Source organism: Pistacia vera, unplaced genomic scaffold, assembly GCF_008641045.1.
Source record: "Pistacia vera cultivar Batoury unplaced genomic scaffold, PisVer_v2 Contig522, whole genome shotgun sequence".
Taxonomy (NCBI): Eukaryota; Viridiplantae; Streptophyta; class Magnoliopsida; order Sapindales; family Anacardiaceae; genus Pistacia; species Pistacia vera.
Window position 1 is genome coordinate 32,212 of NW_022196360.1, and position 60,948 is coordinate 93,159.

Consider the following 60,948-nt stretch of genomic DNA (forward strand, 5'->3'; position numbering starts at 1 on the left):
GAGTAGGTGGGGGTGATTTTACTATAAATTAAAGTTTTATATGGATAGAGTGTTTTAACAAAATTTCAAATATAAGAGGCTAAAAAAACGATTCAAAAAATAATAATAAAAAATAATATTACATAATATTTAAAAATGAGGATAATTTAGTAATCTATATAACATAATCACATATTTATTCTCCAAATCAAACATATTATTTACCAATTTATTCGAATCAATCAAATACATTTAATAATCTTTAAAGTGATTTATGTTTATGATAATATAACATCCTCCTATAAAAAAATAAAAACATTATATTATTCAAAATACCCGATACTTCAAATTTATGAAGTTAAAAATTAAGTTAAATTTTTTAATATTAAATATTAATTAATATGACTTATTATCGACCACCCGTTTTCATTATTTTATCCTAAAAAAGGAAAGGTTAGTATTTATTATAGTATTGCTCATTAATGTGAATTGTGTATCTTATCTAATCGAGTTATCTCTATCTATTTTTATAATAAAAACTAATTCGATGTGACATTTGCCCAAGATTTTTCACAATCATTGGTCTACTAATTTTTTTACTTGTTTCTTTTAAAAGAATTATGATATCTATTCATTTATGGTATTAGAATTATACCATCTTATATTACTTCATTGTAACGTTTGATTGTCAAGTAATATAAAATATTGATAATTTATAAATATCAATAATTTATAAATATCAATAATAATTATTATTAGTAATATTAAAAGTAATTTAATTACCTTAATTTTCTTAATATTCTAAGATTTGTAAGGTAATTTTTTTTTTACAATTTTATTCTTTATTAATAAAATTTTAGGATAATAATACCCTTATTTTTAAATTTATTTACATAAATATGATTTTTACTATTTCACCCTAATATTAATTAACTTTTTGGACAAAATTACTTTTAAATTCAAAACAAATTACAGCCCATCCAAGCCACCACCCCCACTGACCTACCACCGACAACCACCACCGCGGCCAGTCGCCTCCACAGTCAGAACGGCGCACAGAAGGCCAAAAATGGCCGTTGTGCGCCGATATGGCCATTTTCATTTTCGGCTAGATATATGGTTGGAAATGACTAGATCTTGCTAGATCTGGCTGTTGACGGCTAGATTGATGGTAGTTAATGGCCACGTCTGTGGCCATTAACTGCCATCGATCTGGTCATTGACGACTGGATTAGATCTGACTATCGACGACCAGATCTGTCACGTCTGGCCATTTTCGACCATATCTCTAGTCGAAAATGGCCATACGACACACGAGGGCATTTCTTGCCTTCCGTGTGCCATTAGGTTGTCGACTGTCAGCGGCCTGCGATGGTTTCCGATGGTCGACAGTGTCTGGGTTGATGGAGGTGCTTTGTTGATTTTTCAAACTTTTATTACAAGGTTGTTTTTGCTAAGTTTTTATATACAGGGGTTATAATAATCCAAATAATAATTAATATTAAAAAATAATATAATAATAATATTTAATTAAAGGACAATTCAGTAATTTAAACAACATACCTACTAATTTATTCCTGCCAATTAAGTATATTAATATAACATACTCACCAATTAATCAAATATATTTTCTTAAAATTTCTCAATAATCTTCTAGATAAACTAACTTTTCAGTTATTTAACATTTCTAGGAATCAACATTTCTTGAACAAACGTTTTCTGAACAATTTAATCAAATTTTAAGATAAGAAATTATCTAAAAGCAGAAGTGTACTTTCAAAATATTGTTATTGGGATGTCATCTTTTGACTTTTGGACTTTATCGAGAAATATATTTTTAATCATATTTGAAAACGTGGGATTTCATAATCATAAGAGAACATATAAATAAAATAAACAACTTTTAGCTTTCATCTACCCACTTGTTTGCAATTAAAAGAAGTACTAAAAAAAAAGCAATTGATTGCTGACTATCAACAACTCTCACACTAACCCTTTATACAATATCAATATGGTCAAAAAGAAAAACCTAAACGCTTATTAAAAAAATAAATTAATGGATTTAACGTGTGTATTTCGTAATATTTTAGATTTTTTTTTCTTTTTTTGTGATACAAGAATCTTGAATTAATTAATTGATGATTGTCTCATAATCATTCTTGGAAAAAGTTATATGTGGCATGAATTAAATGACAGATTCCCAAATATGCCCAAACTCTTTTTCGTCATAACCCTACTTTTCACTCCTCATCATCAGTTTCAGTGCTCACATCCCTGTTCATGCAACACTTTCACTTAAACTCTGCCCCTACATTCATGCCCCCACATATATAGTCCCTTCCTTCTTCAATTCACACTCAGAGTTCAGGACGAATTTGATTTCCTCTCGACTTTCCTGAATCTTATTGTGTCTAACTCTTATTGGGTTTTTCCTGATTTGACTTTATCTTAACTTTTACCAGATTTCGATTCGAGATCCTGAATCATGACACAAGTAGAAAACCAAACACAAAACCATGAACTTCCGATCACTTCCACCACCGCCACTACAACCAAACCAAAATCCAAGAAACTGACACTAATCCCTCTCATTTTCCTCATCTATTTTGAGGTGGCCGGAGGCCCTTATGGAGAAGAGCCTGCAGTACAAGCAGCCGGGCCTCTCTTGGCGCTTCTTGGCTTCCTCATCTTTCCCTTCATCTGGAGTGTCCCTGAAGCTCTCATCACCGCCGAGCTCTCCACCGCCTTTCCGGGCGACGGCGGTTTCGTCATCTGGGCTCACCAGGCCTTCGGACCCTTCCTCGGATCCATGATGGGCTCCTGGAAATTCCTGAGCGGAGTCATAAACGTTGCAGCTTTTCCAGTTCTTTGCATAGACTACCTGGAGAAAGTTATCCCCGCCCTGGAATCAGGCTGGCCGAGAAATCTGGCAATTATGTTATCAACCTGTGCACTTTCTTTTCTCAACTACACAGGATTAGCCATCGTTGGATATGCCGCTGTTTTGTTAGGGATTGTTTCTCTTTCTCCTTTCGTATTAATGTCTCTGATTTCCATCCCAAAAATTCAACCACACAGATGGCTCAGTTTAGGCCAAAAAGGGGTTAAAAAAGATTGGAACTTGTTCTTCAACACCCTCTTTTGGAACTTGAATTTCTGGGATAATGTCAGTACTTTAGCAGGCGAAGTAGATAAGCCTCATAAAACATTCCCCAAAGCGCTTCTAGTGGCAGTGATTTTTACTTGTTTAGCCTATTTGATCCCACTTTTAGCCGTCATTGGAGCTGTTTCCGTGGATCAAAGTCAATGGGAATCCGGGTTCCATGCCACTGCAGCTGAAATAATTGCAGGAAAATGGCTAAAATATTGGATTGAAGTTGGGGCGGTCCTGTCCGCAATTGGGCTATTTGAGGCACAACTAAGCAGCTGTGCATATCAGCTTTTGGGCATGGCGGATTTGGGCTCTTTGCCGAAGTTTTTCGGTTCAAGATCAAAATGGTTTGACACTCCATGGGTGGGAATTTTGTTGTCCACATTAATCACACTTGGAGTTTCATATATGAACTTCACTGACATAATTTCATCAGCCAATTTTTTATACAGTTTGGGGATGTTGCTAGAATTTGCCTCATTTTTATGGCTGAGGAGGAAGTTGCCGCTATTGAATAGGCCGTTCAGGGTGCCAATGAGGCTGCCGGGATTGGTGATTATGTGCCTAATTCCATCTGGGTTTTTGGTTTTGATTATGGCGATTGCAACAAAGACTGTGTATTTGGTGAGTGGGTTGATGACATTGGGGGCAATTGGATGGTATTTTTTGATGAAGCTTTTGAAGTCAAAGAATGTGTTCAAGTTCAATAATGGTGGTGAAGAATGATGTGTTTGGCTAGGTTAAATTGACTTTTGACTTTTTGCAAAAGTGCTTTTGTATGAGAAAATGACTTATGAAGATGTAGAGTAACTATCTTGGGCATATATACAAAAGACTTTTATAGCAATACACATGTAGAGGACAAAAAACCATACCCATTAGAATATATTGTTGTACTCTTTTCTTTAATGTTTTTTCATCTTTTACATAGTATAAAACTCTTTTATTTTTTTTCTTTTTTTATATGATTGGGGTGTCCGGACCATCTTACGTATACTTCAATTCATCTCTCCCAGGACTTGAAACTATCGTTCGGGTAAAAGCTTTAGTGATTTTCTCTATTAGCAATTAAGAAGACTCTTTTATCATCAAGAAGACTTGAACTTGAAAAATCATGTTAGATCCTCTTGCTCTTCTACCATCAAGGAGACTTAAATTGGAGAGACCATGTTAAATCCTTATTTGCTATTTTACTATCAGACCACTCAATAGTGGTTAACTCTAATTTATGTAAAAATTTGCTTAGTAGCTCAATATCAAAATGCTAGATTTTTAAGGGTGAATGTAAAATGGAGAGTGTGTTGGCATTTGGATTTTATTTCACACAAGCTATAAAAACACTTGACTTTTGATACACAAAGTTGATGTCAAATTAACGAGAATTTTCAACGTTGATTATATATAATATAGGATTAATTTGGATTAAGTTAAAGTTGGACTTGGAATTACAAGATTTTTTTTTTTTTTTTTTTTTTTTTTTTAAATTTTTTGGGGAGAGATGATTGATGTGAAGATGAAGTATAATTTGGGTGATAGTGTTTAAATATTTATAACTTTTGCCTGCACGGAACGGCTTCAATTGTTAAATTAATTTGTGTTTGGATTCTAAAGAATCCCAAGATCTGTTTTTTTCAACATCAATACTAAAATATATATTATTAATTTATTAGTTATTCTGTTTATAATTTGATGAATACAAGCCAAGTAATGCAGGGAAGAGGTTTCATTAACTCCGAATTTATATCTCTATATATTTGATCATGATAATTTGATATCAAAAGAATAAATCAAAGAAGAGACATATGATATTTGTTGTTTTATACATTATTGTCATCCAAGATTTGTTATGTTAATGAGTTGATAATATAATGGAGTCGATAATAGTTATCAAATCAAGCTGAATGAAGAGAATATCAATTTTGAATCGTTGATAACATCATTTCACCATTTTATTTTTAAATATAATTGTTTAGAAGAGCAAATTATTTCAATATTAAATACCCACTTGGTCAATATTTAGAATATGGGGATTGAAGAATCATAAATAATAGTGATATTGAATATTCCAATAGAATTAGTTGGTTGGACCAAATCTTGAAACACGAAGCCAGCTATAATTCCATGAGCGCACAACAATTATTTCTATAATTTATAATATTTCTCATTATTGATGGTCCAAAAACAGTACATAATAAGCTGTCATTCAACTGCAAAATTATTATTTTATGTTTCATCTTTGATTCTAATCCAACAAAATGCATCTTAGAGATCATGCATATGTTGAATAATCCCAATTATTATTATAAATATCAACTAATTTGAGATACCTACAAATTCTCCTTTTTCTATTCCTAACTAATTTTCAATAGGGATAGTACTAAACAAGACGGTAATAAACATGGTTGTCACCATCTTAGTTCAAAAAGTATTAAAACATCCCTATAATTGTCAAAAACCCCCCTACAAAATAACGAAACAAAAATCTTTAAAAAATCAAACATCTTCTTACAAAATTATCAAAATATCCCTGATAAGAAAGTATTTAAAACGTTCTAAACAAAATGGATGAGTTTCATAGTAAGCAATCTCACATGAGGAAATAAAATAATCCTTTTAGACAAAGCTGATGTTCTAGCAATAATCCCAAAACACTAGTAGTATCGTTCTATAAATCATATAACAAAAACATTATATTTTTTTTTAAAAAAAAAAAAAAGATTCAAAGCTATTACATCAATGTATTTATAATTTTTTTTCTCTCGTTTACCTTAAATAGTTAATAAAAAAATATGATTTATGACTTTTAAATTGAATATATGTAAGAAAATTTGGCAACCAAATATGATTTTAATGATAATTTTTTCAATAACACTCCACAAACATTACTCCCTTACAATATGATGTGATAGCTGACGTGACAGATGTCACCCATCTGCCACATCACTTCCCTCCAAAAATTAAAAAAAAAAAAAAAAATCTTACAATAACAAATTCAAAATTTCATTTTCCCTCGATCCAAATCCTAAATCAATTTCATTTTCACTCAAATTCGAACCCTAAAGTTTTTCCCAGATTTCTTTTCAATTTTTAGAACCCTAGCCACCATATTCCCCAATCTTAGGCGAAACGCAGTCGCCACCACAGCCGCACTAGGTCGACCTCTGCACCAGCTCCGTTAGGTATTCATCTGTCAGGTCTATGGAATTTCGACCACCTTGATTGTGTTGACCACTCTGGTTTCCTCCATCACCTTCTCTACTCTTCCATCAACAACCTCCTGAGGAGCAATTCTGGCCTTCTCCCTTTCCTCTCACTGCTCCTTTTCATCCGTATGTCCATATCCCTTATTTCTCTCTCTGACTCTGTCTCTGTCTCTGTCTCTTTTATTTTCTTAATTCTGATAGGATTCTGCTAATTATGATTCATAAACAGATATGGAGGGAATTTAACTCTATCCATGTCTTTATTTATTCATTTCATTATAGTTGTTTATCTTTGACTATATCTCTGCTCTTTTTTCTTTGAATTTGAAAATCCTTTTGTTATGTTCCAGATGTTCTTTCCTCTTGGATCAACAACTGTTGTTGTATATGGTGGAATTAGTTCTTTGGTCTTCTACGGAACATAGTCTATGACACTGATCATTTGATCAAGCACTTCCCATATGACAAATATATTTTGGCCTCTGTTGCTCTCTATTTCGATATACTGAACTTATTCATTTTCATTTTTCATGTGCTAAGGTCGGCTGACAGTTAGGTGTACGGTGGTCTACAACCAACATGGATTAGGCTTGAAAACACACCATATGGTGATCCGTTTATGTGTTCATTTGAACTTGAAACTGAAATATGAACTATGGTATTAAGGATATTGTACATGTTCCCATGTACTCTTGTGTTATTGTCCTCACAAACTTTCCTAAGTGTGGTAAATAGGTATATGATTGAGATATTTTTCCATTTGATGCTCCTTCTCACTGCAAATGTGTTTCTTATTATTCATTAATTTTGCTTGAGATACCGCCACTGGATGGAATACAGGAATAACATGCTTATTGATTTGTTTGGAGTTTGGAATGATGGAAACATGTTGCTTTGTCTTTAGAGACCTTCAATGAGAGAAATTGATGGAATTAAGACAAGCTATACATAATTGATTAGATTTAATGTTCAGCTTGGCAGCAACCTTCAGTAATTATTTTTTATGGTCTGCAATATCTAGTTAATTGGAAGTATAACTGATTGGGTTCACATTCCAGTCTATTTGATATGTGGTTACTGGTTGGATTTGTTTACTTATTACATTCCAGTCTTTTAGTTTATTAACTATGGATTACAGAAAATAAAGTTTAAAAGATGAAAAATAATTGTTGTTTAACTCTTGTACTGTTGAGCAGCCTTCTCTTTTAAATAGTTTTTACCTCAATGCATCTTCTTTGTGATCTCTGTGCAGAAAATTTTTACCAGCTCATTTAAATTTTACAAATGGAATGTGTGAACTTATTATCAATGCTTAACTTGGCTTTGTAATGATTATGATGATGCAGTTCATATGAGAGTGCTACTCAAAGGTTTTTGGAGAAGAATACCTTGTTGAATGCAACCTTCCCAAGTGCATTTGTTGTCAGTGTTTTCATAAAAGAGCTTTTTTCGCCCTATATTCACATACAATTTCATTACTCCTTTTTCAAATTGAACTTCATTCCCTTAAGAGTTTAATGAAATTTATGATATGATAATGCATTTGGACCATTGATATTAATATGCAATTTTATGCTACTTTTTTTCTTGTGATTTGAATTACTCTTGCAATAAATGAATGAGAGCTAATTGGAGTAAGTTGATGATGGGTATGGTAGATAGCATGGATGCATGATTGTGACAGATATGAAAATAGGAAAGCACGAACATATTGAGTGAACTATTTTTGTGTATTTAGCTAATTATAGGTTTTATTTTTTGAAGCAGATTTTTAGTAGTAACAGAATTTTTTATTAACTCTGCCACCACCACCAACACCAACCTCAACCACACCACGACCACTCCCACCCACACCACCATCGTAAACTGTCGTCATTTGCTCTTCCTCTTCCACCACCACTCTCAAAGATGGAAGAGTGCAGTCAAAAAAATTTAGAGAACTATTCTGCTCAATTCAGTGTCGTAAAGGTAATTTAGTCTTTGCAATCTCTTTTTATTTGTTAATATGAATTTAATTTAATATTATTTATACCCTTTTCAAAGTATGATTATATTCTAATTCTGGTTATTATAATATCAATAAATTAGGATAATCACTTTCAAGAAATAGAAGATACAAGAAACACAGAAGAGGATTGGGAGCATAAGCCTGGAATGGTTTTTAATTTATTTGATGAGCTTTTACAATACTACAAAAGCTATGGGAACAAAAGAGGTTTTGAAGCTATTATAAGATCTTCAAGGAAAGGAGATGATAGAGAGTTGAGATATGCAACCCTGGCTTGTTCTTGTGGCGGGAAGTGGAATAGTAACTCTAGAAATGCCTTTAAAATGCATCCGGTGACAAAAACTGATTGTAAGGCTTGCATTACTGCATCTGTACGTTCTAATGGAAAATGGAAAATATTGTCAATTGTCATTGATCATAACCATGAACTTGGTAGTCCTAGGAAAACAAGATATTTTAAGAGCAATCGAATTATACAACTGTATGTGAAAAGAAAGATTGAATTGAATGACAAGGCTGGGATTAGACCAAACAAGAACTTCAATTCCTTGTTAGTTGAAGCTGGCAGTGGTGAGAATTTCCCTTTCCTACAAAAAGATTGTAGAAACTACATTGAAAAGTTAGGAGGCTGCGACTTAGAGTTGGAGATGCTTCTGCAATCCAAAAATATTTTTTGAAAATGCAAAATGAGAATTTAAATTTCTTCTACATAATGGATTTAGATGAAGATGGTCGATTAGAGAATGTTTTATGGGTGGACGCAAGAAGTAGGGCCGCATTTAAAGAATTCGGTGACGTTGTGACATTCGACACTACATACTTGACAAGAAGTATGATATGTCGTTTGGTGCTTTTGTGGGTGTTGATCATCATGGTCATTCGATACTGTTAGGTTTTGGGTTAATCTCCAATAAGGATACAGAGACATTTGTTTGGCTATTTCAATCTTGGCTTGCATGTATGTTGAATTGTGCTCCTAAGGCAATAATCACTTATCAAGATAAGGCAATGCAAAATGCAATTGAGATTGTGTTCCCTGGCACACAACATAGATGGTATTTGTGGCATATAATGAAAAAATTGCCCGAAAAGTTAAGAGGTTATAGTCAATATGAATGTATTAAATTTTCTTTGAAAAATGTCGTGTATGGTTCATTGACATGTGAGGAGTTTGAAGAACGGTGGAATATGTTCATTGATAAATACAACCTTCATGATAATGGTTGGTTACTCGGATTGTATGAAAGATGACGTTGGGTGCCAGCTTTTGTAAAAGACAATTTCCAGGCATATATGTCTACTACTCAACGCAGTGAAAGTATGCATGCATTCTTTGATGGATATGTTAATTCAAAAACCACTTTAAAACAGTTTATGGAGCAATATGATAATGCATTACACGATAAAGTAGAAAAAGAAAGGGAGGCTGATTTTAAATCTTTTAGATCATGGATCCCTAGCATAACGACTTATGCTATTGAGAAACAATTTCAAGATGCGTATACCATTGCGGAATTCAAAGAGTTTCAACAAAAGCTAGCAGTTAAGATCTATTGTGATTTATCTTCTTTCAAAGAGACTGATTCTTGGATGGAATTTATAATAGAAGAAGATGTTGTGGTTGGAGAACCGTCGTGTTCCTTTTGTGTTTTGCTTTGATGAAGCAACTTATGATGTTCGATGCAATTGTCGATTGTTTGAGTTTAGAGGAATTTTATGTCGGCATGCAATTATGGTGTTGATTCGTAGGCAAATTTATAATGTACCAGAAAAGTATATTTTAAGGCAGTGGAGTAAAAATATAAACAAATGCCATACCAAGGTTAGGATAAGTTATAATAGTTGGAGCACCAACCTTGAAGGACAACGATTTGATCAGATGGGTAATTTATTCTCTACGGTAGTAGATTTGGCATCAAGCAATGAGGATGATTGTAATATAGTGATAAAATTGATCAACGATATGAAGAACAAATTGATGTCGAATGAAAGTGTTGGTGGGATTGGTAAAAGACTAAATGTGTCAACTAGTAGTAGAACGAATTGTGAAGGTGTTGATGATACTACCAAAGAGGGGAGCAGTAACATTCTGAACAAATTGTTCGTAAAGTAAAAGAGAAGAAATTGCGAAAGCAATAAATTGATTAAAAAAGCTTGAAGGTGAAAATTTAGTAATTATCAATTTTGTTGACTATTTTATTATTCTTTTTTTCTATTTATTGATAACTAACACAACTTGTGTTATATAATTGTAGGATTGTTGGATTATGGTGGTCTTTGGTGCTGTGTAGTGTTTTTGCTTTGTAGGCAGGATGCATGAGCCTATTTTTTGATGGCTTTTATTGGCTCCTTTTGTATAGAATTGATAGGGTCTATAGTGTATAGGAATTGTTTATCCTTTCTTGCCCTTTTCTTTTTTGTTTCATTCTCCATGGGCATATCTATTGTGTATAAGGATTGTTTATCCTTCCTTGCCCTTTTCTTTTTTGTTTCATTCTCCTTGGGTATGCCTAAGGTGATTGCTTTTAAGGGGAGTCCCCTTTGTTGACTATTATTCTTTTATTCCTTATAAAATTACCAGGATTACCAAAACAAAAAAACAAAAAAAGTAAAGTAGTGTATTGGATTTTGTTAAATGTTCAATGTGGATCTTGATTCTTATTTTGTTTTTTTTTTTTTTTTTCTTCTTTGATTTGTGATGCTGTAATTATGGGTTTATGGCCTGCAATTGACTGATCTTGGATTTTGTTAAATGTTCAATGTTCAACTATTGATCTTATGGGGCAGGTAAGTTATTTATTAGGGGGCGTTTGGATCATATAATGTTTTTTATCTTAGTAATAAGATTACTGGAAAGAAAGATTACCTTGTAGATTACCGGGTTTAAATTATTATTGTGTTTGGTTCAACTGGGATGTATTAATAATTAATGTGCTTGGTTGACAGTAATAACAGATGTCCTTAAATACCCTTTTACTATAATGCCCTTGCAATGATTACTTGTATTACTAATTAATCTGTTTGGTTTGCCGTAACAGCAGATGTCTTGATTACATTTTACTAAAATGCCCTTTAGATGATTACTGTCTGTAAATAATTAACATGTTTGGTTAATAAAAGAAATTATCAATTAACAAAATATTTTTTCTTGTATTTTAGTCAAGTATTTTATTGTTAAGTTATTTATTGAGAAATTTACACAGACTATTGAAACTCCAAAAAAGACCTATTGTATTTTCTGTTGGATATATATTCAACATCTGATCCTGGTATTGCAACAAATATAGTGGGCATCTACGAATTTAAAACTCTATCTAAAACTCTGATTTTTGTATTACCATAAATTATAATTCATACATGTTTATTTCTACTTTAATTCAATTGAATCTGGGTAAATTTTTATTTTTCAAGGCAACAAAAAAATAAACTTTTTTTTTTGGTTTAGACCATGCCTGGAATTTAGAAACAATTTTGCATATTTGAGGAAATCTGTTAACTTTTTCCACTTATCCTGGGCCGAAACTGTGTGTGAAAATTGTGAGAATTATTGGTGCATTTGTCATATCACATATTTCGGAATACTTGTGCATTTACATTATGCTAAATCCAAGTAATGTTCCAATAAATTAACTAGAAGTTGAATAATGATGCTCTATAAACCTGTGAACCAATAATATTACATAATTTTGCACTTCGCAACAGTAAACATAATCACCACCATTTTTTACATGAAATCCATTTTACATCCGCAACTAATTACAAATACTCATAACACAATAAATATACATAAATGAATAAAATGCAGGCTATGCTACTGAACTTCACACAACAGTTTGTCACGAAAGGCTATAAATTCAGCTTGTGTAAACCAATCATGCATCATCTGTGGACAATAAAAATCAACAACAATAACCCACATATTATAATTAAATAGAGACTAAACAAATCAACCTGATCAATTAAGAGACTGCAGTACTTACAAAGTAAGGATACCCGTAATTGATTGAAAAATCTTCTGGGGCAGCTTCCACAAACTTCATTATATAATATAGTACGAAATATCCGCAATCCATCTGGTTCCGTTGTTGAGGGACCTGGTGAATGCATTTATCGGTCACAACAAATACATGAAATACTGAACATATCAACCACTAATTACCATCAACCAAGACAATATGTTGTTTTATCACCTGAGGCACTAGCAAAGGCAATTTGTCAACCAATGCTGGATGTTGGGGCATTGTTCCTGATTCATAAATATCCCTCACAAACCTACATAATTAAGCTTGGACAATTTGAAACCCATCCCAGTACCACATCTCTAACAATACAATTTCATCATGTGCTAAAATGTGCTTGCAAATAATTGTGAAAAAATCAAAGTTTACCGTCTAATCAAAGGTTGCAGCATCTTTTTGTTTTCTTATCCAAGCGAATCAAGCAGCACCATGCATCGAGTTTTAATTTCCAAGTTTACATCTCCACCAAAGTTGCACAAAATCAGTAAACTCCAATGACCCCTGTCAGCATAATTGTTGCATATTATCAATGTCAACTCTTAAGCAACCAAAATCAACTCATGTTCGCGTTTGGTAAGTATAAAACCAATGCGTACAGCCACAATATGAAAAAACTCACCACAGGACTACAGGAATGAACACATATTTCCTTGAGAATATGTTCAATTCGTGAATCCACTTTAGCACGTTCCTTTTGTACACTTCTTCTGTATACATAAAAAACCACATGTAGTCTAGGGTGATGAAATTGTGCAAGTTGTCTACTTTCAAACTCCTCCACAAGTTCCTGTAGATCAGTACATATGCAGTCTCATCATATGAGGTAAACATATTATGTAAATATGACGTTAAGCATGTCAATTGTAAAATAGTTTTGTGCCCTATGTGCAGGTCAAACATACTGCTGCTCAACATGCCTCCTCCCCTTTTGTTTGCCAATCGCCTACTTGCCCCTCGTTGATTTGTGGCACCTACATATGTTCATCATTCATTTACATTAGCAAACCATTCCATACATCTTTCATAACTGAAAGCATTAGTCGGTTTAAGAGTTGCAAGGCTGGGTACCTTTGCATTTGCTGCCCTTTAAGGCTGAAGGCATCTCCTCATTTTCTTCATGTACGGAATGACTAGTCCCGCCTACACCTGCACATCAATCAATTATGAGCTACGTTAATAAGCATTATTCCCAACCATACAACAAATTGAGTCCATAACTATCCAATCGTAATAACTTTCACATTGCTATCGGTACCAACTGTGTGGCTCTCTTAACATTGTTCACGAACTTTTGTGCTTTCTGTCGTCACAATTGGGCAACGTGGTGGTCTTCCCATTGTTCTTGCAAACCAACCCACAAAACAAAGCACATCAAAGAGGAAAAGAAAACATAAATTCTTGAAATGACAGTTTATAATGCTAGAATACCTTCACCATACTTTCCTGGGGACCTAAATGTTAGTTTCCATAAGTAAATGAAAATGCCACTTTCAACATACTAAGACAACAAACATTAAACGCACATACATGTACACATCCTTTTATAATTCACTACCAAAGTTATAAAGTTTTTTACATTCCATATTAGTGATTCGTATCTTCCCGTAGTAACTGCAATCATAGACCATTACCATCTAATTACTGGACAGACTTGGTTTCACAAAAAAATAACAAAAGACATCATCCTGTATGCTGTTAGACTATAGGCAAAATACAACTACGGGAATACAACCACTATGTCAGATATCTAATAACCCTGTGCACAAAAAATAAAACCCTTTACAAGACTTCACTAGAAATCAAATGTTGGTCGGTACTCATTACTTGCTCCAAGCTGCATCTTCACAAATTTTGTTTGCACGTGCATTGGTAACCCAAACAAGATATCTATCTTGTGAGGTTCCTTGCAAATCTCAGTGGTCACTGTCAGCATCTCAGTGACTGTGAATCCATCTAATTGAGAAATGATGGAATACACCTGCCCTTTACGATCTTTCTCTTGGGTTTCCTTCTTGAAGTAGTCAGCAATACCCTTGAGCTCTACTCGGGTCCCATCCAAGGCAGTCTCAAACCTGCCCAATGTGGTCTGCCAATCTGTTGCTTTTCTAGAATCTTTTTTCCTCCTCTTACTGCTGACCGCAACTCTGCTTTGACTGGCAGCGGCCGCCTAACAAGTAGAATCAACTACATCATCCTTGGGTGGGGCACTGGTGTGCCCCTCGACATCGACCTGTAGATCGGCATCAATGTCCATCTGTTCATCATTGTTCTCGGCACTGTCATTATCTAAATCCTCAACAGCATCAGCTGCTATCTCTACACCAGCTCCATTGGCCCTGTCTTTGCCGTAGATTGTGACAAAGGAATCATAGTGCACCCATGGTTTGGGTCGCATTGCTCTTGCAAAAGGATGACTCTACAAAAACGTTAATCATCATAAGATATGCGACATCTGTGTCAGTACATATAAACGTGCAGTTTAGAATTTAAAATTTACACAAATAAACGAACAAAAGCATACTTACCCAGACCCAGTCATCAAAGACATCCTTGGTACATGTAATGCATTTCTCCTCATCATTCCATTCGAAGTCGCTACCTTTCTCAATCATCTTGTTGATTGCATTATATTGCCTCCTCAACATCTTCAACCTCGAGTCGATATGTGGCTGTGCTTTCAGACTGCAATGAGGAAGCTTTTCCCATATCATCTTTTCGACCTCAGTTAGGTAACCGCACTTGAACCCCCGCTCAGTTCTCCAAAGTGGCTGCTCTTTCAGCTCCAGCAAACACTCCACCAACACAGCGTCCTTCTTTTTTATCCACTGCCGCTTACTTCCCTTACCCTTTGCCTGCCCTTTTTGCCCCTTTTCATAGGCACAGGGTCGTCATGCATGCTAATGCTCCTGTCGGACTCCTGGGACCGCGATGCTGACCTGTCCATATTGCTGAAACAAAACAAAAAAAAACCACGATTACTGATACTGTACAAAAAAAATCAGGTTACAAATGTTTATTTATACACAGTGTCCGATCAACTGATATGCGCGAGTTGAATAATTTTATGTCAATCAGGAAGAATAATACATGAACGGGATCACTTAACAATCAAGCATCCACATTACGACAATGTAAGTCAATGTACAAGTCCCCTAACAAAGGCAAATTAGTGTTTGGGTTCATTCCTACATGGCAAATCAGAAAAGACATAAATTTAAAAAGTCACAACAGTACACATAAACTAAACAAAAGCACAATCATTCATTCCATGCAGCCATCCAAGTATTGAAAATTTTAGCCGCCAAATTGTCTCTACATGCAGTCCACGCGGCACTAGGCTCAACGTGCCTGATCAATTCACCTTCGTCATCCTCTTCCCTTTCATCGTTCACCTTTTCCTGAAGCTCCGCTTTAACCGGGTCAATGGGCAACTCAGACCTTATGAAATTGTGCAAAAGACAACATGCAGTAATGATTCTACATTGAGTTTTGACGGGGTAGTAAGATGTGTCCTTCAATATTCCCAATCGAGCTTTCAGGATGCCGAAACATCACTCAATACAATTTCTTGCTTGAGAGTGCTTCATGTTGAAAAATTCTTGTGGTGATGCCGGTTGGTGACCTTGTCGCCAGTCACTCAAATGATATCGTTGTCCTCGATAAGGGGCCAAAAACCCTTCCCCGTTAGTGTATCCAGCATCGCACAAATAGTAATGCCCTAAAATAAACAATTTCAAGTCAATAACAATTACTAAGTGCACTATTATGCCAGACCCTAACATTAAAAATACATTTTTTTGGTTATATTACCTTGGGGGACCTTTAATCCATTTCTCCTAGTAATGGCATCCCTAAGAACTCTACCATCTGCAGCGGAACCTTCCCACCCAGCGAGGACATATATAAATTGCATGTCAGGTGTGCATACACCAAGGACATTAGTTGCAATTTCACTTTTCCTTGACCGATACCTAGGTATATCGGCAACCGGCATGCGAACCTTTATGTATGTTCCATCTAAGGCTCCCAAACAGTTCTAACACAGAACAACAATAACAATATTTTAGAAAAAACAATAAATCTGATTTTAATAAGGTACTGAACTACATGTGCATCGTAAACCTAGTGATTACACTGTACCTTGAACCATTTCCACCGCTCATCGGTTGAGTTCTCGAGAATGGCCTCTGGATTTTTAAACAGCAGGGTATGCAACCTTAACACAGCGTTCAGGACTAAGTGAAAATTGCGGCTTACCATCTCAGTGGATCTACGCATTTGACGTTTCATTACTCTAGTCTTTTGGTTATGGGTAAGGATGTGAAGAAAGGTCCCAACTAATTCTTCTACAAATGAATGACGGGTTGATTTTAAGTTGCCATGTATAGTAAGTAAATTACATAATTTGTGAAATACAGCCCCATTCATCCTACAGCTCTCAAAACATAACTCATCACTTTGGAAAAGCATTGTGTGTAAATTGAGCGACCTAACCTTAAACCTAGGCGCAGACTCACTGGCATATGATATAGCAGCCCTACGTCTACCCTGTATATTAAGTGCATTAGCCAACCCAAGAGGGACGAGCATGGTGTAAATGGTTTCCAACATGTCCAAATGGAAGACTAGAAGGGCAACCAAGTGCATCTTCTGCCTGACTATTAAACGGGCCATAACTGTTTCACATAATTCATGGGTCAAAGCATAATGAAGTCAATCAACCATGTACAACAAATTCGAAATTGACTGTGAGGGGTACATTAAAAAATGATAGCATATGTTTTTATAGATACTTTTCAGCAAATTAAGTAAGTTCCTTCCTTATCATATCAGAGAAAGTGCAGATAGAACGGGTTGAAATAGAAGATAAAGAGAAAGTTGGACAGGATACATTCTCTCATGCATTAAATTAAAAGCCAACAATTATAGCATAACAATGTATTAAGGTCATGTAACATCCAAAAAAGTTAATTCCATTACAAATAATTACTACTTGGTGACAAAGTATTTTTCAAGCAGTCGGTTTTCACTATCAAAACAAACAGGAGATGTAAACTAAACAAAATATGAAGTCCAACAGTGTCTAAACAGGATGAAATTGAACATATTGATAGGTTATGAAATTGCATCACTGGAGGTGCAATATTCCCATAAAAAATTTCAGGACCCATCTCTAATTGTGCTTAACCATTTAACTTCACACCTAGTTTACTCAAAACGGCAAACATAAATCAGTGAAACCAAAAAAGATCACTAAGTTAGACCTCAAAATCTTTCACACAATTTTGTACACCATGTATAGACACATAGAGATCCAATTGACCAATATTCCTATCACTCCATAACCCATAAACTAAGGTATTCCTATACCAAACATATAAACTGTAAAGAATTGCAAGACACACCCCACTATACTAATAAGCTGCCTTAAACTAGACTACACTAACTAGATCAGTACAGTATACTAATATGCTCCCTTAAACTAGACAATAATGAAGCATATCAGTCCACTTATACTAATATGCTCTCGTAAACTAGACTATATAGCAGATTTATAAAATTCAAAACAACAGCATATTATCTTCATTATTTGTACTTTGTCATTCAAATCTTAATACCATAACAGCAAAGGATAGCCACTTACAGTCTCAACAGCATAATAGATCAAGCAACAACTTGGAATCTCAACAACAAGCAGCAACAGAGCATAAAAGATAGCAACTTAAAACCTCAGCAAAAAATAGCCTTAAAATCTCAGCAACAGAACAACCAAAACATCCTTAAAATCTTAGCAACAGAACAACAAAAACATCGTTAAAAACTGAGGAACAAAACTGTAAAAACACCCTTAACATCTTAGCAATAGAACAGCCAAAACATCCTTAAAATCTTAGCAACAGAACAGCAAAAACATCATTACTAACTAAGGAACAAAACTGTAAAAACACCCTTAACATCTTAGCAATAGAACAGCCAAAACATCCTTAAAATCTTAGCAACAGAACAGCAAAAACATCATTACTAACTAAGGAACAAAACTGTAAAAACACCCTTAAAATCTTAGCAATAGAATAGCCAAAACATCCTTAAAATCTTAGCAACAGAACAGCAAAAACATTGTTAAAAACTGAGGAACGGAACTGTAAAAACACCCTTAAAATCTTAGCAACAGAGCAACCAAAACACCCTTCATGTGAAAGCTGGTTCATCCTCTAATAGCATTTTTTCTCAAGTAAAGATTGATGATTATTTTCACATGTTCTGTCCTTTGGCTGATTTCTAATTTTTTAAAATCTTATATGTTCTCCATGTTGCTTTTATAACTCAAATACCAATTGTTGATTTATAGAATAGAAAATAGAAAATTTTAATGTTCTTTTTGAACAGGTAAGGTACATAGGAGCTATAGTATAGGAGTTGTTTCTTAGTCTTCTCCTATTAATACCTTATTCTTATAAAAATCTAATCTTTTAACACAATTTGAAGATGACATTCTAATATAAATAGTTTGCTATAAAAATGTAATCTTGTAAAAGACTACTCATAAGGTGAGACTGTTTCAAATCACACATTCTTTTCCTTTAAGATAAAGATTAAAAAAAAAAAAAAAAAACTTTGGTTAAATAAACAAATATTTATATGATGTATTATTCAATTAATGAATTATCATTGTCATTTTCAATACTGAAAACAACAAAGAAAGGGTGTTTCTAGGTTTGTTTATACTTTCCAACCATTTAGGGGATTTAGAGAATGTCATAGGTTTAGATATAATTTGATGTTTTCCTCTTCTTTTTTACTTTTATTACTCCTGTCGACTGTATATTCAAAAGTGCTTCTATAGTTCTCTGCAATGTAAACATCACCCTCATTTATTTGAATTTTAACTCTTTAAATCACATTCTTATGTGTTTAAATAATAATTTGTCAAATTTTATCGAATGCTTATCATCTCCTACAGTTATGAAGGCACTTATTATCTCCTTTACATTATAGGAGCTTATTATCTCGTTTCTAAATGAGCTCTAGATATGAGTTTTATCTAATCACTGATTAGGAGTTGTTTATCCAGGATGAAAACAACTTCATTTGCTGCTCTAGGTGTAATTTCTTCATGACGTAGTATCTAGAATTTGCATAATTGCCTCAACACTCCCAATGATTCGTTTATCTATCAGAATGAATGACCAACGACAGACGAAAAATTTCAAAGTTAAGGTTTACTTAAAAGCAATCGAAACAAATAACGGTACATTCAAAGAAAAGAGGGCAAACAACGAAAAATTTCAAAGTTAGGGTTTACTTAAAAGCAATCAAAACAAATAACGATACATTCAAAGAAAAGAGGGCAAACCACATACCGAAATTAGCAAACGGACTGACGAACAAGATCCTCGAGCAATTTTTCTCCACCGGCGGCGAACGAGTTTAGCGCAAAGATCTGAGAACGAAATCGTGCCTCTTGTGCGTTTTAGGAAAAAAAAAATCTTTTATCTTGTAGTTTTATTGAAGTTAAAGGGCATATTGGTCACAATATGCAAAAATCTTAGGATAATATGGGTACACAAATTAGCGTGGCATTTCTGAAATAAATGATAAAAATCTAGGCAGTTTCGTCCGGAAATAAAAAATATGAGGACAAATACGTCTGTTTATGTAAATTGGCTATTTTGTAATTATTAATAAACCAAAGGATATTTTCGTCCGAATAAAATACTATTTAGGGGCAAGATTGGACAGAAATTATGATTACCCGGTAACGTTTTAATAGCAGCCCCCCATGACGTACAAATATTCCAGGCAATTTCCCCCCCCCCCCCCCTCCCTTTTGAGCACTGTTTGTCATCTTTTGTTCCCGTAATATTTTTTTACAAAATTGCCAAACACGGTAATCTGCTAAATTTAACAAATATTACCCTTGTTAAAAAATTTAAACCCGATCCAAACGGGCCCTTACTGTGTTGATGCTCAAGTTAATGTTTCATTGTTCTTCATAATTTTGACATTTCGGACAAGACTTTCAGGTTCCAATGCCTTTGTATGTGCATTCCTAGGTTTACAAAGTCAGACATTTGGTCAAAGTAGAAATCAAGCCAGATCTTGTCCTTAGTGCTGGGAAGGAACTTGGTATCATTGCTGGTCTTCAAGATCGAGTGGCACAAGTCTATGGTGGCCTTGTTTACATGGTATGTGATGTTCATGCATATATGTTCAAATGCTCATAAATGTAATTGTTGACAATAACAACTTTCACAAGCCTGTGCTTAGACATGTACTAATTTTTTACCAAATTAATCAAATAGTAGTGAACATATATGTTCAAATGCTCGTAAGGTAATTGTTGTGTTTAAGGTATCTCATGCGTCATCCAATAATATTAGCTGGAGGAGTGAACATATGGCAGTGATCAAAAATCAGAATTGGTGGGTGCTAGATATCGATCGAATCTAGTCATGGAACTTGTTTTGTAAACGTTGTTGATGAGGTTAGTGACATTATAATTTGTTGCTGGAAGTTTATTACTAAAAATGCTAAATGAAGAGACATACATAATGTGTATCAGCATTAGTTACTCAGTGTCAAATAGATGTTCAATATAGTTGATTGCTAGAATCAACTATAATATGAGCATGGATATTTTCTTGGCCTTAGTTGATAAATCAACTCTAATATGAATGATCTAGTTAATTTTAGTTTTCCACATACTTTCCTTTCTGTTTATAATCTGATGCCTGTCTTTTTCCTGTTTATAATTTGATGCTTGTCTTTTTTCTATTGCAGTCTTTCTCAATTTGTTGGATGGGAAGCTTGGGCAGTTTCTGCTGCAGCTGCAGAATTTGAGAAGTTGCAATCTTTCTCCAGTTTGTGCAGAATTTGAAAAAATCAGAATTTGTGCAGTTTTTCTCCACTTTGTGAATTTGAGAAGCTGTAGAAAAGTTGTTGTTTACGACAGAGCTTGTTAAATTGGACTTATTGTTTAGGATGTTAGGATGGAACAGGCTGTTTAGGATGAAACTGGAGAAAAAATCAGTTGTGGTGATATCTTTCATGAACTTTTATTTTCTTTTATGTGAATAAATATGGTTTTCATGCATTTGCACATGATCAGTAATACAATGCACATTTGTTTTTTCTATTTGTTCTTTTTGGTGCCAAAGATAAGCCAGCTTTTCCTCTTGAAACTGTGATAGTAGAAATAATGTATTATCTGTTTTTAGTTAATTGCAAACATTAAAAATCCAGGGTTTTTTTTTTTTTTAGGTACACCTACTAATTTTATTAAAAAATAAAAGAATTACATCCTAAAAATCGCACTCCCTTTTACATAGGCGAGGACCTTGGACATGCCCAGGGGACCAAACTACACAAAAAGAAACAAGAGCAACCAAGTATATACAATCCTTATACACAAATAGTAAGACTACACAAGACAACCAAACTGAAGCCTTCACCCAGAAACTGCAGAAAATGCAGCAATCACGCTACACCTCCATACACACACTGTCCAGATCACTACTTCAATTCAAGCACAAACCACCCTACACATACTGCCCAAGACTCCTGCAAATTGCATAAACAAACTGCAACCTGCACACCTGCTCAATCTACACAGTGCAAAAACTACAACATGCCTAGGCTTCTTATCCAGCACCCACCAAAACAGAAATCATGGCCTCACATAAAATGCAGAAATCTAAAGCAACAACGCATAGCCACAGTAACTACCTGACAATCCAGCTGAAGCTTGGGCTGCCTCCATTACCTATTGAGACCAAACCAATTATATTAAGAACTATCACAAGCTTTAAAGTAACAATTCTAAAATCTAAGCTCCACGCAAATGTTCAGAAAAATGTTGACAGACATACCAGCTGCAAATTTAAAGCAAAAGAAAAAAATGATGCATTTTTTACTGGGATAAAGTCTCAATAAACAAGTCATGCGGTTTAAAAACAATAACAATATACAGTTTAAAAATAAAAAATAAAAAATAAATGTTGTAGTATAGAGATTTATATATTTAATAAACAGCCCCCACCTTGGCTTAGGCTTCTAGCTCAAATCCATCATTATGATGAACTGTGAGTTTCTTAGATCACAATTAATCATAATTAGTCAAGCATTTTGCTGCTTCACTAATTCCTTACATTTGTTTCCATCTCCTTGATAGACTTGAATGCTACAGACAAAAGTCAATATCGTATTCTTTAATGAGATTACCCAAAGCCATAATATTGAACAAGATTTTACCCTTCGACTTTCTAAGCATACCAAGAAGTCTATGACAACAAAAGAAAATAAATATGAAGCAAATCACATCCCCATAAGTTCAACTACTGAGGCAAATCATGGAAAGTTGAATTCATGAGATAGCACCGACTAACGAGTAACTAAACCAATCATCATGCAACAAAAAATATATCCATTGACTAACATTTAGGTTAGCAATAATTCAATAAAAAATCAGAAATAAATACCTGCACACCACCACCTAGACCATTTGTTTCTGTATCATTGTTGGTTATCTAATTCACATCATCAAGCTTCGAATCAAGCTTAGGTTTATCATTTTTCTGATGCCTATCAGTGGCAGGTGGGTTTTCCCCATCTTCATTTATTTGCTTTTCCTATATATATTCATGTAAACTTCAATATCAACTAACGAAACACAAACATTTGATAAAGGAGCATGCTTTGTATGACCAAAACCAAGCCCCAAGACCAAATTCAAAATAGTTGCTTAAAAAAACAATAACCATACAAATGCATTTCATCTGCATCGAATCTTAACAAAAAAAAATTTGAACATTCAAAGAAAAAATCACCTTATCATTATTGCTATCTGGTTCTGTATCTGTCCTAGTTACTCTACAAACAATCTTTTTCTTCTTCCTGGAAAATATACATTAAACACAGTACTTCATTACTTGGGAAACCAAAAAAATAAATAAATTAAGAAACAAAACAAACTAAAAATGTTACCTTGAAAAAAACTTACAAAACGACAGCGTTCCACGTGAGGAACATGTAAAGAAGCTAAAAATGGCCGAAGACGAACATGGCAGCAAGAGCTACACTGGCAGCATACTCAAATTCCCGCGAAAACTTGTCATGAAATTCATGTTTCTAATTGAAAAACCAGAAGCTTTAGTTGGATTGAAGCAACATTGTAAAGCTTAGAGATCTTAAGGTTTTTGGGTGTAAATTAGGAGATTTTTTTGAAATCTTATCTTGACACTGAACAACATTTCGAGAGTCCATGAAGATAAGGGGGAGAGGACGAGCTGGAGGGGAAAGAGGGGTCAAGTGGTGGCAGGAGAGGCCGCGAGAGAGAGAGAAAAGGAGATTTGAACTTTAGGGTTTGCAAATGAATTTTGGGATTAAGATTTGATTCATGGGGTAACGCTAAATTTTGAAATTTAGGGTTAGAGAATTTTTTATTTTATTTTTTGGGGGAGTGCTGTGGCATCTGGATGATGTGACAGATGAGGTGGCATCTGTCACGTTAACTGTCATGTTATGTTGTAAGGGGATGTTATAAGGGAGTGTTGTATGAGTGGTGTTACTGTAATTTTATTGATAATAACGTCATGTAGTAGCTTTTTTTAATTTTGGCTATTATTTTATGTCACTGTTCTTTATAAGAGTAATACTATATATATATCATTTTGTATAACATTTTTCATATAATATTATGTGGCAAGATATGATTGGCTAATTTAAAGTTAAAATTAAACTTTCATTCAATCACATCTTACCACATAATATTGTATGAGAAATATTGTATAGAAATAATATATATGTAGTATTATTCTCTTTTATAATCACCCACTTTGAAACCTGGACCGGTCAATCCAATCGGAAACTGGCGACCTCTGCGGTGTGGTTCAGATCATAGGGGAGTTTTGCTGTATTTCAAACCTGTAGAGACTAATTGTAATTTTGCAGGGGTATTTTTCCTGGTTCCCAAACCTGCAGGGATTAATTAGATGTATCTGCTCGACCATTCAACAAAATCTATCAACCTCCTTGGCAACAAAATAATGAAATATCAGCTCAGAACATCCAACAAATTCTCAAACTAACCTAAAACAAGTTAAAATGATACAACAAACAGCCTCACAACATACACATCTTCTTCAACAAAACCAACAACCACCAAAGAAACTACACCTCCTCCCTCTCATCTTCCTCATCTTCTTCGAGGTCGCCGGCGGCCCCTACGGCGAGGAGCAAGCGGTGGGGGCGGCTGGCCCCCTCTTTGCCATCTTGGGCTTCCTTATTTTTCCCTTCATTTGGAGCATTCCTGAGGCCCTAGTAACTGCTGAACTTGCCACAACTTTCCCTGGAAATGGAGGCTATGTCATTTGGGCTCACCGCGCCTTCGGCCCCTTTTGGGGTTCCCTCATGGGGTCCTGGAAATTCCTCAGCGGGGTCATCAACTTGGCCTCATATCCAGTTCTTTGCATAGACTATCTCAAGTTAATTATTCCGGTTATTTCTTCAGGAATTCCTCATTATTTTGCAGTCTTTTTATCTACTTGTGTTTTATCTTTTGTTAATTACACAGGCTTGGCTATTGTGGGTTACACTGCAGTCACTCTAGGAGTTTTTTCGCTTTTACCATTTGTTGTTTTCACCCTTGTTGCAATCCCCAAAATTGACCCTGCAAGATGGATCAGTTTGGGCCAAAGGGGGGTAAAAAAAGATTGGACATTGTTCTTCAATACCCTTTTTTGGAACTTGAATTTTTGGGACAATGCCAGTACTTTAGCCGGTGAAGTTGAGCACCCACAAAGCACTTTCCCAAAAGCACTTTTCTCAGCTGGGTTGCTTACCTGTTTGGCCTATTTGATACCTCTACTTGCGGCCACTGGCGCAGTACCTTTAGACCAAGAAAATTGGGTTGATGGGTATTTCGCCGATTTGGCTGAAATCATTTCAGGAAAATGGTTAAAAAATTTTGTCGAAATTGGGGCTTGTTTGTCAATTATTGGACTTTATGAAGCTCAATTAAGTAGTTGCGCATACCAAATTCTTGGCATGACAAATTTAGGGATTTTGCCACAAGTTTTTGGGGTTAGATCAAGACATTTTGGGACACCATGGGTAGGGATTTTGATCTCAACATTGATAGCTCTTGCAGTGTCTTACATGAACTTTTCAAGCATAATTTCATGTGTAAATTTCTTGTATAGTTTAGGGATGTTGCTTGAATTTGCATCATTTTTATGGCTTAGGAAAAAATTGGCTGAAATTGAGAGGCCATTTAGAGTGCCAATGGCGGTGCCTGGCCTTGTTGTTTTGTGCTTGGTTCCATCTGTGTTTTTGGTTTATGTTATGGCTGTAGCTACTAAAACTGTTTATTTGGTGAGTGCATTGCTCACCCTTTTTGGGATTTTTTGGTACTTCTTCATGAAATTTTGTAAATCAAAGATGTGGTTTGAGTTCAAGAACGTTGAAGAGGAATTTGCTGATGGGGAGTTTGATTAAGATTTTTCTTTTTAGCTATTAGATTGGTGTTGTATTCATTTTTAGGCACTCTAATGATGTAAATCTGTTCTTTGTATATACGTTCGGAAATGGAATATTTTTTAGACAGATTAAATACAAGAAAGTTCCATTTTTTTGTGTTTATAAGATTTTGACTTGAACCGGATTTTGATCCAGTGTACCAGCCCACTTTGATTGAGCTGTCTGTGAATTGTTAATGTTATGCCCAATGTGGTGGCTCATATTGTAGAAGTTAATGAAACCCAAAAGGAAAGGGGCTTATATTTATGTGCGACAATTTTTCGTCTTGGTAAATTGATTTTATTGTATTCCTTCAATGTCTAAATATTTTTTTTTTTTTTGTAACCAAGGTGTCTGGGCCAGTTTACGGTACCTAAATTAATCTTTGGAGGAAAATAGTGCAGCAACCCACCGACATGACACCCCACTTAAATTGTAGGTGTACAAATGGAGAATCGAACCTAAGATCATACGTCTATTTATATTATTTTCAATTCACCCTAACCATTTGGGTTACTCACAAATGGGTTCCTCTTCAAATCCTATCCATAATTTCTAATCAAATCAAATTCCAAGAGAAATTTAGAACTAAGAAACAATTATTTTTCATTTGGGCAAATCAATTGGCAATGGGTAAGTGTTTAAAATGATTATTTTCATCCCATTGATTGATACATCATCCATAGCTTCAAAATATTTTTAATCTTAAAAACATAATTTACAACTTATTCTAAAATTTGGGACATCTTAAAAGATTACATGACAATTTTAATAATTATAAGTTTGAAAATATATATTTAAAGAAAAATATTATTGAGACTTCAAAGAAAGATTTAGCAGGGGTTAATAACACCACTTGGACAAAAAAGGAAACTTGTGGAATGAAAGATTGAAACAGCAACACATATAAAAATAAAAATTCGGAATAATTACACTTATATTTCTAAATTTATTGTCTAAAAGTTATTAAATGACAATCTTACCCAGAACTGAAACCCTTAGAACAATTCCAGTTTATTAACACCTTAGATGGTCTCCTTCCACAAGATCGTCACTTCAAGGACACATGTATGGTTGGTAATAAAGTGATATTTAATTTTAAATTTTATATTTGAAAAGTAAAAAATCTATTCTAATTTACATACATGCATATTAAGGCAATTAAAATGTGAAGTAAACAACAAGCTTAATTATTTTCAATATATTTATGTCAGTAGCGTAATTTGAACTTTGAGGGCCCAACCTATTTTCAAGGTTTTAACTTTTTATATCAATAAATCTTTCGGCTCCGTTTGGTTCGCATAATAGTAAGTTTTTCAAAAAAGTTAATTTTATTTCACCTATTTTGAATATAGTTTTCTAAATTATTCAATTTCCTTTAATCCCCCTAAATTTATTAATTTAATTAACAACCCCCAAAAAAATGTTAAAAATTGACAAAAACAGCCCAGTAACCCAAATTTACTAGATTCCGACCATTACTGTCGAAAACTGATCGGAATCTGGTGTAATAACACACTACCAACTAAATCTGGTCGGTAGTACACCGATCTAGCATTTTTCGATCAGATCCACATTGGATCTGGTTGAAAAAGGCCAGATCTACGGACGGCCAGATCTTAGGCTGTAGATAGTCGTCAATAATAAACATAAGGGTATTTACGTTAATTTTTAAAATTCTACATCGTAATACTCACCCAATTTAACTTTTTTCAAAAAATTATTCTAAAAACTATCCAATAGTGAACCAAACAGAGCCTTTTTTAATTGTTTTATTCATTCCAACGCTCAAATCAGCAGTATATATATATATTTTTTCTGTATATTTTTTAGTCAAAATTTGTTCTAATTTATATGGGTTGGTTCTTATTTAAAATGTGTTCTAATTGAATTTATTGTTTCATTTATTGTTTCTTAAACTTTTTCCAAGGATATTGTTTTTCTTGCTTTTGAATTATTTAAAATCACATGTAAAAGAGTTCAAAATGTCTTTGTATTCAAAGGAAAAAACAAGCCGCCTTAATGACAAGGTGAAAAATATTAGAATGTGTATATTAATTCACCTTGTGAAATGCACTCTTCGCTTTACAGCTGTGGAAACTCACTTTAATGTTCCAGTTGTTTCACTCTAAGTTAAAGTCCAATCCACTCTACTTTTAGAGTAAATTTTTTTCTAATTTTTTAATTTCACTTCTTATTTTTATAAAGTTAAAATAACTTATACACATCTATTATTCATTTTAAAAAATATTATATTATATTTTTTCATAAAATATAATTAATTTATTTGTTTGGTAGTTTACAAAATTTTAATATTTTATTTCTAACACTATTTTGGAGTACGATTAAAAAAATAAAAAAATAAAAAAAAAACCTTTAATGCTCAAGTGGAGCCACTCTGGCGACTGGCACTAGAGTTTGATAAGAGTAAAGACAAGAAAGTTGTAGAAAGATAAAAATAGAACAAAAATTGATGAAAGTTTTTATCTAGTAAACCAATCTTTTTTTTATAAAAAAAAAAAAAAAAAGGGTATTTTAGGCCCCCGTTTGATATAAAATTTAAACATAATTTTTTGTTTTTGATAAACAAGAAAAACAACAAATGTTTTAAAAATGTGTCCGGTAAAAATTAGTGGAATTGTTTAAAAAACAATTTTCGAATACAATCCTAAAATTAAGTATAAAATTACAAAAACAATTAAAAATCGTTTTCATTTTCAAACATTAAAAATACTAAGAAACAACTTAAAATTTTGAGTTGTATTAAGTTTTTGAAAATTATTTTTAAATCACACATCAAATAGAACTTCCCCCTTCTTTTTAAATCACATAAAAATAGAAATTAAAGTTCAAAATTTGAAATTTAAAAATTAAAGTTAGGAATAGGATAACAAGATATTTATTTTAGAATAAAATAAGTAATATATAATATCAAATCTTATTTATAATATGTGTGTTTATAGAAATAAGGTAGCAAAAATAATTAATTCATTTGGGCGGTGGAGATTTGTTGTTTGATATAAAGCTTGCATTTATTTAATAGGGTTGGTTGAATTTGGTATGGATTTGCAATGCCCGCATTTAATATCTCTCGTTATCAAATTTAGTAGTTTTTATTTTAATATTCAAAATTCAATTCATTTTGATTTAAAAATAAGTGATAAACAACTCCTAAAATTACACTATATAACATCCTACAATTTTTAGAGATTGACAACTAAAATCAAAAATCAAAATTAGGCAAAAGCCGTTAATTTATAATTTTTATATTGAAAATCTCGAAACATCTATATCAAAAAAAAAAAAAAAGTGCATAGCCCTAATTTAGAGCTTTTGTGTATATATATTCAAAAGCCCTAAAATTTAAGAACTAGATATTTACCTTTAATCCGCATGTTAAAAACTTTAGAATATCCACATTTGAAAATTTTCTTAAATCTTTTAATTCAAAAATGGATAAACACACAAAATTTGTGGAGCCGAAAAACAAGTATTAAAAAATGGAGGGTGATTAAATCAAAAGAATTCCAGATCACATGCAATGAACTTGCTTTCATATCAATAATGTGGGCCAGAAGACCCATTATCATCTTTCATTTTCATATCTATTTGGGTTTAAATTTAATTTATTTTAAAATGAAGTTAATTATTGTCAAATTGTAATTATCTTAATATTATTTTTATTGTTAATTAGACAGCACTTTATCACAAACATGGCCAATCCAATCATCCCAAGACAAAATTTGATGACTTTGTATCAGTATCAAATCCACTTTAATCAAATTATATGCTTATCTATGTGTTACATGAGTTACTAATATATTCAAAGAATTTCACATCAATGGTCACCTAACTCGTATTCTTTACCAATGTCTTTTTAATAAATGTTATTCACATTTTACGTCCAAGCAGACACATATTCATGCGGGTTACACCCAAATTAGATAATATTTATTTCATAAAACCTAAGCTTCTTTAACCGAGAGATGTCAACCCAAAATTTAGTCGTAGATCTGGTCGGAAACAGAAAAATTGGTGCATGATCAGCCAAATTTGACTAGTCTTGCATTATTTTGATTACGGTAGCCGATGGTTGTTGTTGGGAGACAATGATAGTCTTAGGTGAATTAATTTTTAGATTAGAATGAGTGAGAAGTAATTATTTTTAGTTGAATAGAATTAGAAAAATGTTTTAAGTTTAATAATAGAATAATAAAAAAACAAGTCTCATCTACTTTTTATTTTGAGACAAAAAATTCTATTTTAATTGGATTAATTTTCTGAATAAATTAATTTAATAAATAAATAATCATATATTCTATTTTTTAATCCAAATAAAACAACATAATAATGATTAAAAAAGTGTAATAAAGAGGGCACAGACTTGGAATTGGAAAAGGAAATACTTTACATGTTAAGGTGGAGATAAATTAAGTCTCAATCAGAACAAAAATACTTTATCCACTTATCCACCACGTGTCAGTTCACTGTAGACTTCGATCAATCCATTTTATCAACCACGTGTTGTTCGGAATCCACCCGATTAATCAGAATCATCCAAACTGGACCACGTGTTCATGGACCCACTTAAGGATCAGGAACTCATGCCACGTAATCAATCCTTATCCGTCCTTCTAACTACCAATCAAATTTTCTAATAATATCTCTCCGCGGTTGTACCAAACCAAAATTTATGCCGCAAATTAAGAAGGCAAACTTCCATATTTTTATAATTTAATTTTAATATCAGTAATTTTGATCTAATTTTAATATATACAGATTTCGATGTTGGTTACCAAAAAATTATAAAAAATAGATTCGTTATAACAATTAACACTTAACCATCTTAGTTAATAACCACCTCTTACAATATTATTCTATATTAACAGAAAATTAACTTTTTTCTTTTATAATAATATGATAAATCAATAAACCCAATTTAAAAACATCTATCAAATATCTTATAAAATAATTGATGACAATATAAATATAATTAATAATCTTTTTGTTTTATATACAATACTACACACATGAGTAAAATCGATAATAACATGAACTCAGTAATATTGTTCAACGATTTCAATAATTTTATAGTGACTGATACTCTAAAAAGTCTGACAACATAATTAAATTGATATTTGATGGATAATGATATTAATGATCTGTTATGAACTCTTAATCCGAATAATAAAGATTTTTTGTTTTTATAAAAGAATAGTAAATAATATTGTACAGAGCTTAATAAAATTGTAATTAATTTATTGCATGTAAAAAACCTAGTACACCTGGCAGAATCCTTCTACCGGTTTCGAAGGTTTCTGTTATCTAACTGCTTTCTATAAATAGCGACCTTAAACTTCAAAACCTTTCAGACAAAAACAAAAACAAAAACAAAAACAAAATCAAAAAACATAAACTAGATCTTCACACTTAACTTCACTTTACTTCAACAAAATGGAAGCTTCCGAGTTCACTGAGTTAATCCCCTCTCTTCCCCACGAACTCGGCCTCGACTGCCTCACTCGCCTCCCCTACCTCTCCCACGGCGTCGCCTCCGGTGTCTGCCGCCGCTGGCGCCAGTTGCTTCTCTGCAGAGAGTTCTATCACCACAGGAAGCAATCCGGGCACACCCATCAATTGGCTTGCTTGGTTCAAGCTCTCAGCGGTGGGAAAATTTCCGATGATGGGCCGAAACCGGGTGAGTCGCTGAGTTACGGTCTTACCGTGTGTGACCCGGTGGGTCGAGTATGGAGCCGGATTGACCCGGTGCCCGAGTACCCGAATGGTTTGCCCTTGTTTTGTCAGTTGGCAGGCTGCGAAGGGAAGCTTGTGGTCATGGGCGGGTGGGATCCGGTGAGTTATGACCCTGTTTGTGATGTGTTTGTATATGAATTCGCCATGCAGAGATGGAGAAAAGGCAAGGATATGCCCATGAAAATGTCCTTCTTCGCCGTCGGATCCCATTCGGGCCGGGTTTATGTGGCGGGCGGCCACGACGAAAACAAGAACGCATTGCGAACCGGGTGGGTCTACGACTTGAGACTCGATGAGTGGACCGAGTTGCCGCAGTTGAGTCAAGAGCGAGATGAGTGTGAAGGGGTGGTGATAGGGGACGGGTTTTGGGTAGTAAGCGGGTATGGAACTGAGAATCAAGGTGCTTTTGACGGAAGTGCGGACGTATACAATTTCGGGTTGGATCAATGGAGGCGGGTTGACGGGGTTTGGGAACCGGGTCGGTGCCCGAGATCCAACGTTGGTGTGGGCAAAGAAGGAAAACTGGTAAATTGGTCTGAACTAGACCCAGCGATCCGGGCGGGATCGTGTGGGATCATGTTGGGTAATATGGTAGTGGTAACCGGGTCGGAGTATCAAGGAGCTCCACATGGGTTTTATAGAGTGGAAATGGGGTTAGGGGGAAGTGGTAAATTGGAGAAGATGAATGTGGGTGATGAGTTTGGTGGGTTTGTTCAATCTGGTTGTTGTGTAGAAATCTAAAGCATGGAGATGGAATTAAGATTCCAATTGAAGGTATAATCTTGTCGCAGATGTTATAATATACAGTTTCAATTTTGTGTAAAATTTTGGAGTTGTAGAGTTACAGTATGTACTATAAAACTTAAGGGGATTGAGGTTTGTGCAATAGAAGTTGATTTTGTATGAAAGATGTTACATGTTTTGCATAATTGAGGCTAGAGTTTTTCTTTTGCTTTTGGCTTTTACCAGTAACGAAAAACAGAAACACTTAAAGATCAATAAGTAGTAAGACTGTTGGGCAGTTTACACTTCTTTCTAAATTTATAGCTTCCATTTTTAATATTATAAATGAAAGTTCATACGTGCATCGAATCATAATTTTCATAACAAGAGTTAATTTATGCATGCACGAATTGATTCTCTTGTCTCTAATATTTTGTCTCTAAAATCCCAAAAATTAACTGATCATACGTGAACTAACTAGTCGTATTGAAGTTTAGATTTTAAATTTCATAAAATGCTTTTTAATCATGTTGTTGTCCAACAATCTCCATCATGGATGGAAAAGCCGAGGATTTGAAACTAAAAAGCTAACAAAATCGCTAATAAAGCATATAAATCTTACTTTTTGAAATAAACGGGAGATTTTCGAGACTACTCTCTCACGTTTTGCTAATCATCAGACTTATGGCACTTTTCCGGGAAATAGTAAAAAACCACCCCTAAACCCTAGCGCCATCATATTAGGTTAAGTTGCAAGTTGAAATTTACATAAAACTACTATTTTATCCACGCTGAAATTGTGTTTGCTATTCCAGTAATTCAAACCTAACACTTTTAAGAATTTAATTCAAAACTCTAACCAAAGTAATGCTAGGTTTACAACACAATTCACAATCTTCTTTCACAACCCTTAAGTGATAGCTTGCAATTAGACAGACGTGACTCATTTGTGAGCTGACCAATTGCGAGGGTTGTGAGAGAATATTGTGAAATTAGGTTGTAAATCTAACATTACTGATATCAATAATATTTTATACAACTTGTAAATTAACTTAATTGAATTTTTATAAAAAAAAAAAAAAAATGAACTTGTAAGTTAACAGAATTGGATGATGTTAGGGTTCAGGCGTAGTTTTTGACTATTTCCCATTAAAGTGACATAAGTTTGATTATTAGCAAAAAGTGAGGGGTAGGTTCTGAAAATCTCCTGAAGAGAAATCAATCTGGTAGAGGAAAGGTTAGACAGGAGACAAGAAAAGAAATAAAGTAAAAGTAAAAGTAAAAGTTGATTGTTTTTGTTTTCTAACTTTGGGTCCCCTACTTATCCAAAGCCTTTTAAGTTCGAGGGCTGTGAATTGTTTATTGGTTCATGTTATCATAGTACTACTTGATTATGATATTAACAATCTAGTTATAATATTGAATATTATGAAACATCTATGTTATGTTACATATAAAGATTATCTTAGTTTCTAATTGGTAGAATTTTTACCAACTTATATGAAACTAACATCTATCCATAAGAAAGAGGGTAATTATTTTATTCTATTAATATTAATTATATTATAGTTTTTGCCTTACTATGAGAGGATTATGAAGAATCCACCTCTAAAGCATCTCCTCAATCGGTAAACATGGAGTAACTTGAACGTATCTAAATAGTAAAAGCATCTTCAAATGACTCTTTATATGACTTAAATTCTTTATCTTTAAAATATAAATTAAAGAGTGAGTTTGACTCTCTACGTCTAGAGAGTCAAATTTCACTCTCTATTATAATTTTAATTAATAAACTACAATTTTCTATGCATTTTATTTATTATTTTTCTCTCCCATTAAGTCTATTTCTTGAAAATAAAGAGTATCTTCATTAAATTTAAAGAGTCTATTGGATTTAAATAAAAATTGTGTTCTTTATATTTAAAAATTAATGAAAATACTATTTATTTATAAGAAAGATACCCTTCAAAATAAAGAGCACCATTGGAGATGTTCTAAGAGTATTTGAAAGTGAGAGTTCTCGTATTTTGACTTTCTCACAATCTCTTTTATCGCTACGAATATTCCATTCCTATAGGAGTGAAGAAGTTTGATAATGACAAATAAAAGATACTAGTATGTAGTAGTTATTGAAATTAAAGTAATAAAATCCTAATAAATTAGGAGTAATCATCCTTAGGTCTTAGTAACTATCGATAATATGACTATGAACATTTCAAAATTGAGTAATACTATACATACAACATTTCTCATTGAACATTGTATAGCAAAATATGATTGACTGATTTTAAATTAAAATTAAACTTTCACCCAATCATCTTTTGCCATATAACGTTGTATGTGTAGAATTATTCTTCAAAACTATTGTTGTGTGTGATTTTTCCACCAAGCTCACTCTACCGCGAGGATGTAGCTCGACCTAGGGTCAGTCCGACTCTACCGGTTGTCCGACCTAGCATAAGCTTATCAACATATAGCTCGTCCTAGCACAAGCTAGTTGCGAACAACCTGAATGATTATTCAATCAATTCCCAAATAACTTCAGATCTCAGATATTGTTGGAATGACTAGATCAACATCAATCTCTACGCAATCAAAACACCCAATCGCGAGAATATCGGAATTGCAGTTCAGATAAATTGTAATCCCTTTATTTTCACTATTTCCTTTGTACAAACCTTGTATATAAACCCCCTCAAATGATGAAAAATGAGTTACGCCATTCCCATCGAATTCTCATTGTAAGCTCTCATAGCAAATGTAAAAAACAGTGGACGTAGGCTCAAGAGTTTACCTCGCTGAACCACTTTAAAAATTTTCATTGCCATTTACTTTATTGCATTCAATACTTGCTTATCACTGATTATCCGTAATCACGCACACATTTATTTTAGTCCCACCAAGGTCGATCGGAATTCACTAGTTGGTGTATATTTCTGTATCAACAATTATATTGGTTAAAAACATAATATTTAATTTTTCTAGTATGTTTGGATTCCCTTTCATTTAATACAACTTTTCATCGAAAAATTATTGGATATAAAGTTAGTAATATTGTCTATATTATCTTATAATATATGTCGTATGATTAACGATGACATAAGGATTTCAAATTTATTGGAGTTATATTGGCACTTTATTTAAGTTAATTATATTTTAATTTAACTTTTTTATTGGTCGTGCGTCATGCCCTTCCATCAACTAAAAACACTATTATAAAAAATATGGGTTAAAGTATAGACCCTTAAAGTATGATATAATAGCAAAAAAAAATTTAGTTTGGCTCACATTTGGGAATACTATTATTAATATTCCCAATAAAGTTAAACAGTAAAATTGCAAAAACTCACAATATTATTCAACTTTTTGTAAACCCTTTAAATTTGTTAATTTAATTAAATACCCATAAATATTTTTTTAGAAATTACAAAAAAACCTCAGCAACCTACATTTACTAGATTCCGGCCACCATCGTCGGACGATGGCCAGAATCTGGTATAATGGCGCACTACCGGCTGAATCTGGCGGGTAATGTGCCGATCTAGCCTTTTTCAGCCAGATCCACCGTGGATCTGGTCGGAAAAGGCCATATCGGCGCACGACCGGCAAGATCCAGTCGGTCATGCGCTGATACGACGACTCCAGCCACCCTCCGGCGGTGGTGGTCGACTGTCCATATTTAATGGGTGGGTTGGGGGTGTTTTTATTAACTTTTAATGTTTTATTATAGGGGTGTTTAGTAAATAAACAAACATAAGGGGGTGTTTAGAAACAAACAAACATAGGGGATATTTTTATTTATTTCCAAATCATACATCGTAATGCCTGCCCAATTCAATTTTTTTTAACTTTTTTTCCAAAAACTTTTCTAAAAAGTGTAAAAAAGTAAACCAAACGAAGCCTAACTAAAATTATAAATATACCCCTACCGATAAAAATTGTTTGTGAATAATTAACATTTACATTGGTATAGGGCCGTTTAGATCGTGAGTATATAAGATAATGGGGGTAATCTTCGTTCATTTTGCAACATTCCGATGTTTGGTTTGCAAGTAATAAAATATTACGGTAATCTTTTATTGCAAATAGTGTTTACTGTTGGTAATATGGAGGGTAATTTATTACCTTGCTGGGGTGTGTTATTAAAATATTATCGAGGTAATCTGATTTTTCTACCCATTTTGCCCTTAATTAAAAACCATTTCGAACATAATTTTCCTCAAATGTCTACCAAATAATAATTATCCAGCCCCGTTACATTTGAGAAACTAGCTAAAACACCTCAGCCACAAAAAAGTTTAAAAGTTAACAAAATACCCCCAGCCACTTAAGACCACCGTCGGCCGTGACTCATCACCGCTGGTCGTCGGCGTCAGTTACTGTGATGGTGCACAACTAGCGGGATCTGGCCGGTAAGGCCTTTTCCGTCCATGGATCTATGATCTATGGCTGGAAACGGCTAGATTTGACGTTTCTATGGCCGTTTCACGATCACATTTTTGGCCGTGAAATGGCCATAGATCTGGCTATTTTCCAACCATGGATTTGTGATCCATGACCATTTCCGGCTTTGCTGACGCACGACCGGTCATATATGGCTAGTTGTGTGCTATTTTGAAGAATGCCAGTGACAGCCTACGGTGGTGGCTGGCTGCCGGCAGTGGCTTGAGGTGGGTGGGGGTGATTTTGCTATAAATTAAAGTTTTATATGGTTGAGGTGTTTCAGCAAAATTTCAAATGTAGGAAGTTAAAAGAAATTATTCAAAAAATAATAATAAAAATATTAATATTTAAAAAAGAGGGTAATTTAGTAATTTACATAACATACCCACTAATTTATCCTCTCAATCAAACATATTATTCATTAATTTATTCGAACTAACCAAACACATTTTCTAAATATTCACAATAATCTTCAAAATAATTTTTCTTTCCATTAATATAATATTCTTTTATAATAAAATATTATATAATTCAAACGCTCTCTATATGTTAATAAATATTACCAAATTTCCCTGTTATTGTTTATTTTAACACTTAGAACTAAACGGTAGGAAAATTTCTGTTATTTTTAAAACTTCAAGGAAAAATTTCATTTTATCTTATCTTAGAGGGATTAATGTCACTAACCCAAAGATTATCATTATTTAACTAACATTTTCTAAGAAGAGTTACTATTAATTAGATGACACTTTTTTTAAAAACAACAGAAACAAGGACGTGAATTTTGTTTCTATTAGGAAACAGATGCATTTATTGATAAAAAGTATAAAAAATAATAATTGTCGGTTTATTGATAGAAAAGCATCCGTTGATTGATAAAAATGATATTTGTGTTTTTGTCCTCTAGGTTTTTTTTTTTTTTTTTTTTTAATTTTCCTCCAATTAGTAATAACCCTTTTTAAAATTCAAAGAAAAAGTATGTAAAATATTATAAGAACAGCTGCAAATGCAAATGACTCTTTATATGACTCAAAATTTTTTATTATAAAAAATCTATTCACAAAAATAAGAGTCCAACAAACTTTTATCTTTTAAATATAAATTAAAGAGTGGATTTGACTCTCCACATCTAGAGAGTCAAATCTTACTCTCTATCATAATTTTCATAAATAAACTATAAGTTTTTACGTATTTTATTTATTAATTCTTTCTCTTATTAAGTCTTTTTCTCGAAAATAAAAAACATTTTCATTAAATTTAAAGAGTTTATTGGATTTGAATAAAATTTTATTTTTTATATTTAGAATTGAATGAAAATACTCTTTGTTTATATGAAAAATTACCCTTTAAAGTAAATAGTACATTGAGATGCTCTAACATATGTAAACTTGAAATATCAAATTTGTATCCCATTTTATTTGACACTTGATTTAATAGTATCTTCTTAACTGAAATACATAAACACCCTTACATTAAATTGTACTGTTGTGAGAAGACATAAAAGCTCTTATATAACTTAAATACAAAAAAATTAAAAAAGTATATATAAACTTTAAAATTACTTACATATCCTTATAAAGGTGAACATAATAACCAGGATGATTGATAACTTTATAAATGTTCATTAATTGAGAGGCCTCTATGACTATAAACTTGCACAAAATTCAACTCATGAGGTGAAACGGTGCGCATTGAGTTAAAGCGATGAGCAGCATAGGAGGGAGTGGAGTTCTGGGAGGAGGAGCTTCAACTTCATCATGGGTCTCTACGACGTCCGTTTCCGCTTCAGGGAAGAGAATTCAGAGAGAAATGGCGGAGCTCAACTTGGACCCACCTCCAGATTGCTCTGCTGGACCCAAAAGTGACAATCTTTACAACTGGGTCTCCACCATTATAGGCCCTACTGGTCTCTTTTCTCTCTTTACTCTTTCTTTCATCTCTTTTCAGTAGTGGGTTCTTCACTTTCTTGTTTTTGGTGCTCAAAGTTTTCATCTTTTTTGGGTTTGTTTGAATTACTGTTAGTTTAAGTCTTGTAGTTTTAAGTTGGAAGATTAAATGGTCTCATTTCTCACTTAACAGTTTGTTTGATCATTTTCTTGTAATGGGTTGTTTAGTTTGTTGTGTTTTATGCTCAAAGTTTTGTCTTTTGTGTGTTTTGTTTGATTCATTATTAGTTTTAAGTTGGAAGATTAAATGCTCCAACTTCTCTTAACACTTAGTTTGATCATTTTTTAGTAATGAGTTGTTTAATTTTTTGAGTTTTATGCTCAAAGTTTTGATATTTATTGGGTCCTGATGGTATTATTTCAGTCTTGTGTTTTAAGTTGGAAGATAAAGTGGTCTCATTTCTCTCTTAACAATTAGTTTGATCATTTCTTAATAATGGGTTGTTTAATTTCTTGAGTTTTATGCTCAAAGTTTTGATATTTATTGGGTCCTGTTTGATGGTATTATTTCAGTCTTGTGTTTTAAGTTGGAAGATAAAGTGGTCTCATTTCTCTCTTAACAATTAGTTTGATCATTTCTTAATAATGGGTTGTTTAATTTCTTGAGTTTTATGCTCAAAGTTTTGATCTTTATTGGGTCCAGTTTCATTCAGTGCTAGTTCAGTCTTCTGGTTTTGAGTAGGAAGAATAAATGTCTCACTTCTCTCTTTACCACTCTTCTTTCACCTTTCATCTTTTTTCAGTATTGGTCTCACTTTACTCTTTCTTTCATTACACCAGTGGGTTCTTCACTTTCTTGTTTTTTGTGTTTTATCTTTTCATCTCTTTTGGATTTTGTTTGATTTGGGATTAATTGAGTCTTGTAGTTTTAAGGGGGAAGAATAAAGGGGTAGAATAAGTGGTCTAACTTCTCTTTTAATACTTTGATTGACCCTGTTTCCTGATGGATTTGTTCAGTTTCTTGGGTTGTAAGCTCAAAGTTTTGATCTTCCTTGGGTCCAGTTTGATTCAGCACTAGTTCACTCTTGTGGTTTTTAGTAGGAAGAATTAATGCTCTGACTTAAGGAGTATCACTATCAGTCCGTGGCATGTGTGCTACATCCTCTCTCTTTTTTCAGTAATGCACTTACTTTACTCTTTTCTTTCATCATTTTCAGTAGTGCATCTTCAATTTCTTTTTCTTTTTTTGCGCTAAAATTTTTCATTTTGTTTGATTCAGCGTTAGTTCAATCATGTAGTTTTAATTGGGAAGAATAAGTGGTCTCACTTTTCTCTTAACACTTTGTTTGATCATTTTCAAGTAATGGGTTGTTTAGTTTTTTGTGTTTTATGCTCAAACTTTTATATTTATTTGGTCCAGTACTAGTTCATTCTTGTAGTTCTGAGTAGGAAGAATATGTGTTTTGTTGTGCTTTTATGTTTATGTTATGAACTTTTTAAGTAATGGGCTGTTGAGTTTATCGTTTTTGATTCTCCAAGTTTTGATCATTTCTGGGTTTTGTTTGTATCAGTATCAGTTTAATCTTGTATTTGTGGGTCAAAGATATAAGCTTGAAGTTTGTTCAGTTAGTGATTTGGTAATTTGAAGTTCCTGCTTTGCTTAATTTTTTTAGCATGAGGTATAATCTCTTACAAAAGAATTTAACCCCCATAAGCACTTCCACACCTCTGATCTTCATGCTTTGTTAAACAGGCTAGCCATCTATTCATCTTCGGATTATACACAACCTGTCACACATAAAACCATTAGAAACATATAACAAGTTCATTACATAAATATAAAAGCACAACACAACACATACAACTAGTCACACATAGCTAATAACTACTCCATTTCTCTCATTTACATACCTCCTTATTTTATATGATGAGAGAATGGAACACACTAGTCATTGACTGATAGTGGTAATCTTAAAAATGAACACTTTTTTATTGTTTGATCTTGTGTCTTGAGGGATGTGCATCATCTGTAGCCAAGCACAACTTCTTCTCTTTCTCCTTTGGCTGCTCGTGTTGGAAATTGTTCTTGCTCTTGCTCGTGTTGATCAATTCTTCGTGCCCTTGTTCTTTCTGTGGATTCTTGATTCTGATCATGTGTTGATAACGGCACTTGGCAGAGTTACCAGCGAACCTTTTGTTCCTCCTAACAAGTGGAGAAGATGGAGATAAAACTCCTTTGGGCTATGTTGTTTTGAAAATTAGACCAAGGGACTATTTATCAACAACTAAGTGTTGTGAATCTGTAGGACGATCAAGGGATCGAAGAATTGCTCACGTGAGCTACTTGGAGGAGTGCAGCAGCGTTGCCATCAAGCTCCCGTTCCTCCTCCTAATAGGTGGAAAAGATGGAGATGAACTTGTGGAGACAAATTCAGGCTGGTTGGGTTGTTTGAAAATTAAATGTGAGGGTGGTTCAGCTAAGAAAGTCCTGAAGTATAAAGTTTTGGTTAAGAGGAGCGCAATTTGCCTGAGTTTCTCCATTCAAAGGTAGATTTCTACTAGAGCTTGTGGAACAATTATCTCTTATATAACAAATAAAATCATTGCTGAAATTAGCAGAAACATTGAGGTCTAGCCAAACCTTTTCAACGATCTTAGGGGTGGAAAGCTGGAGAGAGAGCATGACGTAGTTAAAGCTAAGCTGGTTTAAGGCAAAGCTTCTCTGCTATGCTCGTACTTTGCTTAATTAAGCTAATAACACAATAAGTTGTTGATGATTTTGATAGAGAGGTTTTGTATTTCCTGCTTGAAATGGCTTTCATAAACTCTTGTAAGCAAAAGTTGAGGACTGTGACATTGCTTGATTGTAGCATCAGCTTACCATTGAGGCATGCAATGACCTCATAGATTTCAATTGTAAACTTACAACATTTTATGGCAATGGTTCGTCCTTTTGAATAGTTTGCTTGGAAGGATAAGTGTAATAACCAAAACTAATAATAACAAATCGATACTTTTCAACTCATATTGAATGCGTATTTTGCTTGTGGAAGTTATGTTTAGATATTTTGATATTTAAGACCTTATTGCTTATGGAGTAGTCTGTTAAACATCTTCCTGTACAATTGCACATCTTCTGATGATTTGTATTCCTGTTTAGTTGTCTTACAGTTCTCTGCTTTGGGAACTTTGAAAGTTTGCTAACTGTGTTTTATTTAGGAGTGAATTAAGTGATACTATGTTCAATAAAAATTTCTGGGTCCACTTCATGTTTTTGTTTTTGTTTCTTCTTTTTGAAAAGCATTGCTTCTGTTACAGGAATTTTCCTTAAACTCTTGAATTATGATTTAACTTTTAGTTATTTGAAAATTGTTTTAACCTTGTCTTTTAAGAGTCTGTATTGACTGGACAGAAAGGATGGTTTCAGTAAATAAAATAATTTCTTGTTCATGTATCTAGGATGTTGACCAAATTATTGTTGTTTATGTTTTAGGAACACCGTACCAGGGAGGTATATTTTTTCTCGACATAATATTTCCAAGTGATTATCCATTTAAACCTCCAAAGGTATGCTTAATTATATTCCTGTCATTGAAGACTGCATAACCTTGTTTTCTCTTATTGATCTAAATATATCATGTATCTTTTTTGTAGTCTCCGTATTATCATATTGTGTCATGTGTATTTTCTTGTGGGACAGGGTGGTCTTGATGCCAGGGTAAGATAATATGTCATGCATCGTGTCACCAGCAATCTTATCTCTTCAAGTCAACTCTTGCTTACATTTGATGTTGTAGCTTAGGAATTTTGAAACCGATTTCCCCATTCAACTTGTTCTAATAATTACAGTGTCTAACTATCATGAACCATAAATGCCACCCTGAAGTTTCTGCTCCAGTTGGGTACCCGATATAGTGTCGATTTGTTGAACTTTGCAGTGTCCATCTAGCTATAACTAGGGATGTATACGAGCCGAGCCGAGCAGAGTATCTCGGTACTCGAGCTTGGCTTTTGATGAGCAGTAGCGAGCTCGAGCTTTAGCCGAGCTTAGTCAAGCTTCAATATTCGTGTTCGAGCTCGAGCTCGCAAGTCTGAAGTTGCACTCAAGCTTGAGCCTAATCGAGCTCAGTACTAAAATACTGTATTTTCTCTTTCTCCCCTCATTTTCTCTTTCTTCTTTTCACCTTTCACCTCATTTTGTCACCTCATCTTTTTTTTTTTTCTCTCTTTCTCCCCATCCTCTTCTCTTTCTGCCTTATTCTCTTCTCTTTTCTTACTTCTTCAGATCTTCTCCTTCGTCTTTTTTTTTTTTTCTTTCTCGCCATTCTCTTCTCTTTCTTCTTCTGCTCCTTCAGATTTTCTCCTTCATTATTTTTCTTTCACATTCTAAGCTTGAATGGAACCGAGGATGAATGAAGGTGAAAGAGAAGATGAATGAAGTTGGATTTTTGAAGCCGAAAGAAAAAATCTCAAATGGGTTTTGAGTTTCTGTTTGAGCTTTGAAATGAGTTTATCGTTTTTGTCTGTGAATGGGTCATAGGTGTTGTTTGTAATTTTGACAACTTAAAAATAAAATTTTTGAAATCTTGCAAATTGGCCCCCGAAGCCCGTTTAAGCTCACGAGCTTGACGAGCCGAGCTCAACTCGGATCGAACTCGGCTCCTTACTGTTCACGAGCTGCTCGAGCTCAAGCTCGACTTGACTGGTTTCGAGTCGAACTCGAGCTTACGACGAGCCGAGCTCGAGTAGCTCGCGAGCTACTCGGCTCGTGTCTCATCCCTAGCCATAACCAAAACAAATAGCATTGTTGGAAGGGGATTTGATATGCTTGCAAATATACATGTTTGAGAAAAGTGAGGCTTGTGTGCTGGCAATCTTGGGCTTCTTAAAAATGTACATTCCTACTTTTGATTACTCAAAATACATAAGCCAATCAACACGTGATACGAATCTGAAGTATTCTGCCATGGTGCACAATATAGCGTTCGGCAACTAGCATCCATGACCAGGCAGGTTAGGTTATTGCATGTATGGCCAAATGATTTGTAGATATAATGATGATTTTGGTCCAAGTCTGTGAACTTGTATAAATCTATTTTATCAGATATTGATTAGTGCATGATGTACTTTTACTTAACAAGTATAGATTTGCAGGTGGTGTTTAAAACTCGCATCTTCCACTGCAATGTTGATTCTGCTGGCAATGTTAGTTTGGACATCTTGAAGGATAGTTGGAGTCCAGCTTTAACAATTACAAAGGTGCTGCTTGCAATCAGGTCAATGTTCACAAATCCTGACCCTTGTAAGTTCTTTCACCAGTTTTTATTGACCAACCACACTTTTTCTGTCAAATGGCTGGGTTTCGGGGGCTGCCTGAGGGTGTGGATCACGGACTTGTTTTGTTAAGCGTGCTTTTGTTGTTATTGTTGTCACAACTGTTATTATTTGTTTGGTAGAAGAAGGGTGAAAATTCCCCACTGATTTTTAAAGGTATTTCATCATGCTCGCAAAGATGAAAACCTTGACAAATTCAAACTAAAAAAAAGAAAAAGAAAAAAAGATTAATGACATGAAAGAACGGGAAACATTACCCATCTTGTGAACGTGCCAAAACTTTTTGGAAATGTTGAAATTTAAAATTATCTGCAAGTGACTTGGTCTATTTTTTTGCTCAATGTGAATAATTTTGTCATGGCAGATAATCCAATTGTCCCTGGCATTGCTCACTTGTACTTGGCAGAAAGGGCTAAACATGATCAACTAGCTGCAGAGTGGACACATCGATTTGCCAAATAAAAGAATCGCATGATGAGTTTGGTGAGTATCGTATTATTGTCTTTTCTACTCGGTATTCAACTTTCTTGTAAATTCCTTAGCAGCCAGTCGAATATAATCATCTCAGATCATGCTCATCGCAAATTGTATAATAGTCATTGCGTAAACATCTGCAGACCTTTTATTCAATGTGAACTGTAAAGCCTCGGTGAAACTATCGAATGTTTGATATTTAACCAAGATGTATTAGCTTCATGCAATTTTCTTTTCACCTCATCCGGATGAATCTTGCAAGAGTTTACGAGCAACATCACTCATCAGTTATCAATTATTATGAGTTGATCGTTGAATGTTTATTGAGTAATTCTCTAGTCAAGATGGCTTGATATTTATAAAGTATCATTTCAATTCAATAAGTGAATTTTACGGTATTTAAGTATTGTTATGACAAAATTCATATTAGAACATTTTGATTAAAGAATTTATGTAAGTTCATTATTATTATGATATTTTTTCCATATCAAATGGTACCTTGGAATCCCACTGTTTAAAAATCGGCCCGGTTGGTTTAACTTGGACTCGGGAGCTTCATCGGGTTGGGTTAATATTTTCCTTATTCACCCAAAACCCTATAATTTGGGATGGATGATCGGCGAACAATTGAAGGTGGGACGTTGGGGCTTTGAGAGAGAAAGTGCTAGTGGATGCAATGCTGGCAAATGTTGATTTGGTGAGTGAATCGACCGGAAATCGAGAAAAAACTGGCAGTGACATTAGTCGACGATTGGCAAGGCTATAGGGGTGGGTTGAGGTGGGTTTTGGTTGGGAGGAAGAGGGGAGTATTTTCGGGGTGATGGGGAGGATTGTTGATGTTGATGTCGGTGAGATCTGGCTTGGAATGTTGACGTTAGCGTCGGTGAGATTTGGCTGAAATTGAATCAATTTCGGCCAAATCTTGGGTAGTTTTTTGGGGGAATGAGCTCAAGGGACGATTGAGATTGCATTTGAGGTGTCGTCGCTGCCAACTAGTCGTTGGTCAATTTGTATTTGGTGAGTGTTTGTTAAATTTCAAACTAATAGGGGCTTAACTGTAATTTTTAGAAGTGTATTTATTGAATTTAAAAAGTTTTATCACCTGATTTGACCGATCGGTCAAACTTGTTTAAACCGGTCAACTTTGTTGAGTTTCACCTTGGTTGGATATTAAAACATTGCGGAATCCTAAGATCGGTCAAACTTGTTTAAACCGGTCAACTTTGTTGAGTTTCACCTTGGTTGGATATTAAAACATTGCGGAATCCTAAGATAGAGAAATGTTACCAACTTGATATTGTTTAACAAGATGATAGGCCTAATGGCAATCAATTAGTCGATAACAAATTTTGGCAGATTCTAACAAAAGTTGGTAGAGCTTCCTCGTCGCATCATTGTAGCGTTTATGACTCGAAAATGTTGAACCGTTGAAAGAGTCAACTGCAGGTTTTGACAATAACACAATACCTGCAAACCTAACAATGACACCTAAAAAGTGATAAAATTATGATAGTCTTGCTGTCTTGGGGTGTCAGTTGATATGTTCTAAAATATATGGCGTTGAATAGCTTGAGGGCGTCAAATATTTTCCCCAAATTATTTTTGTTATACCCCGCCACTGCTTACTTTAAAGTTTAAACACTATCAAGAGTTAACAACATTTTCCCACCTGAAATATAACTTAATGACACTTTCCCACCTTTACACTTTTAAAATACTAGTTTATTACCCGAAACATAAATTTGTTAGTAATTAACGTTGTAAGAAAAGACAAGATGGTAAAAAAACAGTTATAAGTGAGGGCAGAATCGTGACAACAACTTAAGAGTTAATTTCATCTTTCAATTTTTAGTTAAAAACACTAAAAACCTTTGTTTCTTTCCTGTCAAGTGTCAACTCCTCCCTTCTCCTCCTCTCTCCTTTCTTTCTTCTTTTCTTATTCTTCTTCTTCTCCTTTTTCTTCTCTCCATGGTTGCTTGGCCCTCACGATGGGTTTGAGTCGCTACATAAAGGCCTCGTGGTTGCTAGATTTTGCCGCCACAAAGCCCTCAAGCTGCAGTTGTTAAGATCCACGAAACTGATAGCGGCGGCAAGTTCAAGAAGATATCCACGAATGCTGCCCGTGGTGTCAAAGGATTGTCATAGTGATTGTGATTCGTCTTCATCGGTGATTGACAATGATGGAGATATTGCGTTGTCTTCATGCAGGAAGTCGTTGCCATTTGATCTAAACTATCTACCATTGGATGATGTTGATTTCAACAGTGATGATCTGCAGTGCACCGCTTTATGTCTCTGTTGGTGGTGTTTGTTAATAGATTTTTGTTTTTGTTTTTGTTTTTGTTTTTCTCTATTATGTGGAAAAAAATAGAAAAAAAAAAAAGATTAAGATTAATTGGTCTTAATTTTATGAGTAAGATGATGATGATGATGACGACATTATGTCTTAAAGATTGGTGTGTGGTTTGTAGATGTTTGGATTTGCTTGATTAATGGAGGCTTTGTGAAGAATCTGAAAGATGGGAGGGATGGTGATAGATGGTTAATTGAGTCTATTGACTTGATATGTAATAATAAATAAAGTTTTAATTCAAACAGTTAAGGGTAGTTTTGTCTTTATACTGAATATTATGTTTTTAACCTAAACTATTAAAAGAACCTAATGTTTGGGTAGTAAAATAGTGTTTAAAAAGTTTTAGGGTCGGAAGCATCATTACACCATTAATCGGGTGGGCAAAGGCCATTTACTCCACTATCAATTATCAAAGTTATGCGGTAGAACTTCTACCTAAAAACAGATAAACCCATGCCCCCAAAATAAATTTCTAAAAATTTTTGGCATTGAAGACAAATCTTTTAATTTGTTCTCTTTAATGTAACAATAGAGAACTAAATCAAACATACATAACATCCAACTGTAAATATTTATCGTTCACACTTTGAGATAATTTTGAGCCAAAATCCAGTCACTCTCACTCACACTTTGAGATAAGAGTATCAACTATACATTCATATCAAACCGTAATTAGATTTATTGTTCATACTTTTTGAGGTTATTCTGTCTCGTGGCGATGGATAAGGGGGTAAAATGAATAAATTTAAAGTAGGGGAACTATGTGGAAAATTTACATATAATTTTACTTTTTTCTGTACAACAAATCGTAAGAGAAGGCAAAGTACATTTGTATTCCACGTGGATCAACTAACCAACGCGTTCCCCACCTACTACAACATCCAAGTATGCAACTACCGCCTTAACATATGTTTTGAGTTTTAACTTCAGCTGACGACTCAGAAAAACAAAAACTTGAGAGAGAGAGATGGGGATGAACATTAGTGAAGTTGGTGTGGAGGGCTTAGTGCAGGCTGGTTTGACGGTAAACGAGGCCAAGGAGTTTGATGAGATTCTGAAAGAAACACTGAGAAGAAGCAAAGGGTTGGGGCCAAGAGAGGTTTGGAGGGAGTTGGTGGCTCAGAAAGTGCTGAAGCCATGGCATCCACATGGGCTGCATCAACTTGTGTATTATAGTGTGTATAATGGTTGGGATGCCTCTTCCAATGGACCTCCTCTTTATTGGTTCCCTTCAATGTAAGGTTAATTTACTTGTTAAACTCTTTTGTTATAATCTTTGTTTGTGAAAGCTTTTGTTGTTTGACTTGTTTTGCAATTTGGAGTTAGTGTTGATCATGTNTTTGGCATTGAAGACAAATCTTTTAATTTGTTCTCTTTAATGTAACAATAGAGAACTAAATCAAACATACATAACATCCAACCGTAAATATTTATCGTTCACACTTTGAGATAATCTTGAGCCAAAATCCAGTCACTCTCACTCACACTTTGAGATAAGAGTATCAACTATACATTCATATCAAACCGTAATTAGATTTATTGTTCATACTTTTTGAGGTGATTCTGTCTCGTGGCGATGGATAAGGGGGTAAAATGAATAAATTTAAAGTAGGGGAACTATGTGGAAAATTTACATATAATTTTACTTTTTTCTGTACAACAAATCGTAAGAGAAGGCAAAGTACATTTGTATTCCACGTGGATCAACTAACCAACGCGTTCCCCACCTACTACAACATCCAAGTATGCAACTACCGCCTTAACATATGTTTTGAGTTTTAACTTCAGCTGACGACTCAGAAAAACAAAAACTTGAGAGAGAGAGATGGGGATGAACATTAGTGAAGTTGGTGTGGAGGGCTTAGTGCAGGCTGGTTTGACGGTAAACGAGGCCAAGGAGTTTGATGAGATTCTGAAAGAAACACTGAGAAGAAGCAAAGGGTTGGGGCCAAGAGAGGTTTGGAGGGAGTTGGTGGCTCAGAAAGTGCTGAAGCCATGGCATCCACATGGGCTGCATCAACTTGTGTATTATAGTGTGTATAATGGTTGGGATGCCTCTTCCAATGGACCTCCTCTTTATTGGTTCCCTTCAATGTAAGGTTAATTTACTTGTTAAACTCTTTTGTTATAATCTTTGTTTGTGAAAGCTTTTGTTGTTTGACTTGTTTTGCAATTTGGAGTTAGTGTTGATCATGTTACAGTTAGTTGTTTGTTGGTTTGACATGGGATTCAATAGCATTTTGCTTGAGTTAAAGTCTTAAAGTCACTTGTTTTGCTCAATATAGGTATGTAATTATGTTCTGGGTTTGTAGAAGAGTTATTGAGATCGAATCCTAATTATACCAAGGCGGCGAGGGGCTTGTTTTAGATTTTTAATTTTGAAAAAAAATGAAGGCATGTGGTTGATCTCTGCTGCTATAGTGTTGATTTTAGATTGAACAAACATGGGTTGTCAGGGAAGTAGATTATGTGTTTGTTGCAGATATGCACAGGAGTGTGGTTTGAATTGGATATTTTTGAAATTGATCATGCATTTTGGCTATGTTTATCTCAGTATGTTCACTACTGCATCAAAGTTTGTACCTCTTCTCCTAACTGATTAGAATGCTCTTCTGATGTCAGAAATCAATCAAAACTTACTAATTTAGGACATGTGATGGAAGCTTATGGTCCAAAACTTTTAGGCACATTGTACAAAGATCCTATAACAAGTTTTAGCCTCTTTCAGAAATTCACAGCTGAACACCCTGAGGTAAGTACTTTTATATTGATGCATTTATAGTTTCATCCAAATGTAAACTAAGTGCAATATTTTGTTTTCAAGTTGAAGAAACTGTTTTGTCATCTTACTTTTGCATCCGGTAATGGTTTTCAGGCTTATTGGGCTATAGTCCTAAAAGAGCTTTCGGTTCAATTTCATGAACCCCCAAAGTGCATTCTAGATAGAACTGAGAAATCGAAACCCGGTGGAGTTTGGCTTCCAGGTTCAACTTTGAATATTGCTGAATGCTGTTTACAACCTACAAATCATCCGAGAAAAGAGGATGATAGTCTGGCCGTTGTGTGGAGAGATGATGGCTGTGATGACTCCCCTGTTAACTGTATGACATTAAAAGAACTTCGAGAACAAGTAATGTATGCTCTCCCGTATTATCTGCAGTTTGACTATATTATCTGATTGTAATGTGGGCCTTTGTTTTGGTTATTTTAGACTGTTTATTGATATGTTTACAACATGAGTTGCAGGTTGGTGGCTAATGCATTGGATGCCACATTTTTGAAGGGTGATGCAATTGCAATTGACATGCCAATGACAGTTTATGCCGTTATTATCTATCTAGCAATTGTACTTGCGGGATTTGTTGTTGTATCAATAGCTGACAGCTTTGCACCTAAGGAAATTGCTACTCGTTTGCGGGTGTCAAAAGCAAAGGGTATCTTTACTCAGGTGATCCTTCATTACTGTAGATCCCCTAACAGACGAAGGATTAGAATTACTGAAGTATATGAAATTGATATCTGCCTTCAATTTATATCCAGGATTTTATACTGAGAGGAGGTAGAAAGTTTCCTTTATACAGGTAAAGACATACCTTTCACTGTCTATACAAGATGTTGCATTTTTAACTTTTGTTAGCAAGTTACCACTTTTAATAATTAATACTCTCTTTTAAAATTCCAAGTCCACTCTTCTTTTACATAGTTCTATCTTTGTTTACATCAAGGACTTGAAACGTCTTCTAAGTTTACTGGTTGCATCAGAAAAGCTATTTTTGTTCTTTTTTGCAGTAAAGTCATAGAAGCTGGTCCAGTTAAAACTATTGTGCTCCCAGCCACTGGACATGATGTTGGCATTCAACTAAGAGAACAGGATCTATCATGGACACATTTCCTTTCCAGTGTCCGTCACCTTCCAAGGTGATCTATACTCTTATGTTTGTCCGTAAAACAAGTGTTACTATATTGAAAGGGTTCATCATCATCATTAAATTTCCAAGAGAAATATCCAAAATCTTTTTATAGTTTCACCAATTAAGTTGTTTGAGATTATGTCAATGAATGTAACGAAGTTCTCTTGGTGGCAGACCAAAGCATTACTCTCCAGTTTATCAACCAGTAGACTCGGTGATTAATATCCTTTTTTCATCTGGGACAACAGGTAGAGAAATCAGTTAATCAAATGTATACTGTTTGGTTATATATTGAGATTCTGTTTATCAATTACTAACTAGTTTATCTGCAGGAGATCCAAAAGCAATTCCGTGGACTCAACTTTCTCCAATTCGATGTGCTTCTGATGCATGGGCTCATATTAATATTAAAGTTGGAGATGTTTACTGCTGGCCAACAAATTTAGGATGGGTGATGGGGCCAATTTTACTATTCTCATGCTTTCTAAGCGGTGCAACTCTTGCACTCTTTCATGGATCTCCTCTTGGCAGCAGTTTTGTAAAATTTGTTCAGGTGACATTTTATACTCCCTTATTCTTTTATGGGTCTAAAAACTCATCGCTTACTGCTCGGTGAACTGTTTTTGTACTTTCTTAGTCTTGCTTCACGTATTTAATCTTCTCTATGAATATTCAGGATGCTGGAGTGACTGTTTTGGGTACAGTTCCAAGCTTAGTAAAAGCTTGGAAGAACACCAACTGTCTGGAAGGCTTAGACTGGACAAAGATAAAGTAATTTTCTCTTTCAACTTCAAATTTAAATGTGTACTTGTAATTCAAAAGAAAGATGACTTACAATAATTGTGCAGAACATTTGCCTCCACTGGAGAAGCTTCAAATGTTGATGATGACCTTTGGCTTTCTTCAAAAGCTTACTACAAACCCATTATTGAATGTTGTGGAGGCACAGAGCTCGCTTCATCCTACATCCAAGGGAGTCCGCTGCAGCCACAAGCATTTGGAACCTTTAGCACTGCATCATTGACAACTGGATTTCTCATTCTTGATGAAAATGGAGTTCCTTATGTAAGAACATCTTCTCAATAGGACTGAATTGAATTTCTTTTACAAATCTTGCAAGCCAAAGTGTATTTTCATGACCTAGGTGACATGTAAAAGTATTATCATAATCTTATAAATGAATAAGTGGGAGTCAGAATGATTGATGTGAAGGTTTGTTTTGTATATGAGTATATTTGATCTTTTTCACCTATGTGACAGCCGGATGATCAACCATGTATTGGTGAAGTGGCTTTGTTTCCTCTATACCTTGGAGCAACTGATAGATTGCTTAATGCTGATCATGATAAAGTTTACTTCAGGGGAATGCCAACGTATAAAGGAATGGTATGCTTACACCTGCCTTTCACAATTACTTTCATAGAGACATTGTTCAATGCTTATTTCTGTCAATCTTTTTTCTTTGTTTCACTTGGGGATTGGGGGGTGTCTTATACCATGTTGGCAACTTATCATCTATAGATTATACTTTATGTGATTTATTGGCTGAGTTAACCACTGGGGATTCTCTTGGGGGCTCAGGTTGGAGTCTCCAAGTGCCAGTGGTATTTCTGCGGCTAATATTTAAAGTATACTATCTTTTGGACATATGCATTATTGGAGTCTGGATTATATTTGCATTATTGGAGCCTGGATTAATGCCATTGGTGTTAGTTATGCTTTATGGAAGTTTAAAAAGATAGAGATGCAAACAAGTCTGAAATTTGATTATAAGCAAGTCATAGTGTAATTTGATAGTAAGCAAGTCACAGTATAAGCATTAACTTGTGGGATAAATTACCATTGCTGAGCCATTAAGTTGTTGCTATTCTTTTTTCCCTCTTTGCTCGTTTGTGATGTTTTTCTGCATCAAGGGCAAGATGCAATTAGGTCTGGAGTATAGAGGCATTAGGTCTATCCACCTCAGTCATAGCTCTGCATAAAAGCTTGGTTAAATTAAAAAAGGTCTCTAAATTTGTCCCTCCCTTTATCATAATGTATAGCTGTCAGAGCGTAATCAGATTTTTATCTCTAAATACTATTAACCAGAAACAGAAACCTTGAAGTAACTTAGCCTATTTATTGACAGTGCCTCAGGAGACACGGAGACATCCTTAAGAGGACTGTTGGAGGCTATTTCGTTGTACAGGGCAGGGCTGATGACACCATGAATCTTGGAGGGATAAAGGTATTACATTCTCCTTTCTTAGATGGGAGATGATGAAGCAATTCTAAGCTGATTCAAAGTTTAATTTGTGGGTGAGGTTTGTGACAATAGAAGTCAAAAACTGGTTATGTTTGAACAGGCTTGAACTTGTTATACCACCATCTCTTTTCTTGAATCTGTGGGGCTGGATTAATTTATGAATTGTAATATATTGTATTTTTTTGGCACGCAGACAAGTTCTGTAGAAATTGAGCGTGTGTGTGACCGAGCTGATGAAAGTATCTTGGAGACTGCTGCAATCAGTGTAGCACCAGTAGGTGGTGGTCCCGAAGTGTTGGTTATATTTGTGGTACTAAAGAAAGGATACAACCGCCAACCAGAAAAGCTCAAGATGACATTCTCGAAAGCCATCCAGAGCAACCTCAACCCTCTATTTAAGGTTTGATGCTCAGGATATATTTTATTCTTACTATAGTTAATATCATGCATATCTTCTTTACTACTGCTGAATCATTCTAGACTGTAATTTTATGGCATTCGAAGGCACAGATTCTAAGTTAAAACGAGCACTCATTACAAAACACTCTGTTAAATCTTGATATCTGATAAATCATGGTTGATTGGATTTAAACTCATGCCAATGCTATGAAAATTGTATATTAAAGTTACGTACAAGCAGTAGGCTGTGTTATGCTTTGAGTTGCCAATATGGATCTTTTCCCTTTTTTTTTTCGGTGCATTACCAGGTAAACTTTGTGAAGATTGTCCCAGAGTTTCCTCGAACCGCATCAAACAAGCTACTGAGGAGAGTTCTAAGGGACCAAGTGAAGCATGAGCTACCCGTTAGGAGCAGAATGTAGAGAAGCTATGCAATTGGTAGCCATTGGTTTGAAAATAATGCATGAAAGGGTTACTATAATGTTTCTTGATATATAGTTTCTATATCTTGTTATAAGATCGTTGTTGGAGAGTTGCAGATTGACTATACTCAATTCATAATTGAAATAAAGAAGCTATGTGTATAGATGAAAATGCTAGCCTTACTCACTTCTCTTACTCACTTTTGTTAAAATGACATATGGTACCCGTACTATGTTTATGGTACTCGTACTATGCTTTATATTTATAAAGGTGAGTAAGAGAAGTGAGTAGGGAAGTGAGTAAGACTAGCATTACTCGTGTATAGATTGACAGAATGAGCTAATTGATTACTATATTAATGTTGTTATTTTGGTGTGGAAATAAGTTTTACGTTGCTTCAGGTTTTGGGGTGCAATTTGCTACAAGTTTTGATTTAATATGATCATGAAGAAACAATTACAATCAATATCAATTTTATTTATTTATTTATAAGTTACAGTTTAATAGAAGAAGAGTCTCAATTAGGACAATTGAATATTAAATATCCAAGGCTTAAAACATAATTGCAAGGTTTAAGTGGAAGCAGAGGAAATCTGTCAGCAGATTTCCTGAAAAGGAATCAATCTAAGGAAAATGAAAAACATGTAAAACATAAAGCACATGTATCATGTTCTCTTATCTGCATGAAAATCCAATTGTTCTTCAACTACTTTCTTGATCTCAACTTTTTAAATAGATAATTTGTTTAACTGAAGACTCCATAAGGCAAAAACTTGATAAAGAGAAATATGGGAAGTGCATTAGTCAAGCAAAAATGCTATATCCACCGAAAGTTTGGTACCGAACAATTGCACCGAAACACGTGGACGCCACCACATTGGACGATTGAACACTGACATAAATGGACGGCCGTCCAATGGTTTCAGACGACCGTCCGAAACCGTCAATACTTCTTGGACGGTCGTTCATAGTGGAATGGACGAGTGTCTATAAAAAGTTGTATAATTAAAAAAAAAAAAAAAAAAAAAAACAATGGACTCTCGTCCAAATTCTATGGACGGTTGTCCATAAAGCATAGTAGATGGACGCCAGTCCATCTTCTGTGGATAGTCATCCATCTTATAGGGACGATCGTCCTCAAACGATGGACATCAATCATCCATCTTATAGGGACGATCGTCCTCAAACGATGGACTGCCGTCCATCGTTTGTGAATTTAAAAAAAAAAAATAGTTTTAAAATATAATGGGGACGATTGTCCATCTGTTGTGGACAGTCGTCCATCTTGTAGGGACGGTCGTCCACACTAGATGGACTGCCGTTCATCGTTTGTGAAATTTTTATTTTTTAAAAAATTATTTTAAAATATAATGTACATAATATGGATGCCAGTCCATCTAGTGTGGACGACCGTTCCTTGTGTATGGACGCCAGTTCATGTATTTTGGACGACCGTTCATACTAGATGAACGCCAGTCCATCTAGTGTGGACAGCCGCCTAAAGTACATGGACGACCGTTTGCATTACATGGACTGGCGTCCATACTTTGTTGAAAAAATATTTTGCTTAATATTAATGAATGGCTTGTCTAATACGCTTCATTTGTAAGCGCCAATTTTTTTTTTCTCTTCTCCTTCTCCTTCTCCTTCGTCTGCGTCATTTGTTTTTCTTCTCTTCTCCTTCGTCTGCGTCATTTGTTTTTCTTCGCTTCTCCTTCAACTGCATGTTGTGTTTCCTTGCTTCGACGCCGGTTTCTTCCTCAGCAGCCAAGCAGCAGCAGCAAGACCTCTTTTTATGGAGATAACCAAGAAACAAAAATAAGGATATCAAACCTTTTAAAGCTCAAAATTTTTTGTTAAGGTAAAGAATTTTTGACTTATTTTATATATTTATTTAGTTTCATATTCTATTTTGGATTGAATATATGTTTGATAGATAATATTTGTTGGCGATTGTTGTGAACTAGATTCGTGAACGCAAAAACTGGTATTAGTTGTGCATGAAATAACGGAATATGGAAGAGTCCAGTTTGCCTCGTTTCAATGATGTTGAGGTAAATTGTGTTTGAAACTTTTTTAAATGTGCTGTATTGTATTGTTTATTATGATGTGTTGTATTAGCACATTCTAATTTTTTTTTAAAACCATTGAATCAGGAAAATGAATGTGATGAATTCGAAGATACGGGATGTGCAGAGGAAGAAGTGGAGCCTCATATTGGAATGGTGTTTGATTCAGTTGATTGTTTGGTGAAGTATTACAGAACGTATGGGAATAAAATGGGTTTTGAAGCAATGCTATGTATGTCAAAGAAAGGAGATGATGGGGAGATGAGATACGTGACAGTGGCGTGTTCTTGTTCTAGGAAGGAGAGAAGTAAATGCAGAAATACCTTGAAAAAAACAACCTATTGCAAAAACAGATTGTCAGAGTTGGATTAGTGTAGCTTTGAATGGTGAATACAAATGGGAAATTAAATCAGTTGTGCTTGAACATAACCATGATCTTACAAGTCCGACGAAAATAAGATATTTTAAGGTAAACTGAATGATACAACCTTTTGTGAAAAGGAGGCTTGAAGTTAATGATCAGACTGAGATTAGACCATGTAAAAATTTTCAGTCATGTTCAGTTGAGGCATGAGGTGTAGAGAATTTGACATTTCTACAAAAAGATTGTAGGAATTACATTGAAAAAGTTAGAAGGCTACGACTTGGAGTTGGAGATGCTTCGACAGTACTAGAGTATTTTATGAAAATGCAAAAGGAGAATTCAAATTTCTGGTACATGATTGATGTAGATGAAGAGAGTTGATTAAAGAATATGCTATGGGTTGATGCTAGATGTAGGGCCGCATATAAAGATTTTGGTGACGTTGTGACCTTCAACACAACGTATCTGACGAATAAGTATGATATGCCATTTGCTGCTTTTGTAGGGGTTAATCATCATGGACATTCGACATTGTTAGGTTATGGGTTAATTTCACATGAGGACACAAAGACATTTGTATGACTATTTCGTTCTTGGCTTGAATGCATGTATGTTGCTCCTAATGGAATTATCACTGATTAAGATAAGGCCATGCAAAATGCAATTGAGATTGTTTTCCCCGGTACAAGACATAGGTGGTGTTTATGGCATCTAATGAAGAAACTGCTTGAGAGGTTAAGAGGGTATAACGAATATAAAACTATAAAGTTTATGTTACAAAATATTGTGTATGATTCGTTGACACCTGAAGAGTTCGAAGAACGGTGGAACAAATTCATTGATATGTATAACCTTCATGAGAATAAATGGTTATCTGGATTGTATAAAGAAAGAGTACGTTGGGTGCCTGCATTTGTTAAAGATACTTTCTGGGCATGTATGTCTACTACCCAACGTAGTGAAAGTATGCATGCATTTTTCGATGGATATGTAAATTCCAAAACAACATTGAAACGATTTGTGGAACAATATGATAATGGACCGCGAGATAAAGTGGAAAAGGAAAGGGAGGCTGATTTTAGATCTTTCAAGTCTTGGATACTATGCATAATTAATTACTCTATTGAGAAACAATTTTAAAATGCATACACAACTGCAAAATTTAACGAGTTTCAAGAAGAGATTGCGGGGAAGATTTATTGTGAATTATCTTTTTTGAAAAAGTCCGATTTGTATGAGGAGTATCAAGTTTTAGAAGATTTTTAGTTTGGAGATAGTAATCGGCGTGTTCCCTTTCTGGTATACTTTGAAGAAAGTTCATGTGATATTCATTATAATTATCATTTGTATGAGTTCAAAGGGATTTTATGCAGACATGCCATTATTGTGTTGATTCATAAAAGGGTTTCACATATTCTAGATAAGTACATTCTACGGCGTTGGAGGAAAAACATAAAAAGATGTCATACGAAAATCAAGGTAAGTTATAATAGGTGGAGCACAAACGTTGAAGGACAACGTTTTGAGAAGTTGTCTAATCTAATGCTGACAGTAGCTGATATGACATCAAATAATGAGAAAGACTGTAACATGTTGATGGAATTGATGACTGGCATGAGAAATAAGTTGGAGCAGAAGGAAAGTGAGGGAGGACTTGGTAGTAAAGAAGGGGACAATCCTCCAAAAGAGGGGAATAGTAAAATTATTAGTCCACGAGTAGCTCGCAACAAAGGTCGTCCTCCATGCAAAAGAAAGCAATCGAAGGTTGACGAAATTGTACGTAGGGCTAAAAATAAAAAATTGCGAAAACAAACACCTGGTATGAGTTATACACCCATTTTGACATGATATTTGTTTTTTAAACATTATTTACTTATTTGAAGTTTATAATAATATTTACTTGATTATTAATGTGTTTTGTTACTTTATAGGGAAATAATTATTTGCAGAGCTAGATAACATTGTTTAAAGTGTACTTTTAATTCAAGTGTTGTCAAATGATGTTGTTGCTACTCAGGTATGTGTTATGTATGTTGTATAAATGTAAAAACCTTAAGTTTTCTATAACATGTGCTAAATTGTGGTTATTAAACATTAACAGTTGTCCACTGCTCCAGTTCAGAATCTCGCAGGAAATAGTAATTTATGTACTGGACAGGAGGATGTAAATGATGAACATGTTTCGTTGGGAGAGATTTGATATCGTTAACCGGTTGAAGCATATACATTTGTATTCGGTAGAAATTATTCGGGTTGTGGTTAATTTCTAACGAATGCAGTTGAGCTATATGTTGATTTAATTGTTTTGTTTTTATTATTTTTGTTGCTGGTTGGGTAAGAGCAGGCTGTTGGTTGTAAGGTGCTGAATTCATAATAATAACGTAAATGTATATATTATCCTTATTCTGAATGTTTTCAGTATATATTATCGTCACATTTCAGTATATATTGTTCTACATTTCATTTTAGATTTAATTTTGATATGTTTAGTATTGCATATACATAAGCATTCAGATATGTATTGAACAATAATTAATGATATGATACTGTGGCAAATATAATCTTCGTACATAACATTCATATTGAGAATTAACATTCATATGATATTGGATAAGTTCAGCTAATTGAGAACATCTTGTGAAATCAAACTTTATTAATTAACATATTTGCATACATACAGTTTAGTATTTGAACTACCCATAATGACAATTAACATTCATAGTGCATTCCCAAGGATGTTGAGAAGGTGGAGGTTGTTCAGTAGTTCTTCATCCTAGTATAGGGGGTGGAGGCTGACTAAAGGAGGAGGAGGCTGGTGACAATTTCTTCATCATGTTGGATATTTCTGTCATGCATTCCCTAAGGATGTCAACCGTTTCTTCTATTCTTGATGCGAACGAGTTGAAATCACTTTGCAACTGATCTTGTTGTTTCTGCATTTTCCTCTCAATACGTGAAAAACTCTCTTCTTGAAACCTTTCTATCCGATCAATTCTGCTTACTATTTCATCTAAGGTATGAGAAGACATTTATTCTACATTCTGAGTAGATCCAGGTTCAATGCTCGTTCTTATTCTTTTGCGCATATAGACTCGTCCTTCATTTTCCCCTTCTGGAATAGGGACACTTTCCTGAACCTTTGCCTCTTCCTCCATTTCATCCCTAATCAGAAACCATTCTCTTGACACATTCTTTTTAATCAAACCCATTTTAGACAATGTGACATCCCCCAACAAATTATTTGCAGAAAATGTTATCTTATTGGCTTCATCTGAAGGGGTGATCTCAAAACCCAACTTCTCACATATTAGCGTAACAAGCATCCCCCAATAAATGTCATCTTTTTCTGCTTTAATCTCTCTCAACTTCTTAATCAATAACTTTGCTGAATTTACTTGCTTCCCTGTTATTGCTGCTTCCATCAACAATAAATCCTTGACTGTCACATTTCCATTTGTCTCTTTCCTGCCATTAAATGTGAATGTTAGAAATCTGTGAGAAACTCTCATGGCAGGATTCTTTAACTTTGTAGATTTACACCTATGTGGATGATAAACTCCTATTCCAGAGACATCCGTCCAAGCTTGTTTGGAATCCCACGTTCTGGATACGTTTTCCAAACCTTCAAAATCAATCCATATCCAGTTTGCTAAGTCTTGTGGGCTCACTACACAATTCTGATTCTTTAATCTAAAAAACATTGTATACACCGGAAAATCATCAGTACTTGTCTCCACAACTTCCAAACCACTAAAAAACTCATAAATCAAATACTTATATCCGACATATCTAATACTCACCAACTGGTCCCATTTCAAATTACGGATCCAACCATTAATCTCACCACCTAAACCCAAACTAGTTATAAATCCTAAATCCAAACTTCTTCCAGGACAAATATCTCTTTTCACCATCTCTTTGTATTGTTTTTTTATGTTGTACGTCTTGAAATTAGACTCCAGATGACGATGTGCCTCCACTCGGAATGGTTGTGTTTTTTGCTTTTACCATTGTCTACTTTCTTCTAAAACTGGCAACTTCCTGGAAAAAAACATATCCATAAATAATTCATATTATATGACAACAGACAACTTCATGTTATATGACAGGGAGAAATGAAAGATATCCACTTTGTGCTAAACTAAAATCATTTCAAAATTTTCCCCACACATAAATTTTATTATAGGAGCACCTATATTCTCTAAGAATTCCTCATCTTCACTAACAATTATACTGCAATTACAGAACAAATTTAGTTTCAAAAACTATATTAGTATATTAGTGCACCACTGCTCAAATACCGACTTAATTTAATTTAAAAGTAAACATATGCAAAGACTTAATAACCTTAGTAATTAGAATTGAAAAATGCACTTTCAGGATAGTCTGCATAAAAAGCAAACACCACAACAGAAAGCATATGCCCTCTTCTAAGAACCAGCAAGAACTAGATGGCAAAGCTACAAAATTTCTTTCTCCTTTCAATCTTACACTTCTGCAAGCTGTTCAAAATCTCTTTCCTGATTAGATGACGCTTTATCATGAAAAAAAAAAAAAAAAACAAAACAAAATAAGTACATATGTGTTTTTCACAACAATATGCAGAAACTTTGCTTCTTGTAAACTTTTGTTACAAGGGTTCTCTTTTTGCTTCATTAACTTCGTTGTTAATGGACGTGGTTAATGATTGTGACT

The 60,948-nt window shown here is 34.3% G+C and overlaps 5 protein-coding genes across 9 annotated transcripts; all 5 read left to right on the forward strand.

Moving 5' to 3' along the window:
* Positions 1-2,209: 2,209 nt before the first annotated feature.
* On the forward strand, positions 2,210-4,093 carry LOC116106806 (probable polyamine transporter At3g13620). The gene has a single exon (XM_031393123.1). The coding sequence runs from the start codon at positions 2,465-2,467 to the stop codon at positions 3,854-3,856; it is 1,392 nt and encodes a 463-aa protein (XP_031248983.1). The 5' UTR covers positions 2,210-2,464; the 3' UTR covers positions 3,857-4,093.
* A 20,369-nt stretch (positions 4,094-24,462) lies between these two features.
* On the forward strand, positions 24,463-25,899 carry LOC116106787 (probable polyamine transporter At3g13620). The gene has a single exon (XM_031393108.1). It carries the CDS (start codon positions 24,463-24,465, stop codon positions 25,852-25,854), a length of 1,392 nt encoding a protein of 463 aa, XP_031248968.1. The 3' UTR covers positions 25,855-25,899.
* A 5,366-nt stretch (positions 25,900-31,265) lies between these two features.
* On the forward strand, positions 31,266-32,580 carry LOC116106804 (F-box/kelch-repeat protein At2g44130-like). The gene has a single exon (XM_031393120.1). The coding sequence runs from the start codon at positions 31,330-31,332 to the stop codon at positions 32,368-32,370; it is 1,041 nt and encodes a 346-aa protein (XP_031248980.1). The 5' UTR covers positions 31,266-31,329; the 3' UTR covers positions 32,371-32,580.
* A 5,873-nt stretch (positions 32,581-38,453) lies between these two features.
* LOC116106809 (constitutive photomorphogenesis protein 10) lies at positions 38,454-44,784 on the forward strand. 4 transcript variants are annotated; one of them, XR_004124360.1, is made up of 5 exons: positions 38,454-38,701; positions 40,859-41,228; positions 42,175-42,248; positions 43,836-43,957; positions 44,380-44,784. XR_004124360.1 is itself a non-coding variant. In XM_031393125.1 (4 exons), exons 1-4 carry the CDS (start codon positions 38,500-38,502, stop codon positions 44,475-44,477), a joined length of 522 nt encoding a protein of 173 aa, XP_031248985.1. In that variant the 5' UTR covers positions 38,454-38,499; the 3' UTR covers positions 44,478-44,784. The 4 variants fall into 4 exon arrangements, 2 of the variants coding, with proteins under 2 accessions (XP_031248985.1, XP_031248986.1); XR_004124361.1 differs by lacking the exons at positions 43,836-43,957; positions 44,380-44,784 and adding an exon at positions 41,301-41,392 and having other exon boundaries at positions 42,175-42,223; XM_031393125.1 differs by lacking the exon at positions 40,859-41,228 and having other exon boundaries at positions 43,836-43,983.
* A 3,846-nt stretch (positions 44,785-48,630) lies between these two features.
* On the forward strand, positions 48,631-54,187 carry LOC116106805 (probable acyl-activating enzyme 18, peroxisomal). 2 transcript variants are annotated; one of them, XM_031393121.1, is made up of 14 exons: positions 48,631-48,936; positions 49,465-49,594; positions 49,718-49,977; positions 50,089-50,290; positions 50,383-50,423; positions 50,632-50,760; positions 50,928-51,001; positions 51,086-51,306; positions 51,430-51,524; positions 51,602-51,818; positions 52,014-52,139; positions 52,882-52,980; positions 53,192-53,398; positions 53,706-54,187. In XM_031393121.1, exons 1-14 carry the CDS (start codon positions 48,668-48,670, stop codon positions 53,817-53,819), a joined length of 2,184 nt encoding a protein of 727 aa, XP_031248981.1. In that variant the 5' UTR covers positions 48,631-48,667; the 3' UTR covers positions 53,820-54,187. The 2 variants fall into 2 exon arrangements, with proteins under 2 accessions (XP_031248981.1, XP_031248982.1); XM_031393122.1 differs by having other exon boundaries at positions 48,807-48,941.
* Positions 54,188-60,948: the final 6,761 nt, after the last annotated feature.

Coding starts and splice junctions, on each gene's coding strand:
- LOC116106806 (XM_031393123.1), top strand. CDS start 2,465: ATGACACAAGTAGAAAACCAAACACAAAACCATGAACTTCCGATCACT.
- LOC116106787 (XM_031393108.1), top strand. CDS start 24,463: ATGATACAACAAACAGCCTCACAACATACACATCTTCTTCAACAAAAC.
- LOC116106804 (XM_031393120.1), top strand. CDS start 31,330: ATGGAAGCTTCCGAGTTCACTGAGTTAATCCCCTCTCTTCCCCACGAA.
- LOC116106809 (XM_031393125.1), top strand. CDS start 38,500: ATGAGCAGCATAGGAGGGAGTGGAGTTCTGGGAGGAGGAGCTTCAACT. Junction 38,702..42,174: donor CACCATTATAGGCCCTACTG/GTCTCTTTTCTC, acceptor TTTATGTTTTAG/GAACACCGTACCAGGGAGGT. Junction 42,249..43,835: donor ATCCATTTAAACCTCCAAAG/GTATGCTTAATT, acceptor ATAGATTTGCAG/GTGGTGTTTAAAACTCGCAT.
- LOC116106805 (XM_031393121.1), top strand. CDS start 48,668: ATGGGGATGAACATTAGTGAAGTTGGTGTGGAGGGCTTAGTGCAGGCT. Junction 51,525..51,601: donor TTAGACTGGACAAAGATAAA/GTAATTTTCTCT, acceptor ATAATTGTGCAG/AACATTTGCCTCCACTGGAG. Junction 52,981..53,191: donor TGAATCTTGGAGGGATAAAG/GTATTACATTCT, acceptor TTTGGCACGCAG/ACAAGTTCTGTAGAAATTGA.